Source organism: Nothobranchius furzeri, chromosome 3, assembly GCF_043380555.1.
Source record: "Nothobranchius furzeri strain GRZ-AD chromosome 3, NfurGRZ-RIMD1, whole genome shotgun sequence".
In the NCBI taxonomy this organism is placed as follows: domain Eukaryota; kingdom Metazoa; phylum Chordata; class Actinopteri; order Cyprinodontiformes; family Nothobranchiidae; genus Nothobranchius; species Nothobranchius furzeri.
Window position 1 is genome coordinate 23,761,709 of NC_091743.1, and position 68,663 is coordinate 23,830,371.

Genomic DNA, 68,663 nt, shown 5'->3' on the forward strand with positions numbered 1-68,663 from the left:
AGACGCTCCTCGGGGCGCGTCTTGCTTGGGCTTCTCTCCTGGAGGCCCTCAGTCAGACCCATTGTTGACATGTGGCAAGACGCTCCTCGGGGCGCGTCTTGCTTGGGCTTCTCTCCTGGAGGCGCTCAGAAGAACCCAGTGTTGACATGTGACAAGACGCTCCTCGGTGCACGTCTTGCTTGGGCCTATGTCCTGGAGGCGCTAAGTCAGACCGAGTGCTGTCATAAGGCAAGACGCTCCTCGGGGCGCGTCTTGCTGGGGACTCTCTCCTGGAGGCGCTCAGTCAGACCCAGTTCTGACATGTGGCAAGACGCTCCTCGGGGCGCGTCTTGCTTGGGCCTCTCTCCTGGAGGCGCTCAGTCAGACCCAGTGTTGACATGTGGCAAGACGCTCCTCGGGGCGCGTCTTGCTTGGGCCTCTCGCCTGGAGGCGCTTAGTCAGACCCAGTGTTGACATGTGGCAAGACGCTGCTCGGGGCGCGTCTTGCTTGGGCTTCTCTCCTGGAGGCCCTCAGTCAGACCCATTGTTGACATGTGGCAAGACGCTGCTCGGGGCGCGTCTTGCTTGGGCCTCTCTCCTGCAGGCGCTCAGTCAGACCGAGTAGTGACATGTGGCAAGAAGCTCCTCGGGGCGCGTCTTGCTTGGGCCTCTCTCCTGGAGGCGCTCAGTAAGACCGAGTGCTGACATGTGGCAAGACGCTCCTCGGGGCTCGTCTTGCTTGGGCCTCTCTCCTGGAGGCGCTCAGTCAGGCCCAGTGGTGAAACATTGCAAGACGCTCCTCGGGGCGCGTCTTGCTTGGGCCTCTCTGCTGGAGGCGCTCAGTCAGACCTAGTGGTGACATGTGGCAAGACGCTCCTCGGGGCGCGTCTTGCTTGGGCCTCTCTCCTGGAGGCGCTCAGTCAGACCCAGTGTTGACACGTGGCAAGACGCTCCTTGGGGCGCGTCTTGCTTGGGCCTCTCTCCTGGAGGCGCTCAGTCAGACCCATTGTTGACATGTGGCAAGACACTCCTCCGAGCGCATCTTGCTTTGGCCTCTCTCCTGGAGGCGCTCAGTCAGACCGAGTGCTTACATGTGGCAAGAAGCTCCTCGGGGCGCGTCTTGCTTGGGCTTCTCTCCTGGAGGCCCTCAGTCAGACCCATTGTTGACATGTGGCAAGACGCTCCTCGGGGCGCATCTTGCTTGGGCCTCTCTCCAGAAGGCCCTCAATCAGACCCAGTGTTGACACGTGGCAAGACGTTCCTCGGGGTGCGTCTTGCTTGGGCCTCTCTCCTGGAGGCGCTCAGTCAGACTGAGTAGTGACATTTGGCCTGACGCTCCTCGGGGCGCGTCTTGCTTGGGCCTCTCTCCTGGAGGCCCTCCGTCAGACCCATTATTTACATGTGGCAAGACGCTCCTCGGGGCACATCTTGCTTGGGCCTCTCTCCAGAAGTTCCTCAATCAGACCCAGTGTTGACACGTGGCAAGACGCTCCTCGGGGCGCGTCTTGCTTGGGCTTCTCTCCTGGAGGCCCTCAGTCAGACCCATTGTTGACATGTGGCAAGACGCTCCTCGGGGTGCGTCTTGCTTGGGCCTCTCTCCTGGAGGCGCTCAGTCAGACCGAGTAGTGACATGTGGCAAGATGCTCCTCGGGGCGCTTCTTGCTTGGGCTTCTCTCATGGAGGCACTCAGTCAGACCCAGTGTTGACACGTGGCAAGACGCTCCTCGGGGCTCATCTTGCTTGGGCCTCTCTCCTGGAGGCGCTCAGTCAGACCCAGTGGTGACACGTGGCAAGACGCTCCTCGGGGCGCGTCTTGCTTGGGCCTCTCTCCTGGAGGCGCTCAGTCAGACCGAGTGCTGACATGTGGCAAGAAGCTCCTCGGGGCGCGTCTTGCTTCGGCTTCTCTCCTGGAGGCCCTCAGTAAGACCCATTGTTGACATGTGGCAAGACGCTCCTCGGGGCGCGTCTTGCTTGGGCATCTCTCCAGAAGTCCCTCAATCAGACCCATTGTTGACATGTGGCAAGACACTCCTCCGAGCGCATCTTGCTTTGGCCTCTCTCCTGGAGGCACTCAGTCAGACCGAGTGCTTACATGTGGCAAGAAGCTCCTCGGGGCGCGTCCTGCTCGAGCTTCTCTCCTGGAGGCCCTCAGTCAGACCCATTGTTGGCATGTGGCAAGACGCTCCTCGGGGCGCATCTTGCTTGGGCCTCTCTCCAGAAGGCCCTCAATGTGACCCAGTGTTGACACGTGGCAAGACGTTCCTTGGGGCGCGTCTTGCTTGGGTCTCTCTCCTGGAGGCGCTCAGTCAGACTGAGTAGTGACATGTGGCCTGACGCTCCTCGGGGCGCGTCTTGCTTGGGCCTCTCTCCTGGAGGCCCTCAGTCAGACCCATTGTTGACATGTGGCAAGACGCTCCTCGGGGCGCATCTTGCTTGGGCCTCTCTCCACAAGGCCCTCAATCAGACCCAGTGTTGACACGTGGCAAGACACTCCTCGGGGCGTGTCTTGCTTGGGCCTCTCTCCTGGAGGTGCTCAGTCAGACCCAGTGTTGACATGTGGCAAGATGCTCCTCGGGGCGCGTCTTGCTTGGGCCTCTCTCCTGGAGGCGCTCAGTCAGAACCAGAGGTGACATGTGGCAAGACGCTCCTCGGGGCGCGTCTTGCTAGGGCCTCTCTCCTGGAGGCCCTCCGTCAGACCCAGTGTTGTCATGTGGCAAGACGCTCCTCGGGGCGCGTCTTGCTTGGGCCTCTCTCCTGGAGGCGCTCAGTTAGACCCAGTGTTGACATGTGGCAAGATGCTCCTCGGGGCGCGTCTTGCTTGGGCTTCTCTCCTGGAGGCCCTCAGTCAGACCCATTGTTGACATGTGGCAAGACGTTCCTCGGGGTGCGTCTTGCTTGGGCCTCTCTCCTGGAGGCGCTCAGTCAGACCGAGTAGTGACATGTGGCAAGATGCTCCTCGGGGCGCTTCTTGCTTGGGCTTCTCTCATGGAGGCCCTCAGTCAGACCCAGTGTTGACACGTGGCAAGACGCTCCTCGGGGCTCGTCTTGCTTGGGCCTCTCTCCTGGAGGCGCTCAGTCAGACCCAGTGGTGACACGTGGCAAGACGCTCCTCGGGGCGCGTCTTGCTTGATCCTCTCTCCTGGAGGCGCTCAGTCAGACCGAGTGCTGACATGTGGCAAGAAGCTCCTCGGGGTGCGTCTTGCTTGGGCTTCTCTCCTGAAGGCCCTCAGTAAGACCCATTGTTGACATGTGGCAAGACGCTCCTCGGGGCGCGTCTTGCTTGGGCTTCTCTCCTGGAGGCCCTCAGTCAGACCCATTGTTGACATGTGGCAAGACGCTCCTCGGGGCGCGTCTTGCTTGGGCATCTCTCCAGAAGGCCCTCAATCAGACCCAGTGTTGACATGTGGCAAGACGCTCCTCGGGGCGCATCTTGCTTGGGCCTCTCTCCTGGAGGCGCTCAGTCAGACTGAGTAGTGACATGTGGCCTGACGCTCCTCGGGGCGCGTCTTGCTTGGGCCTCTCTCCTGGAGGCGCTCAGTCAGACCCAGTGTTGACATGTGGCAAGACGCTCCTCGGGGCGCGTCTTGCTTGGGCATCTCTCCTGAAGGCCCTCAATCCGACCCATTGTTGACATGTGGCAAGACGCTCCTCGGGGCATGTCTTGCTTGGGCCTCTCTCCTGGAGGCCCTCCGTCAGACCCAGTGTTGACATGTGTCAAGACGCTCCTCGGGGCGCGTCTTGCTTTGGCCTCTCTCCTGGAGGCCCTCAGTAAGACCCATTGTTGACATGTGGCAAGACGCTCCTCGGGGCGCGTCTTGCTTGGGCTTCTCTCCTGGAGGCCCTCAGTCAGACCCATTGTTGACATGTGGCAAGACGCTCCTTGGGGCGCATCTTGCTTGGGCCTCTCTCCAGAAGGCCCTCAATCAGATCCAGTGTTGACACGTGGCAAGACGTTCGTCGGGGCGCGTCTTGCTTGGGCCTCTCTCCTGGAGGCGCTCAGTCAGACTGAGTAGTGACATGTGGCCTGACGCTCCTCGGGGCGCGTCTTGCTTGGGCCTCTCTCCTGGAGGCGCTCAGTCAGACCCATTGGTGAAATGTGGCAAGACACTCCTCGGGGCGCGTCTTGCTTGGGCCTCTCTCCTGGAGGCCCTCTGTCAGACCCATTGTTGACATGTGGCAAGACGCTCCTCGGGGCGTGTCTTGCTTGGGCTTCTCTCCTGGAGGCCCTCAGTCAGACCCATTGTTGACATGTGGCAAGACGCTCCTCGGGGCGCGTCTTGCTTGGGCCTCTCTGCAGAAGGCCCTCAATCAGACCCAGTGTTGACACGTGGCAAGACGCTCCTCGGGGCGCGTCTTGCTTGGGCCTCTCTCCAGAAGGCCCTCAATCAGACCCAGTGTTGACACGTGGCAAGACGCTCCTCGGGGCGCGTCTTGCTTGGGCCTCTCTCCTCGAGGCGCTCAGTCAGACTGAGTAGTGACATGTGGCCTGACGCTCCTCGGGGCACGTCTTGCTTTGGCCTCTCTCATGGAGGCGCTCAGTCAGACCCAGTGGTGACATGTGGCAAGACACTCTTCGGGGCGCGTCTTGCTTGGGCTTCTCTCCTGGAGGCGCTCAGACAGACCCAGTGTTGACATGTGACAAGAGGCTCCTCGGGGCGCGTCTTGCTTGGGCCTCTCTCCTGGAGGCGCTCAGTCAGAACCAGAGGTGACATGTGGCAAGACGCTCCTCGTTGCGCTTCTTGCTTGGGCTTCTCTCCTGGAGGCCCTCAGTCAGACCCATTGTTGACATGTGGCAAGACGCTCCTCGGGGCGCATCTTGCTTGGGCCTCTCTCCAGAAGGCCCTCAATCAGACCCAGTGTTGACACGTGGCAAGACGTTCCTCGGGGCGCGTCTTGCTTGGGCCTCTCTCCTGGAGGCGCTCAGTCAGACTGAGTAGTGACATGTGGCCTGACGCTCCTCGGGGCGCGTCTTGCTTGGGCTTCTCTCCTGGAGGCGCTCAGTCAGACCCAGTTGTGACATGTGGCAAGACACTCCTCGGGGCGCGTCTTGCTTGGGCCTCTCTCCTGGAGGCCCTCTGTCAGACCCAGTGTTGACAGGTGTCAAGACGCTCCTCGGGGCGCGTCTTGCTTGGGCTTCTCTCCTGGAGGCCCTCAGTCAGACCCATTGTTGACATGTGGCAAGACGCTCCTCGGGGCGCGTCTTGCTTGGGCTTCTCTCCTGGAGGCGCTCAGAAGAACCCAGTGTTGACATGTGACAAGACGCTCCTCGGTGCACGTCTTGCTTGGGCCTATGTCCTGGAGGCGCTCAGTCAGACCGAGTGCTGTCATAAGGCAAGACGCTACTCGGGGCGCGTCTTGCTGGGGACTCTCTCCTGGAGGCGCTCAGTCAGACCCAGTTCTGACATGTGGCAAGACGCTCCTCGGGGCGCCTCTTGCTTGGGCCTCTCTCCTGGAGGCGCTCAGTCAGACTCAGTGTTGACATGTGGCAAGACGCTCCTCGGGGCGCGTCTTGCTTGGGCCTCTCGCCTGGAGGCGCTCAGTCAGACCCAGTGTTGACATGTGGCAAGACGCTCCTCGGGGCGCATCTTGCTTGGGCTTCTCTCCTGGAGGCGCTCAGTCAGACCCAGTGTTGACATGTGGCAAGACGCTGCTCGGGGCGCGTCTTGCTTGGGCTTCTCTCCTGGAGGCCCTCAGTCAGACCCATTGTTGACATGTGGCAAGACGCTCCTCGGGGCGCGTCTTGCTTGGGCCTCTCTCCTGCAGGCGCTCAGTCAGACCGAGTATTGACATGTGGCAAGAAGCTCCTCGGGGCGCGTCTTGCTTGGGCCTCTCTCCTGGAGGCGCTCAGTAAGACCGAGTGCTGACATGTGGCAAGACGCTCCTCGGGGCTCGTCTTGCTTGGGCCTCTCTCCTGGAGGCGCTCAGTCAGGCCCAGTGGTGAAACATTGCAAGACGCTCCTCGGGGCGCGTCTTGCTTGGGCGTCTCTGCTGGAGGCGCTCAGTCAGACCTAGTGGTGACATGTGGCAAGACGCTCCTCGGGGCGCGTCTTGCTTGGGCCTCTCTCCTGGAGGCGCTCAGTCAGACCCAGTGTTGACATGTGGCAAGACACTCCTCCGAGCGCATCTTGCTTTGGCCTCTCTCCTGGAGGCGCTCAGTCAGACCGAGTGCTTACATGTGGCAAGAAGCTCCTCGGGGCGCGTCTTGCTTGGGCTTCTCTCCTGGAGGCCCTCAGTCAGACCCATTGTTGACATGTGGCAAGACGCTCCTCGGGGCGCATCTTGCTTGGGCCTCTCTCCAGAAGGCCCTCAATCAGACCCAGTGTTGACATGTGGCAAGACGTTCCTCGGGGCGCGTCTTGCTTGGGCCTCTCTCCTGGAGGCGCTCAGTCAGACTGAGTAGTGACATGTGGCCTGACGCTCCTCGGGGCGCGTCTTGCTTGGGCCTCTCTCCTGGAGGCCCTCCGTCAGACCCATTGTTTACATGTGGCAAGACGCTCCTCGGGGCGCATCTTGCTTGGGCCTCTCTCCAGAAGTTCCTCAATCAGACCCAGTGTTGACACGTGTCAAGACGCTCCTCGGGGCGCGTCTTGCTTGGGCTTCTCTCCTGGAGGCCCTCAGTCAGACCCATTGTTGACATGTGGCAAGACGCTCCTCGGGGTGCGTCTTGCTTGGGCCTCTCTCCTGGAGGCGCTCAGTCAGACCGAGTAGTGACATGTGGCAAGATGCTCCTCGGGGCGCTTCTTGCTTGGGCTTCTCTCATGGAGGCACTCAGTCAGACCCAGTGTTGACACGTGGCAAGACGCTCCTCGGGGCTCGTCTTGCTTGGGCCTCTCTCCTGGAGGCGCTCAGTCAGACCCAGTGGTGACACGTGGCAAGACGCTCCTCGGGGCGCGTCTTGCTTGGGCCTCTCTCCTGGAGGCGCTCAGTCAGACCGAGTGCTGACATGTGGCAAGAAGCTCCTCGAGGCGCGTCTTGCTTCGGCTTCTCTCCTGGAGGCCCTCAGTAAGACCCATTGTTGACATGTGGCAAGACGCTCCTCGGGGCGCGTCTTGCTTGGGCATCTCTCCAGAAGGCCCTCAATCAGACCCATTGTTGACATGTGGCAAGACACTCCTCCGAGCGCATCTTGCTTTGGCCTCTCTCCTGGAGGCGCTCAGTCAGACCGAGTGCTTACATGTGGCAAGAAGCTCCTCGGGGCGCGTCCTGCTCGGGCTTCTCTCCTGGAGGCCCTCAGTCAGACCCATTGTTGACATGTGGCCTGACGCTCCTCGGGGCGCGTCTTGCTTGGGCCTCTCTCCTGGAGGCGCTCAGTCAGACTGAGTAGTGACATGTGGCCTGACGCTCCTCGGGGCACGTCTTGCTTGGGCCTCTCTCATGGAGGCGCTCAGTCAGACCCAGTGGTGACATGTGGCAAGACACTCTTCGGGGCGCGTCTTGCTTGGGCCTCTCTCCTGGAGGCCCTCAGTCAGACCCAGTGTTGACATGTGTCAAGACGCTCCTCGGGGCGCGTCTTGCTTGGGCTTCTCTCCTGGAGGCGCTCAGACAGACCCAGTGTTGACATGTGACAAGAGGCTCCTCGGGGCGCGTCTTGCTTGGGCCTCTCTCCTGGAGGCGCTCAGTCAGAACCAGAGGTGACATGTGGCAAGACGCTCCTCGTTGCGCGTCTTGCTTGGGCTTCTCTCCTGGAGGCCCTCAGTCAGACCCATTGTTGACATGTGGCAAGACGCTCCTCGGGGAGCATCTTGCTTGGGCCTCTCTCCAGAAGGCCCTCAATCAGACCCAGTGTTGACACGTGGCAAGACGTTCCTCGGGGCGCGTCTTGCTTGGGCCTCTCTCCTGGAGGCGCTCAGTCAGACTGAGTAGTGACATGTGGCCTGACGCTCCTCGGGGCGCGTCTTGCTTGGGCCTCTCTCCTGGAGGCGCTCAGTCAGACCCAGTTGTGACATGTGGCAAGACACTCCTCGGGGCGCGTCTTGCTTGGGCCTCTCTCCTGGAGGCCCTCTGTCAGACCCAGTGTTGACAGGTGTCAAGACGCTCCTCGGGGCGCGTCTTGCTTGGGCTTCTCTCCTGGAGGCCCTCAGTCAGACCCATTGTTGACATGTGGCAAGACGCTCCTCGGGGCGCGTCTTGCTTGGGCTTCTCTCCTGGAGGCGCTCAGAAGAACCCAGTGTTGACATGTGACAAGACGCTCCTCGGTGCACGTCTTGCTTGGGCCTATGTCCTGGAGGCGCTAAGTCAGACCGAGTGCTGTCATAAGGCAAGACGCTCCTCGGGGCGCGTCTTGCTGGGGACTCTCTCCTGGAGGCGCTCAGTCAGACCCAGTTCTGACATGTGGCAAGACGCTCCTCGGGGCGCGTCTTGCTTGGGCCTCTCTCCTGGAGGCGCTCAGTCAGACCCAGTGTTGACATGTGGCAAGACGCTCCTCGGGGCGCGTCTTGCTTGGGCCTCTCGCCTGGAGGCGCTTAGTCAGACCCAGTGTTGACATGTGGCAAGACGCTGCTCGGGGCGCGTCTTGCTTGGGCTTCTCTCCTGGAGGCCCTCAGTCAGACCCATTGTTGACATGTGGCAAGACGCTGCTCGGGGCGCGTCTTGCTTGGGCCTCTCTCCTGCAGGCGCTCAGTCAGACCGAGTAGTGACATGTGGCAAGAAGCTCCTCGGGGCGCGTCTTGCTTGGGCCTCTCTCCTGGAGGCGCTCAGTAAGACCGAGTGCTGACATGTGGCAAGACGCTCCTCGGGGCTCGTCTTGCTTGGGCCTCTCTCCTGGAGGCGCTCAGTCAGGCCCAGTGGTGAAACATTGCAAGACGCTCCTCGGGGCGCGTCTTGCTTGGGCCTCTCTGCTGGAGGCGCTCAGTCAGACCTAGTGGTGACATGTGGCAAGACGCTCCTCGGGGCGCGTCTTGCTTGGGCCTCTCTCCTGGAGGCGCTCAGTCAGACCCAGTGTTGACACGTGGCAAGACGCTCCTTGGGGCGCGTCTTGCTTGGGCCTCTCTCCTGGAGGTGCTCAGTCAGACCCATTGTTGACATGTGGCAAGACACTCCTCTGAGCGCATCTTGCTTTGGCCTCTCTCCTGGAGGCGCTCAGTCAGACCGAGTGCTTACATGTGGCAAGAAGCTCCTCGGGGCGCGTCTTGCTTGGGCTTCTCTCCTGGAGGCCCTCAGTCAGACCCATTGTTGACATGTGGCAAGACGCTCCTCGGGGCGCATCTTGCTTGGGCCTCTCTCCAGAAGGCCCTCAATCAGACCCAGTGTTGACACGTGGCAAGACGTTCCTCGGTGTGCGTCTTGCTTGGGCCTCTCTCCTGGAGGCGCTCAGTCAGACTGAGTAGTGACATTTGGCCTGACGCTCCTCGGGGCGCGTCTTGCTTGGGCCTCTCTCCTGGAGGCCCTCCGTCAGACCCATTATTTACATGTGGCAAGACGCTCCTCGGGGCACATCTTGCTTGGGCCTCTCTCCAGAAGTTCCTCAATCAGACCCAGTGTTGACACGTGGCAAGACGCTCCTCGGGGCGCGTCTTGCTTGGGCTTCTCTCCTGGAGGCCCTCAGTCAGACCCATTGTTGACATGTGGCAAGACGCTCCTCGGGGTGCGTCTTGCTTGGGCCTCTCTCCTGGAGGCGCTCAGTCAGACCGAGTAGTGACACGTGGCAAGATGCTCCTCGGGGCGCTTCTTGCTTGGGCTTCTCTCATGGAGGCACTCAGTCAGACCCAGTGTTGACACGTGGCAAGACGCTCCTCGGGGCGCGTCTTGCTTGGGCCTCTCTCCTGGAGGCGCTCAGTCAGACCGAGTGCTGACATGTGGCAAGAAGCTCCTCGGGGCGCGTCTTGCTTCGGCTTCTCTCCTGGAGGCCCTCAGTAAGACCCATTGTTGACATGTGGCAAGACGCTCCTCGGGGCGCGTCTTGCTTGGGCATCTCTCCAGAAGTCCCTCAATCAGACCCATTGTTGACATGTGGCAAGACACTCCTCCGAGCGCATCTTGCTTTGGCCTCTCTCCTGGAGGCACTCAGTCAGACCGAGTGCTTACATGTGGCAAGAAGCTCCTCGGGGCGCGTCCTGCTCGAGCTTCTCTCCTGGAGGCCCTCAGTCAGACCCATTGTTGGCATGTGGCAAGACGCTCCTCGGGGCGCATCTTGCTTGGGCCTCTCTCCAGAAGGCCCTCAATGTGACCCAGTGTTGACACGTGGCAAGACGTTCCTTGGGGCGCGTCTTGCTTGGGTCTCTCTCCTGGAGGCGCTCAGTCAGACTGAGTAGTGACATGTGGCCTGACGCTCCTCGGGGCGCGTCTTGCTTGGGCCTCTCTCCTGGAGGCCCTCAGTCAGACCCATTGTTGACATGTGGCAAGACGCTCCTCGGGGCGCATCTTGCTTGGGCCTCTCTCCACAAGGCCCTCAATCAGACCCAGTGTTGACACGTGGCAAGACACTCCTCGGGGCGTGTCTTGCTTGGGCCTCTCTCCTGGAGGTGCTCAGTCAGACCCAGTGTTGACATGTGGCAAGATGCTCCTCGGGGCGCGTCTTGCTTGGGCCTCTCTCCTGGAGGCGCTCAGTCAGAACCAGAGGTGACATGTGGCAAGACGCTCCTCGGGGCGCGTCTTGATAGGGCCTCTCTCCTGGAGGCCCTCCGTCAGACCCAGTGTTGTCATGTGGCAAGACGCTCCTCGGGGCGCGTCTTGCTTGGGCCTCTCTCCTGGAGGCGCTCAGTTAGACCCAGTGTTGACATGTGGCAAGACGCTCCTCGGGGCGCGTCTTGCTTGGGCTTCTCTCCTGGAGGCCCTCAGTCAGACCCATTGTTGACATGTGGCAAGACGTTCCTCGGGGTGCGTCTTGCTTGGGCCTCTCTCCTGGAGGCGCTCAGTCAGACCGAGTAGTGACATGTGGCAAGATGCTCCTCGGGGCGCTTCTTGCTTGGGCTTCTCTCATGGAGGCCCTCAGTCAGACCCAGTGTTGACACGTTGGAAGACGCTCCTCGGGGCTCGTCTTGCTTGGGCCTCTCTCCTGGAGGCGCTCAGTCAGACCCAGTGGTGACACGTGGCAAGACGCTCCTCGGGGCGCGTCTTGCTTGATCCTCTCTCCTGGAGGCGCTCAGTCAGACCGAGTGCTGACATGTGGCAAGAAGCTCCTCGGGGTGCGTCTTGCTTGGGCTTCTCTCCTGAAGGCCCTCAGTAAGACCCATTGTTGACATGTGGCAAGACGCTCCTCGGGGCGCGTCTTGCTTGGGCTTCTCTCCTGGAGGCCCTCAGTCAGACCCATTGTTGACATGTGGCAAGACGCTCCTCGGGGCGCGTCTTGCTTGGGCATCTCTCCAGAAGGCCCTCAATCAGACCCAGTGTTGACATGTGGCAAGACGCTCCTCGGGGCGCATCTTGCTTGGGCCTCTCTCCTGGAGGCGCTCAGTCAGACTGAGTAGTGACATGTGGCCTGACGCTCCTCGGGGCGCGTCTTGCTTGGGCCTCTCTCCTGGAGGCGCTCAGTCAGACCCAGTGTTGACATGTGGCAAGACGCTCCTCGGGGCGCGTCTTGCTTGGGCATCTCTCCTGAAGGCCCTCAATCCGACCCATTGTTGACATGTGGCAAGACGCTCCTCGGGGCATGTCTTGCTTGGGCCTCTCTCCTGGAGGCGCTCAGTCAGACTGAGTAGTGACATGTGGCCTGACGCTCCTCGGGGCGCATCTTGCTTGGGCCTCTATCCTGGAGGCGCTCAGTCAGACCAAGTGTTTACATAAGGCAAGACGCTCCTCGGGGCGTGTCTTGCTTGGGCCTCTCTCCTGGAGGCCCTCCGTCAGACCCAGTGTTGACATGTGTCAAGACGCTCCTCGGGGCGCGTCTTGCTTTGGCCTCTCTCCTGGAGGCCCTCAGTAAGACCCATTGTTGACATGTGGCAAGACGCTCCTCGGGGCGCGTCTTGCTTGGGCTTCTCTCCTGGAGGCCCTCAGTCAGACCCATTGTTGACATGTGGCAAGACGCTCCTTGGGGCGCATCTTGCTTGGGCCTCTCTCCAGAAGGCCCTCAATCAGATCCAGTGTTGACACGTGGCAAGACGTTCGTCGGGGCGCGTCTTGCTTGGGCCTCTCTCCTGGAGGCGCTCAGTCAGACTGAGTAGTGACATGTGGCCTGACGCTCCTCGGGGCGCGTCTTGCTTGGGCCTCTCTCCTGGAGGCGCTCAGTCAGACCCATTGGTGAAATGTGGCAAGACACTCCTCGGGGCGCGTCTTGCTTGGGCCTCTCTCCTGGAGGCCCTCTGTCAGACCCATTGTTGACATGTGGCAAGACGCTCCTCGGGGCGTGTCTTGCTTGGGCTTCTCTCCTGGAGGCCCTCAGTCAGACCCATTGTTGACATGTGGCAAGACGCTCCTCGGGGCGCGTCTTGCTTGGGCCTCTCTGCAGAAGGCCCTCAATCAGACCCAGTGTTGACACGTGGCAAGACGCTCCTCGGGGCGCGTCTTGCTTGGGCCTCTCTCCAGAAGGCCCTCAATCAGACCCAGTGTTGACACGTGGCAAGACGCTCCTCGGGGCGCGTCTTGCTTGGGCCTCTCTCCTCGAGGCGCTCAGTCAGACTGAGTAGTGACATGTGGCCTGACGCTCCTCGGGGCACGTCTTGCTTTGGCCTCTCTCATGGAGGCGCTCAGTCAGACCCAGTGGTGACATGTGGCAAGACACTCTTCGGGGCGCGTCTTGCTTGGGCTTCTCTCCTGGAGGCGCTCAGACAGACCCAGTGTTGACATGTGACAAGAGGCTCCTCGGGGCGCGTCTTGCTTGGGCCTCTCTCCTGGAGGCGCTCAGTCAGAACCAGAGGTGACATGTGGCAAGACGCTCCTCGTTGCGCTTCTTGCTTGGGCTTCTCTCCTGGAGGCCCTCAGTCAGACCCATTGTTGACATGTGGCAAGACGCTCCTCGGGGCGCATCTTGCTTGGGCCTCTCTCCAGAAGGCCCTCAATCAGACCCAGTGTTGACACGTGGCAAGACGTTCCTCGGGGCGCGTCTTGCTTGGGCCTCTCTCCTGGAGGCGCTCAGTCAGACTGAGTAGTGACATGTGGCCTGACGCTCCTCGGGGCGCGTCTTGCTTGGGCTTCTCTCCTGGAGGCGCTCAGTCAGACCCAGTTGTGACATGTGGCAAGACACTCCTCGGGGCGCGTCTTGCTTGGGCCTCTCTCCTGGAGGCCCTCTGTCAGACCCAGTGTTGACAGGTGTCAAGACGCTCCTCGGGGCGCGTCTTGCTTGGGCTTCTCTCCTGGAGGCCCTCAGTCAGACCCATTGTTGACATGTGGCAAGACGCTCCTCGGGGCGCGTCTTGCTTGGGCTTCTCTCCTGGAGGCGCTCAGAAGAACCCAGTGTTGACATGTGACAAGACGCTCCTCGGTATACGTCTTGCTTGGGCCTATGTCCTGGAGGCGCTCAGTCAGACCGAGTGCTGTCATAAGGCAAGACGCTACTCGGGGCGCGTCTTGCTGGGGACTCTCTCCTGGAGGCGCTCAGTCAGACCCAGTTCTGACATGTGGCAAGACGCTCCTCGGGGCGCGTCTTGCTTGGGCCTCTCTCCTGGAGGCGCTCAGTCAGACCCAGTGTTGACATGTGGCAAGACGCTCCTCGGGGCGCGTCTTGCTTGGGCCTCTCGCCTGGAGGCGCTCAGTCAGACCCAGTGTTGACATGTGGCAAGACGCTCCTCGGGGCGCATCTTGCTTGGGCTTCTCTCCTGGAGGCGCTCAGTCAGACCCAGTGTTGACATGTGGCAAGACGCTGCTCGGGGCGCGTCTTGCTTGGGCTTCTCTCCTGGAGGCCCTCAGTCAGACCCATTGTTGACATGTGGCAAGACGCTCCTCGGGGCGCGTCTTGCTTGGGCCTCTCTCCTGCAGGCGCTCAGTCAGACCGAGTATTGACATGTGGCAAGAAGCTCCTCGGGGCGCGTCTTGCTTGGGCCTCTCTCCTGGAGGCGCTCAGTAAGACCGAGTGCTGACATGTGGCAAGACGCTCCTCGGGGCTCGTCTTGCTTGGGCCTCTCTCCTGGAGGCGCTCAGTCAGGCCCAGTGGTGAAACATTGCAAGACGCTCCTCGGGGCGCGTCTTGCTTGGGCGTCTCTGCTGGAGGCGCTCAGTCAGACCTAGTGGTGACATGTGGCAAGACGCTCCTCGGGGCGCGTCTTGCTTGGGCCTCTCTCCTGGAGGCGCTCAGTCAGACCCAGTGTTGACATGTGGCAAGACACTCCTCCGAGCGCATCTTGCTTTGGCCTCTCTCCTGGAGGCGCTCAGTCAGACCGAGTGCTTACATGTGGCAAGAAGCTCCTCGGGGCGCGTCTTGCTTGGGCTTCTCTCCTGGAGGCCCTCAGTCAGACCCATTGTTGACATGTGGCAAGACGCTCCTCGGGGCGCATCTTGCTTGGGCCTCTCTCCAGAAGGCCCTCAATCAGACCCAGTGTTGACATGTGGCAAGACGTTCCTCGGGGCGCGTCTTGCTTGGGCCTCTCTCCTGGAGGCGCTCAGTCAGACTGAGTAGTGACATGTGGCCTGACGCTCCTCGGGGCGCGTCTTGCTTGGGCCTCTCTCCTGGAGGCCCTCCGTCAGACCCATTGTTTACATGTGGCAAGACGCTCCTCGGGGCGCATCTTGCTTGGGCCTCTCTCCAGAAGTTCCTCAATCAGACCCAGTGTTGACACGTGTCAAGACGCTCCTCGGGGCGCGTCTTGCTTGGGCTTCTCTCCTGGAGGCCCTCAGTCAGACCCATTGTTGACATGTGGCAAGACGCTCCTCGGGGTGCGTCTTGCTTGGGCCTCTCTCCTGGAGGCGCTCAGTCAGACCGAGTAGTGACATGTGGCAAGATGCTCCTCGGGGCGCTTCTTGCTTGGGCTTCTCTCATGGAGGCACTCAGTCAGACCCAGTGTTGACACGTGGCAAGACGCTCCTCGGGGCTCGTCTTGCTTGGGCCTCTCTCCTGGAGGCGCTCAGTCAGACCCAGTGGTGACACGTGGCAAGACGCTCCTCGGGGCGCGTCTTGCTTGGGCCTCTCTCCTGGAGGCGCTCAGTCAGACCGAGTGCTGACATGTGGCAAGAAGCTCCTCGAGGCGCGTCTTGCTTCGGCTTCTCTCCTGGAGGCCCTCAGTAAGACCCATTGTTGACATGTGGCAAGACGCTCCTCGGGGCGCGTCTTGCTTGGGCATCTCTCCAGAAGGCCCTCAATCAGACCCATTGTTGACATGTGGCAAGACACTCCTCCGAGCGCATCTTGCTTTGGCCTCTCTCCTGGAGGCGCTCAGTCAGACCGAGTGCTTACATGTGGCAAGAAGCTCCTCGGGGCGCGTCCTGCTCGGGCTTCTCTCCTGGAGGCCCTCAGTCAGACCCATTGTTGACATGTGGCAAGACGCTCCTCGGGGCGCATCTTGCTTGGGCCTCTCTCCAGAAGGCCCTCAATCAGACCCAGTGTTGACACGTGGCAAGACGTTCCTCGGGGCGCGTCTTGCTTGGGCCTCTCTCCTGGAGGCGCTCAGTCAGACTGAGTAGTGACATGTGGCCTGACGCTCCTCGGGGCGCGTCTTGCTTGGGCCTCTCTCCTGGAGGCCCTCAGTCAGACCCATTGTTGACATGTGGCAAGACGCTCCTCGGGGCGCATCTTGCTTGGGCCTCTCTGCAGAAGGCCCTCAATCAGACCCATTGTTGACATGTGGCAAGACGCTCCTCGGGGCGCATCTTGCTTGGGCCTCTCTCCTGGAGGCGCTCAGTCAGAACCAGAGGTGACATGTGGCAAGACGCTCCTCGGGGCGCGTCTTGCTTGGGCCTCTCTCCTGGAGGCGCTCAGTCAGACCCAGTGTTGACATGTGGCAAGACGCTCCTCGGGGCGCGTCTTGCTTGGGCTTCTCTCCTGGAGGCCCTCAGTCAGACCCATTGTTGACATGTGGCAAGACGTTCCTCGGGGTGCGTCTTGCTTGGGCCTCTCTCCTGGAGGCGCTCAGTCAGACCGAGTAGTGACATGTGGCAAGATGCTCCTCGGGGCGCTTCTTGCTTGGGCTTCTCTCATGGAGGCCCTCAGTCAGACCCAGTGTTGACACATGGCAAGACGCTCCTCGGGGCTCGTCTTGCTTGGGCCTCTCTCCTGGAGGCGCTCAGTCAGACCCAGTGGTGACACGTGGCAAGACGCTCCTCGGGGCACGTCTTGCTTGGGCCTCTCTCCTGGAGGCGCTCAGTCAGACCGAGTGCTGACATGTGGCAAGAAGCTCCTCGGGGCGCGTCTTGCTTGGGCTTCTCTCCTGAAGGCCCTCAGTAAGACCCATTGTTGACATTTGGCAAGACGCTCCTCGGGGCGCGTCTTGCTTGGGCTTCTCTCCTGGAGGCCCTCAGTCAGACCCATTGTTGACATGTGGCAAGACGCTCCTCGGGGCGCGTCTTGCTTGGGCATCTCTCCAGAAGGCCCTCAATCAGACCCAGTGTTGACATGTGGCAAGACGCTCCTCGGGGCGCATCTTGCTTGGGCCTCTCTCCTGAAGGCGCTCAGTCAGACTGAGTAGTGACATGTGGCCTGACGCTCCTCGGGGCGCGTCTTGCTTGGGCCTCTCTCCTGGAGGCGCTCAGTCAGACCCAGTGTTGACATGTGGCAAGACGCTCCTCGGGGCGCGTCTTGCTTGGGCATCTCTCCAGAAGGCCCTCAATCAGACCCATTGTTGACATGTGGCAAGACGCTCCTCGGGGCATGTCTTGCTTGGGCCTCTCTCCTGGAGGCGCTCAGTCAGACTGAGTAGTGACATGTGGCCTGACGCTCCTCGGGGCGCATCTTGCTTGGGCCTCTCTCCTGGAGGCGCTCAGTCAGACCCAGTGTTTACATAAGGCAAGACGCTCCTCGGGGCGCGTCTTGCTGGGGACTCTCTCCTGGAGGCGCTCAGTCAGACCCAGTGCTGACATGTGGCAAGACGCTCCTCGGGGCACGTCTTGCTTGGGCCTCTCTCCTGGAGGCGCTCAGTCAGACCCAGTGTTGACATGTGGCAAGACGCTCCTCGGGGCGCTTCTTGCTTGGGCCTCTCGCCTGGAGGCGCTCTGTCAGACCCAGTGTTGACATGTGGCAAGACGCCCCTCGGGGCGCGTCTTGCTTGGGCCTCTCTCCTGGAGGCGCTCAGTCAGACCCAGTGTTGACATGTGGCAAGACGCTCCTCGGGGCGCGTCTTGCTTGGGCTTCTCTCCTGGAGGCCCTCAGTCAGACCCCTTGTTGACATGTGGCAAGACGCTCCTCGGGGTGCGTCTTGCTTGGGCCTCTCTCCTGGAGGCGCTCAGTCAGACCGAGTAGTGACATGTGGCAAGATGCTCCTCGGGGCGCGTCTTGCTGGGGCTTCTCTCCTGGAGGCACTCAGTCAGACCCAGTGTTGACATGTGGCAAGACGCTCCTCGGGGCTTGTCTTGCTTGGGCCTCTCTCCTGGAGGCGCTCAGTCAGACCCAGTGGTGACACGTGGCAAGACGCTCCTCGGGGCGCGTCTTGCTTGGGCCTCTCTCCTGGAGGCGCTCAGTCAGACCCAGTGGTGACACGTGGCAAGACGCTCCTCAGGGCACGACTTGCTTGGGCCTCTCTCCTGGAGGCGCTCAGTCAGACCCAGTGTTGACACGTGGCAAGACGCTCCTCGGGGCGCGTCTTGCTTGGGCCTCTCTGCTGGAGGCGCTCAGTCAGACCCAGTGTTGACATGTGGCAAGACACTCCTCGGGGCGCGTCTTGCTTGGGCCTCTCTCCTGGAGGCCCTCAGTAAGACCCATTGTTGACATGTGGCAAGACGCTCCTCGGGGCGTGTCTTGCTTGGGCTTCTCTCCTGGAGGCCCTCAGTCAGACCCATTGTTGACATGTGGCAAGACGCTCCTCAGGCCGCGTCTTGCTTGGGCCTCTCTCCAGAAGGCCCTCAATCAGACCCAGTGTTGACACGTGGCAAGACGCTCCTCGGGGCGCGTCTTGCTTTGGCCTCTCTCCTGGAGGCGCTCAGTCAGACCGAGTGCTGACATGTGGCAAGAAGCTCCTCGGGTTGCGTCTTGCTTGGGCTTCTCTCCTGGAGGCCCTCAGTAAGACCCATTGTTGACATGTGGCAAGAAGCTCCTCGGGGCGCGTCTTGCTTGGGCTTCTCTCCTGGAGGCCCTCAGTCAGACCCATTGTTGACATGTGGCAAGACGCTCCTCGGGGCGCATCTTGCTTGGGCCTCTCTCCAGTAGGCCCTCAATCAGACCCAGTGTTGACACGTGGCAAGACGTTCCTCGGGGCGCGTCTTGCTTGGGCCTCTCTCCTGGAGGCGCTCAGTCAGACTGAGTAGTGACATGTGGCCTGACGCTCCTCGGGGCGCGTCTTGCTTGGGCCTCTCTCCTGGAGGCGCTCAGTCAGACCCAGTGGTGACATGTGGCAAGACACTCCTCGGGGCGCGTCTTGCTTGGGCCTCTCTCCTGGAGGCCCTCTGTCAGACCCAGTGTTGACATGTGTCAAGTCGCTCCTCGGGGCGCGTCTTGCTTTGGCCTCTCTCCTGGAGGCCCTCAGTAAGACCCATTGTTGACATGTGGCAAGACCCTCCTCGGGGTGTGTCTTGCTTAGGCTTCTCTCCTGGAGGCCCTCAGTCAGACCCATTGTTGACATGTGGCAAGACGCTCCTCGGGGCGCGTCTTGCTTGGGCCTCTCTGCAGAAGGCCCTCAATCAGACCCAGTGTTGACACGTGGCAAGACGCTCCTCGGGGCGCGTCTTGCTTGGGCCTCTCTCCAGAAGGCCCTCAATCAGACTCAGTGTTGACACGTGGCAAGACGCTCCTCGGGGCGCGTCTTGCTTGGGCCTCTCTCCTGGAGGCGCTCAGTCAGACTGAGTAGTGAAATGTGGCCTGACGCTCCTCGGGGCGCGTCTTGCTTGGGCCTCTCTCATGGAGGTGCTCAGTCAGACCCAGTGGTGACCTATGGCAAGACACTCTTCGGGGCGCGTCTTGCTTGGGCCTCTCTCCTGGAGGCCCTCTGTCTGACCCAGTGTTGACATGTGTCAAGACGCTCCTCGGGGCGCGTCTTGCTTGGGCTTCTCTCCTGGAGGCCCTCAGTCAGACCCATTGTTGACATGTGGCAAGACGCTCCTCGGGGCGCGTCTTGCTTGGGCTTCTCTCCTGGAGGCGCTCAGACAGACCCAGTGTTGACATGTGACAAGACACTCCTCGCGGCGCGTCTTGCTTGGGCCTCTCTCCTGGAGGCGCTCAGTCAGAACCAGAGGTGACATGTGGCAAAACGCTCCTCGGGGCGCGTCTTGCTTGGGCCTCTCTCCTGGAGGCGCTCAATCAGACTGAGTAGTGACATGTGGCCTGACGCTCCTCGGGGCGCGTCTTGCTTGGGCCTCTCTCCTGGAGGCCCTCAGTCAGACCCATTGTTGACATGTGGCAAGACGCTCCTCGGGGCGCGTCTTGCTTGGGCTTCTCTCCTGGAGGCGCTCAGAAGAACCCAGTGTTGACATGTGACAAGACGCTCCTCGGTGCACGTCTTGCTTGGGCCTGTCTCCTGGAGGCGCTCAGTCAGACCGAGTGCTGTCATAAGGCAAGACGCTCCTCGGGGCGCGTCTTGCTTGGGCCTCTCTCCTGGAGGCGCTCAGTCAGACCCAGTGTTGACATGTGGCAAGACGCTCCTCGGGGCGTGTCTTGCTTGGGCCTCTCGCCTGGAGGCGCTCAGTCAGACCCAGTGTTGACATGTGGCAAGACGCTCCTCGGGGCGCATCTTGCTTGGGCTTCTCTCCTGGAGGCGCTCAGTCAGACCCAGTGTTGACATGTGGCAAGACGCTCCTCGGGGCGCGTCTTGCTTGGGCTTCTCTCCTGGAGGCCCTCAGTCAGACCCATTGTTGACATGTGGCAAGACGCTCCTCGGGGCGCGTCTTGCTTGGGCCTCTCTCCTGCAGGCGCTCAGTCAGACCGAGTAGTGACATGTGGCAAGAAGCTCCTCAGGGCGCGTCTTGCTTGGGCCTCTCTCCTGGAGGCGCTCAGTCAGACCGAGTGCTGACATGTGGCAAGACGCTCCTCGGGGCGCGTCTTGCTGGGGCTTCTCTCATGAAGGCACTCAGTCAGACCCAGTGTTGACATGTGGCAAGACGCTCCTCGGGGCTCGTCTTGCTTGGGCCTCTCTCCTGGAGGCGCTCAGTCAGGCCCAGTGGTGAAACGTTGCAAGACGCTCCTCGGGGCGCGTCTTGCTTGGGCCTCTCTCCTGGAGGCGCTCAGTCAGACCCATTGTTGACATGTGCAAGACGCTCCTCGGGGCGCGTCTTGCTTGGGCTTCTCTCCTGGAGGCGCTCAGACAGACCCAGTGTTGACATGTGACAAGACACTCCTCGCGGCGCGTCTTGCTTGGGCCTCTCTCCTGGAGGCGCTCAGTCAGAACCAGAGGTGACATGTGGCAAAACGCTCCTCGGGGCGCGTCTTGCTTGGGCCTCTCTCCTGGAGGCGCTCAATCAGACTGAGTAGTGACATGTGGCCTTACGCTCCTCGGGGCGCGTCTTGCTTGGGCCTCTCTCCTGGAGGCGCTCAGTCAGACCCAGTGGTGACATGTGGCAAGACACTCCTCGGGGCGCGTCTTGCTTTGGCCTCTCTCCTGGAGGCCCTCTGTCAGACACAGTGTTGACATGTGTCAAGACGCTCCTCGGGGCGCGTCTTGCTTGGGCTTCTGTCCTGGAGGCCCTCAGTCAGACCCATTGTTGACATGTGGCAAGACGCTCCTCGGGGCACGTCTTGCTTGGGCTTCTCTCCTGGAGGCGCTCAGAAGAACCCAGTGTTGACATGTGACAAGACGCTCCTCGGTGCACGTCTTGCTTGGGCCTCTCTCCTGGAGGCGCTCAGTCAGACCGAGTGCTGTCATAAGGCAAGACGCTCCTCGGGGCGCGTCTTGCTTGGGCCTCTCTCCTGGAGGCGCTCAGTCAGACCCAGTGTTGACATGTGGCAAGACGCTCCTCGGGGCGTGTCTTGCTTGGGCCTCTCGCCTGGAGGCGCTCAGTCAGACCCAGTGTTGACATGTGGCAAGACGCTACTCGGGGCACATCTTGCTTGGGCTTCTCTCCTGGAGGCGCTCAGTCAGACCCAGTGTTGACATGTGGCAAGACGCTCCTCGGGGCGCGTCTTGCTTGGGCTTCTCTCCTGGAGGCCCTCAGTCAGACCCATTGTTGACATGTGGCAAGACGCTCCTCGGGGCGCGTCTTGCTTGGGCCTCTCTCCTGCAGGCGCTCAGTCAGACCGAGTAGTGACATGTGGCAAGAAGCTCCTCAGGGCGCGTCTTGCTTGGGCCTCTCTCCTGGAGGCGCTCAGTCAGACCGAGTGCTGACATGTGGCAAGACGCTCCTCGGGGCGCGTCTTGCTGGGGCTTCTCTCATGAAGGCACTCAGTCAGACCCAGTGTTGACATGTGGCAAGACGCTCCTCGGGGCTCGTCTTGCTTGGGCCTCTCTCCTGGAGGCGCTCAGTCAGGCCCAGTGGTGAAACGTTGCAAGACGCTCCTCGGGGCGCGTCTTGCTTGGGCCTCTCTCCTGGAGGCGCTCAGTCAGACCCAGTGGTGACATGTGCAAGACGCTCCTCGGGGCGCGTCTTGCTTGGGCCTCTCTCCTGGAGGCGCTCAGTCAGACCCAGTGTTGACACGTGGCAAGACGCTCCTTGGGGCGCGTCTTGCTTGGGCCTCTCTCCTGGAGGCGCTCAGTCAGACCCATTGTTGACATGTGGCAAGACACTCCTCCGAGCGCATCTTGCTTTGGCCTCTCTCCTGGAGGCGCTCAGTCAGACCGAGTGGTTACATGTGGCAAGAAGCTCCTCGGGGCGCGTCTTGCTTGGGCTTCTCTCCTGGAGGCCCTCAGTCAGACCCATTGTTGACATGTGGCAAGACGCTCCTCGGGGCGCATCTTGCTTGGGCATCTCTCCAGAAGGCCCTCAATCAGACCCAGTGTTGACACGTGGCAAGACGTTCCTCGGGGCGCGTCTTGCTTGGGCCTCTCTCCTGGAGGCAATCAGTCAGACTGAGTAGTGACATGTGGCCTGACGCTCTTCGGGGCGCGTCTTGCTTGGGCCTCTCTCCTGGAGGCCCTCCGTCAGACCCATTGTTGACATGTGGCAAGACGCTCCTCGGGGCGCATCTTGCTTGGGCCTCTCTCCAGAAGGCCCTCAATCAGACCCAGTGTTGACACGTGGCAAGACACTCCTCGGGGTGTGTCTTGCTTGGGCCTCTCTCCTGGAGGCGCTCAGTCAGACCCAGTGTTGACATGTGGCAAGACGCTCCTCGGGGCGCGTCTTGCTTGGGCCTCTCTCCTGGAGGCGCTCAGTCAGACCCAGTGTTGACATGTGGCAAGACGCTCCTCGGGGCGCGTCTTGCTTGGGCTTCTCTCCTGGAGGCCCTCAGTCAGACCCATTGTTGACATGTGGCAAGACGCTCCACGGGGTGCGTCTTGCTTGGGCCTCTCTCCTGGAGGCGCTCAGTCAGACCGAGTAGTGACATGTGGCAAGATGCTCCTCGGGGCGCTTCTTGCTTGGGCTTCTCTCATGGAGGCACTCAGTCAGACCCAGTGTTGACACGTGGCAAGACGCTCCTCGGGGCTCGTCTTGCTTGGGCCTCTCTCCTGGAGGCGCTCAGTCAGACCCAGTGGTGACACGTGGCAAGACGCTCCTCGGGGCGCGTCTTGCTTGGGCCTCTCTCGTGGAGGCGCTCAGTCAGACCGAGTGCTGACATGTGGCAAGAAGCTCCTCGGGGCGCGTCTTGCTTGGGCTTCTCTCCTGGAGGCCCTCAGTAAGACCCATTGTTGACATGTGGCAAGACGCTCCTCGGGGCGCGTCTTGCTTGGGCTTCTCTCCTGGAGGCCCTCAGTCAGACCCATTGTTGACATGTGGCAAGACGCTCCTCGGGGCGCGTCTTGCTTGGGCATCTCTCCAGAAGGCCCTCAATCAGACCCATTGTTGACATGTGGCAAGACACTCCTCCGAGCGCATCTTGCTTTGGCCTCTCTCCTGGAGGCGCTCAGTCAGACCGAGTGCTTACATGTGGCAAGAAGCTCCTCGGGGCGCGTCCTGCTTGGGCTTCTCTCCTGGAGGCCCTCAGTCAGACCCATTGTTGACATGTGGCAAGACGCTCCTCGGGGCGCATCTTGCTTGGGCCTCTCTCCAGAAGGCCCTCAATCAGACCCAGTGTTGACACGTGGCAAGACGTTCCTCGGGGCGCGTCTTGCTTGGGCCTCTCTCCTGGAGGCGTTCAGTCAGACTGAGTAGTGACATGTGGCCTGACGCTCCTCGGGGCGCGTCTTGCTTGGGCCTCTCTCCTGGAGGCCCTCAGTCAGACCCATTGGTGACATGTGGCAAGACGCTCCTCGGGGCGCATCTTGCTTGGGCCTCTCTCCAGAAGGCCCTCAATCAGACCCAGTGTTGACACGTGGCAAGACGTTCCTCGGGGCGCGTCTTGCTTGGGCCTCTCTCCTGGAGGCGTTCAGTCAGACTGAGTAGTGACATGTGGCCTGACGCTCCTCGGGGCGCGTCTTGCTTGGGCCTCTCTCCTGGAGGCCCTCAGTCAGACCCATTGGTGACATGTGGCAAGACGCTCCTCGGGGCGCATCTTGCTTGGGCCTCTCTCCAGAAGGCCCTCAATCAGACCCAGTGTTGACACGTGGCAAGACACTCCTCGGGGCGTGTCTTGCTTGGGCCTCTCTCCTGGAGGCGCTCAGTCAGACCCAGTGTTGACATGTGGCAAGACACTCCTCGGGGCGCGTCTTGCTTGGGCCTCTCTCCTGGAGGCGCTCAGTCAGACCGAGTAGTGACATGTGGCAAGATGCTCCTCGGGGCGCTTCTTGCTTGGGCTTCTCTCATGGAGGCACTCAGTCAGACCCAGTGTTGACACGTGGCAAGACGCTCCTCGGGGCTCGTCTTGCTTGGGCCTCTCTCCTGGAGGCGCTCAGTCAGACCGAGTGCTGACATGTGGCAAGAAGCTCCTCGGGGCGCGTTTGCTTGGGCTTCTCTCCTGGAGGCCCTCAGTAAGACCCATTGTTGACATGTGGCAAGACGCTCCTCGGGGCGCGTCTTGCTTGGGCTTCTCTCCTGGAGGCCCTCAGTCAGACCCATTGTTGACATGTGGCAAGACGCTCCTCGGGGCGTGTCTTGCTTGGGCATCTCTCCAGAAGGCCCTCAATCAGACCCAGTGTTGACATGTGGCAAGAAGCTCCTCGGGGCACGTCTTGCTTGGGCCTCTCTCCTGGAGGCGCTCAGTCAGACTGAGTAGTGACATGTGGCCTGACGCTCCTCGGGGCGGGTCTTGCTTGGGCCTCTCTCCTGGAGGCGCTCAGTCAGACCCAGTGGTGACATGGGGCAAGACACTCCTCGGGGCGCGTCTTGCTTGGGCCTCTCTCCTGGAGGCCCTCTGTCAGACCCAGTGTTGACATGTGGCAAGACGCTCCTCGGGGCGCGTCTTGCTTGGGCATCTCTCCAGAAGGCCCTCAATCAGACCCAGTGTTGACATGTGGCAAGACGCTCCTCGGGGCGTGTCTTGCTTGGGCCTCTCTCCTGGAGGCGCTCAGTCAGACTGAGTAGTGACATGTGGCCTGACGCTCCTCGGAGCGCGTCTTGCTGGGGACTCTCTCCTGGAGGCGCTCAAACAGACCCATTGCTTACATGTGGCAAGACGCTCCTCGGGGTGCGTCTTGCTTGGGCCTCTCTCCTGGAGGCGCTCAGTCAGACCCAGTGCTGACATGTGGCAAGACGCTCCTCGGGGCGCATCTTGCTTGGGCCTCTCTCCTGGAGGCGCTCAGTCAGACCCAGTGTTGACATGTGGCAAGACGCTCCTCGGGGCGCATCTTGTTTGGGCTTCTCTCCTGGAGGCCCTCAGTCAGACCCCTTGTTGACATGTGGCAAGACGCTCCTCGGGGTGCGTCTTGCTTGGGCCTCTCTCCTGGAGGCGCTCAGTCAGACCGAGTAGTGACATGGGGCAAGATGCTTCTCGGGGCGCGTCTTGTTTGGGCCTCTCTCCTGGAGGCGCTCAGTCAGACCGAGTGCTGACATGTGGCAAGACGCTCCTCGGGGCGCGTCTTGCTGGGGCTTCTCTCATGGAGGCACTCAGTCAGACCCAGTGTTGACATGTGGCAAGACGCTCCTCGGGTCTCGTCTTGCTTGGGCCTCTCTCCTGGAGGCGCTCAGTCAGACCCAGTGGTGACACGTGGCAAGACGCTCGTCGGGGCGCGTCTTGCTTGGGCCTCTCTCCTGGAGGCGCTCAGTCAGACCCAGTTGTGACATGTGGCAAGACGCTCCTCGGGGCGCGACTTGCTTGGGCCTCTCTCCTGGAGGCGCTCAGTCAGACCCAGTGTTGACACGTGGCAAGACGCTCCTCGGGGCGCGTCTTGCTTGGGCCTCTCTGCTGGAGGCGCTCAGTCAGACCCAGTGTTGACATGTGGCAAGACACTCCTCGGGGCGCGTCTTGCTTTGGCCTCTCTCCTGGAGGCGCTCAGTCAGACCGAGTGCTGACATGTGGCAAGAAGCTCCTCGGGGTGCGTCTTGCTTGGGCTTCTCTCCTGGAGGCCCTCAGTAAGACCCATTGTTGACATGTGGCAAGACGCTCCTCGGGGCGCGTCTTGCTTGGGCTTCTCTCCTGGAGGCCCTCAGTCAGACCCATTGTCGACATGTGGCAAGACGCTCCTCGGGGCGCATCTTGCTTGGGCCTCTCTCCAGAAGGCCCTCAATCAGACCCAGTGTTGACACGTGGCAAGACGTTCCTCGGGGCGCGTCTTGCTTGGGCCTCTCTCCTGGAGGCGCTCAGTCAGACTGAGTAGTGACATGTGGCCTGACGCTCCTCGGGGCGCGTCTTGCTTGGGCCTCTCTCCTGGAGGCGCTCAGTCAGACCCAGTGGTGACATGTGGCAAGACACTCCTCGGGGCGTGTCTTGCTTGGGCCTCTCTCCTGGAGGCCCTCTGTCAGACCCAGTGTTGACATGTGTCAAGACGCTCCTCGGGGCGCGTCTTGCTTGGGCTTCTCTCCTGGAGGCCCTCAGTCAGACCCATTGTTGACATGTGGCAAGACGCTCCTCGGGGCGCGTCTTGCTTGGGCTTCTCTCCTGGAGGCGCTCAGACAGACCCAGTGTTGACATGTGACAAGACACTCCTTGCGGCGCGTCTTGCTTGGGCCTCTCTCCTGGAGGCGCTCAGTCAGAACCAGAGGTGACATGTGGCAAAACGCTCCTCGGGGCGCGTCTTGCTTGGGCCTCTCTCCTGGAGGCGCTCAATCAGACTGAGTAGTGACATGTGGCCTGACGCTCCTCGGGGCGCGTCTTGCTTGGGCCTCTCTCCTGGAGGCCCTCAGTCAGACCCATTGTTGACATGTGGCAAGACGCTCCTCGTGGCGCGTCTTGCTTGGGCTTCTCTCCTGGAGGCGCTCAGAAGAACCCAGTGTTGACATGTGACAAGACGCTCCTCGGTGCACGTCTTGCTTGGGCCTCTCTCCTGGAGGCGCTCAGTCAGACCGAGTGCTGTCATAAGGCAAGACGCTCCTCGGGGCGCGTCTTGCTTGGGCCTCTCTCCTGGAGGCGCTCAGTCAGACCCAGTGTTGACATGTGGCAAGACGCTCCTCGGGGCGTGTCTTGCTTGGGCCTCTCGCCTGGAGGCGCTCAGTCAGACCCAGTGTTTACATGTGGCAAGACGCTCCTCGGGGCGCATCTTGCTTGGGCTTCTCTCCTGGAGGCGCTCAGTCAGACCCAGTGTTGACATGTGGCAAGACGCTCCTCGGGGCGCGTCTTGCTTGGGCTTCTCTCCTGGAGGCCCTCAGTCAGACCCATTGTTGACATGTGGCAAGACGCTCCTCGGGGCGCGTCTTGCTTGGGCCTCTCTCCTGCAGGCGCTCAGTCAGACCGAGTAGTGACATGTGGCAAGAAGCTCCTCAGGGCGCGTCTTGCTTGGGCCTCTCTCCTGGAGGCGCTCAGTCAGACCGAGTGCTGACATGTGGCAAGACGCTCCTCGGGGCGCGTCTTGCTGGGGCTTCTCTCATGAAGGCACTCAGTCAGACCCAGTGTTGACATGTGGCAAGACGCTCCTCGGGGCTCGTCTTGCTTGGGCCTCTCTCCTGGAGGCGCTCAGTCAGACCCATTGTTGACATGTGCAAGACGCTCCTCGGGGCGCGTCTTGCTTGGGCTTCTCTCCTGGAGGCGCTCAGACAGACCCACTGTTGACATGTGACAAGACACTCCTCGCGGCGCGTCTTGCTTGGGCCTCTCTCCTGGAGGCGCTCAGTCAGAACCAGAGGTGACATGTGGCAAAACGCTCCTCGGGGCGCGTCTTGCTTGGGCCTCTCTCCTGGAGGCGCTCAATCAGACTGAGTAGTGACATGTGGCCTGACGCTCCTCGGGGCGCGTCTTGCTTGGGCCTCTCTCCTGGAGGCGCTCAGTCAGACCCAGTGGTGACATGTGGCAAGACACTCCTCGGGGCGCGTCTTGCTTTGGCCTCTCTCCTGGAGGCCCTCTGTCAGACACAGTGTTGACATGTGTCAAGACGCTCCTCGGGGCGCGTCTTGCTTGGGCTTCTCTCCTGGAGGCCCTCAGTCAGACCCATTGTTGTCATGTGGCAAGACGCTCCTCGGGGCGCGTCTTGCTTGGGCTTCTCTCCTGGAGGCGCTCAGAAGAACCCAGTGTTGACATGTGACAAGACGCTCCTCGGTGCACGTCTTGCTTGGGCCTCTCTCCTGGAGGCGCTCAGTCAGACCGAGTGCTGTCATAAGGCAAGACGCTCCTCGGGGCGCGTCTTGCTTGGGCCTCTCGCCTGGAGGCGCTCAGTCAGACCCAGTGTTGACATGTGGCAAGACGCTCCTCGGGGCACATCTTGCTTGGGCTTCTCTCCTGGAGGCGCTAAGTCAGACCCAGTGTTGACATGTGGCAAGACGCTCCTCGGGGCGCGTCTTGCTTGGGCTTCTCTCCTGGAGGCCCTCAGTCAGACCCATTGTTGACATGTGGCAAGACGCTCCTCGGGGCGCGTCTTGCTTGGGCCTCTCTCCTGCAGGCGCTCAGTCAGACCGAGTAGTGACATGTGGCAAGAAGCTCCTCAGGGCGCGTCTTGCTTGGGCCTCTCTCCTGGAGGCGCTCAGTCAGACCGAGTGCTGACATGTGGCAAGACACTCCTCGGGGCGCGTCTTGCTGGGGCTTCTCTCATGAAGGCACTCAGTCAGACCCAGTGTTGACATGTGGCAAGACGCTCCTCGGGGCTCGTCTTGCTTGGGCCTCTCTCCTGGAGGCGCTCAGTCAGGCCCAGTGGTGAAACGTTGCAAGACGCTCCTCGGGGCGCGTCTTGCTTGGGCCTCTCTCCTGGAGGCGCTCAGTCAGACCCAGTGTTGACACGTGGCAAGACGCTCCTTGGGGCGCGTCTTGCTTGGGCCTCTCTCCTGGAGGCGCTCAGTCAGACCCATTGTTGACATGTGGCAAGACACTCCTCCGAGCGCATCTTGCTTTGGCCTCTCTCCTGGAGGCGCTCAGTCAGACCGAGTGCTTACATGTGGCAAGAAGCTCCTCGGGGCGCGTCTTGCTTGGGCTTCTCTCCTGGAGGCCCTCAGTCAGACCCATTGTTGACATGTGGCAAGACGCTCCTCGGGGCGCATCTTGCTTGGGCATCTCTCCAGAAGGCCCTCAATCAGACCCAGTGTTGACACGTGGCAAGACGTTCCTCGGGGCGCGTCTTGCTTGGGCCTCTCTCCTGGAGGCAATCAGTCAGACTGAGTAGTGACATGTGGCCTGACGCTCTTCGGGGCGCGTCTTGCTTGGGCCTCTCTCCTGGAGGCCCTCCGTCAGACCCATTGTTGACATGTGGCAAGACGCTCCTCGGGGCGCATCTTGCTTGGGCCTCTCTCCAGAAGGCCCTCAATCAGACCCAGTGTTGACACGTGGCAAGACACTCCTCGGGGTGTGTCTTGCTTGGGCCTCTCTCCTGGAGGCGCTCAGTCAGACCCAGTGTTGACATGTGGCAAGACGCTCCTCGGGGCGCGTCTTGCTTGGGCCTCTCTCCTGGAGGCGCTCAGTCAGACCCAGTGTTGACATGTGGCAAGACGCTCCTCGGGGCGCGTCCTTCTTGGGCTTCTCTCCTGGAGGCCCTCAGTCAGACCCATTGTTGACATGTGGCAAGACGCTCCACGGGGTGCGTCTTGCTTGGGCCTCTCTCCTGGAGGCGCTCAGTCAGACCGAGTAGTGACATGTGGCAAGATGCTCCTCGGGGCGCTTCTTGCTTGGGCTTCTCTCATGGAGGCACTCAGTCAGACCCAGTGTTGACACGTGGCAAGACGCTCCTCGGGGCTCGTCTTGCTTGGGCCTCTCTCCTGGAGGCGCTCAGTCAGACCCAGTGGTGACACGTGGCAAGACGCTCCTCGGGGCGCGTCTTGCTTGGGCCTCTCTCGTGGAGGCGCTCAGTCAGACCGAGTGCTGACATGTGGCAAGAAGCTCCTCGGGGCGCGTCTTGCTTGCGCTTCTCTCCTGGAGGCCCTCAGTAAGACCCATTGTTGACATGTGGCAAGATGCTCCTCGGGGCGCGTCTTGCTTGGGCTTCTCTCCTGGAGGCACTCAGTCAGACCCATTGTTGACATGTGGCAAGACGCTCCTCGGGGCGCGTCTTGCTTGGGCATCTCTCCAGAAGGCCCTCAATCAGACCCATTGTTGACATGTGGCAAGACACTCCTCCGAGCGCATCTTGCTTTGGCCTCTCTCCTGGAGGCGCTCAGTCAGACCGAGTGCTTACATGTGGCAAGAAGCTCCTCGGGGCGCGTCCTGCTTGGGCTTCTCTCCTGGAGGCCCTCAGTCAGACCCATTGTTGACATGTGGCAAGACGCTCCTCGGGGCGCATCTTGCTTGGGCCTCTCTCCAGAAGGCCCTCAATCAGACCCAGTGTTGACACGTGGCAAGACGTTCCTCGGGGCGCGTCTTGCTTGGGCCTCTCTCCTGGAGGCGTTCAGTCAGACTGAGTAGTGACATGTGGCCTGACGCTCCTCGGGGCGCGTCTTGCTTGGGCCTCTCTCCTGGAGGCCCTCAGTCAGACCCATTGGTGACATGTGGCAAGACGCTCCTCGGGGCGCATCTTGCTTGGGCCTCTCTCCAGAAGGCCCTCAATCAGACCCAGTGTTGACACGTGGCAAGACACTCCTCGGGGCGTGTCTTGCTTGGGCCTCTCTCCTGGAGGCGCTCAGTCAGACCCAGTGTTGACATGTGGCAAGACACTCCTCGGGGCGCGTCTTGCTTGGGCCTCTCTCCTGGAGGCGCTCAGTCAGACCCAGTGTTGACATGTGGCAAGACGCTCCTCGGGGCGCGTCTTGCTTGGGCTTCTTTCCTGGAGGCCCTCAGTCAGACCCATTGTTGATATGTGGCAAGACGCTCCTCGGGGTGCGTCTTGCTTGGGCCTCTCTCCTGGAGGCGCTCAGTCAGACCGAGTAGTGACATGTGGCAAGATGCTCCTCGGGGCTTTTCTTGCTTGGGCTTCTCTCATGGAGGCACTCAGTCAGACCCAGTGTTGACACGTGGCAAGACGCTCCTCGGGGCTCGTCTTGCTTGGGCCTCTCTCCTGGAGGCGCTCAGTCAGACCGAGTGCTGACATGTGGCAAGAAGCTCCTCGGGGCGCGTTTGCTTGGGCTTCTCTCCTGGAGGCCCTCAGTAAGACCCATTGTTGACATGTGGCAAGACGCTCCTCGGGGCGCGTCTTGCTTGGGCTTCTCTCCTGGAGGCCCTCAGTCAGACCCATTGTTGACATGTGGCAAGACGCTCCTCGGGGCGCGTCTTGCTTGGGCATCTCTCCAGAAGGCCCTCAATCAGACCCAGTGTTGACATGTGGCACGAAGCTCCTCGGGGCGCGTCTTGCTTGGGCCTCTCTCCTGGAGGCGCTCAGTCAGACTGAGTAGTGACATGTGGCCTGACGCTCCTCGGGGCGGGTCTTGGTTGGGCCTCTCTCCTGGAGGCGCTCAGTCAGACCCAGTGGTGACATGGGGCAAGACACTCCTCGGGGCGCGTCTTGCTTGGGCCTCTCTCCTGGAGGCCCTCTGTCAGACCCAGTGTTGACATGTGGCAAGACGCTCCTCGGGGCACGTCTTGCTTGGGCATCTCTCCAGAAGGCCCTCAATCAGACCCAGTGTTGACATGTGGCAAGACGCTCCTCGGGGCGTGTCTTGCTTGGGCCTCTCTCCTGGAGGCGCTCAGTCAGACTGAGTAGTGACATGTGGCCTGACGCTCCTCGGAGCGCGTCTTGCTGGGGACTCTCTCCTGGAGGCGCTCAAACAGACCCAGTGCTGACATGTGGCAAGACGCTCCTCGGGGTGCGTCTTGCTTGGGCCTCTCTCCTGGAGGCGCTCAGTCAGACCCAGTGCTGACATGTGGCAAGACGCTCCTCGGGGCGCATCTTGCTTGGGCCTCTCTCCTGGAGGCGCTCAGTCAGACCCAGTGTTGACATGTGGCAAGACGCTCCTCGGGGCGCATCTTGTTTGGGCTTCTCTCCTGGAGGCCCTCAGTCAGACCCCTTGTTGACATGTGGCAAGACGCTCCCCGGGGTGCGTCTTGCTTGGGCCTCTCTCCTGGAGGCGCTCAGTCAGACCGAGTAGTGACATGTGGCAAGATGCTCCTCGGGGCGCGTCTTGTTTGGGCCTCTCTCCTGGAGGCGCTCAGTCAGACCGAGTGCTGACATGTGGCAAGACGCTCCTCGGGGCGCGTCTTGCTGGGGCTTCTCTCATGGAGGCACTCAGTCAGACCCAGTGTTGACATGTGGCAAGACGCTCCTCGGGTCTCGTCTTGCTTGGGCCTCTCTCCTGGAGGCGCTCAGTCAGACCCAGTGGTGACACGTGGCAAGACGCTCGTCGGGGCGCGTCTTGCTTGGGCCTCTCTCCTGGAGGCGCTCAGTCAGACCCAGTTGTGACATGTGGCAAGACGCTCCTCGGGGCGCGACTTGCTTGGGCCTCTCTCCTGGAGGCGCTCAGTCAGACCCAGTGTTGACACGTGGCAAGACGCTCCTCGGGGCGCGTCTTGCTTGGGCCTCTCTGCTGGAGGCGCTCAGTCAGACCCAGTGTTGACATGTGGCAAGACACTCCTCGGGGCGCGTCTTGCTTTGGCCTCTCTCCTGGAGGCGCTCAGTCAGACCGAGTGCTGACATGTGGCAAGAAGCTCCTCGGGGTGCGTCTTGCTTGGGCTTCTCACCTGGAGGCCCTCAGTAAGACCCATTGTTGACATGTGGCAAGACGCTCCTCGGGGCGCGTCTTGCTTGGGCTTCTCTCCTGGAGGCCCTCAGTCAGACCCATTGTCGACATGTGGCAAGACGCTCCTCGGGGCGCATCTTGCTTGGGCCTCTCTCCAGAAGGCCCTCAATCAGACCCAGTGTTGACACGTGGCAAGACGTTCCTCGGGGCGCGTCTTGCTTGGGCCTCTCTCCTGGAGGCGCTCAGTCAGACTGAGTAGTGACATGTGGCCTGACGCTCCTCGGGGCGCGTCTTGCTTGGGCCTCTCTCCTGGAGGCGCTCAGTCAGACCCAGTGGTGACATGTGGCAAGACACTCCTCGGGGCGTGTCTTGCTTGGGCATCTCTCCTGGAGGCCCTCTGTCAGACCCAGTGTTGACATGTGTCAAGACGCTCCTCGGGGCGCTTCTTGCTTTGGCCTCTCTCCTGGAGGCCCTCAGTAAGACCCATTGTTGACATGTGGCAAGACGCTCCTCGGGGCGTGTCTTGCTTGGGCTTCTCTGCTGGAGGCCCTCAGTCAGACCCAGTGTTGACATGTGGCAAGACGCTCCTCGGGGCGCGTCTTGCTTGGGCCTCTCTGCACAAGGCCCTCAATCAGACCCAGTGTTGACACGTGGCAAGACGCTCCTCGGGGCGCGTCTTGCTTGGGCCTCTCTCCAGAAGGCCCTCAATCAGACTCAGTGTTGACACGTGGCAAGACGCTCCTCGGGGCGCGTCTTGCTTGGGCCTCTCTCCTGGAGGCGCTCAGTCAGACTGAGTAGTGACATGTGGCCTGACTTTCCTCGGGGCGCGTCTTGCTTGGGCCTCTCTCATGGAGGCGCTCAGTCAGACCCAGTGGTGACATGTGGCAAGACACTCTTCGGGGCGCGTCTTTCTTGGGCCTCTCTCCTGGAGGCCCTCTGTCAGACCCAGTGTTGACATGTGTCAAGACGCTCCTCGGGGCGCGTCTTGCTTGGGCTTCTCTCCTGGAGGCCCTCAGTCAGACCCATTGTTGACATGTGGCAAGACGCTCCTCGGGGCGCGTCTTGCTTGGGCTTCTCTCCTGGAGGCGCTCAGACAGACCCAGTGTTGACATGTGACAAGACGCTCCTCGGGGCGCGTCTTGCTTGGGCCTCTCTCCTGGAGGCGCTCAGTCAGAACCAGAGGTGACATGTGGCAAGACGCTCCTCGGGGCGTGTCTTTCTTGGGCTTCTCTCCTGGAGGCCCTCAGTCAGACCCATTGTTGACATGTGGCAAGACGCTCCTCGGGGCGCATCTTGCTTGGGCCTCTCTCCAGAAGGCCCTCAATCAGACCCAGTGTTGACACGTGGCAATACGTTCCTCGGGGCGCATCTTGCTTGGGCATCTCTCCTGGAGGCGCTCAGTCAGACTGAGTAGTGACATGTGGCCTGATGCTCCTCGGGGCGCATCTTGCTTGGGCCTCTCTCCTGGAGGCGCTCAGTCAGACCCAGTGGTGACATGTGGCAAGACAATCCTCGGGGCGCGTCTTGCTTGGGCTTCTCTCCTGGAGGCCCTCAATCAGACCCATTGTTGACATGTGGCAAGACGCTCCTCGGGGCGCGTCTTGCTTGGGCTTCTCTCCTGGAGGCGCTCAGAAGAACCCAGTGTTGACATGTGACAAGACGCTTCTCGGTGCACGTCTTGCTTGGGCCTCTCTCCTGGAGGCGCTCAGTCAGACCGAGTGCTGTCATAAGGCAAGACGCTCCTCGGGGCGCGTCTTGCTGGGGACTCTCTCCTGGAGGCGCTTAGTCAGACCCAGTTCTGACATGTGGCAAGACGCTCCTCGGGGCGCGTCTTGCTTGGGCCTCTCTCCTGGAGGCGCTCAGTCAGACCCAGTGTTGACATGTGGCAAGACGCTCCTCGGGGCGCGTCTTGCTTGGGCCTCTCGCCTGGAGGCGCTCAGTAAGACCCAGTGTTGACATGTGGCAAGACGCTCCTCGGGGCGCATCTTGCTTGGGCTTCTCTCCTGGAGGCGCTCAGTCAGACCCAGTGTTGACATGTGGCAAGACGCTCCTCGGGGCGCGTCTTGCTTGGGCTTCTCTCCTGGAGGCCCTCAGTCAGACCCATTGTTGACATGTGGCAAGACGCTCCTCGGGGCGCCTCTTGCTTGGGCCTCTCTCCTGCAGGCGCTCAGTCAGACCGAGTAGTGACATGTGGCAAGAAGCTCATCGGGGCGCGTCTTGCTTGGGCCTCTCTCCTGGAGGCGCTCAGTCAGACCGAGTGCTGACATGTGGCAAGACGCTCCTCGGGGCGCGTCTAACTGGGGCTTCTCTCATGGAGGCACTCAGTCAGACCCAGTGTTGACATGTGGCAAGACGCTCCTCAGGGCTCGTCTTGCTTGGGCCTCTCTCCTGGAGGCGCTCAGTCAGGCCCAGTGGTGAAACGTGGCAAGACGCTCCTCGGGGCGCGTCTTGCTTGGGCCTCTCTCCTGGAGGCGCTCAGTCAGACCCAGTTGTGACATGTGGCAAGACGCTCCTCGGGGCGCGTCTTGCTTGGGCCTCTCTCCTGGAGGCGCTCAGTCAGACCCAGTGTTGACACGTGGCAAGACGCTCCTTGGGGCGCGTCTTGCTTGGGCCTCTCTCCTGGAGGCGCTCAGTCAGACCCATTGTTGACATGTGGCAAGACACTCCTCCGAGCGCATCTTGCTTTGGCCTCTCTCCTGGAGGCGCTCAGTCAGACCGAGTGCTTACATGTGGCAAGAAGCTCCTCGGGGCGCGTCTTGCTTGGGCTTCTCTCCTGGAGGCCCTCAGTCAGACCCATTGTTGACATGTGGCAAGACGCTCCTCGGGGCGCATCTTGCTTGGGCCTCTCTCCAGAAGGCCCTCAATCAGACCCAGTGTTGACACGTGGCAAGACGTTCCTCGGGGCGCGTCTTGCTTGGGCCTCTCTCCTGGAGGCGCTCAGTCAGACTGAGTAGTGACATGTGGCCTGACGCTCCTCGGGGCGCGTCCTGCTTGGTCAACTCTCCTGGAGGCCCTCCGTCAGACCCATTGTTGACATGTGGCAAGACGCTCCTCGGGATGCATCTTGCTTGGGCCTCTCTCCAGAAGGCCCTCAATCAGACCCAGTGTTGACACGTGGCAAGACGCTCCTCGGGGCGTGTCTTGCTTGGGCCTCTCTCCTGGAGGCGCTCAGTAAGACCCAGTGTTGACATGTGGCAAGACGCTCCTCGGGGCGCGACTTGCTTGGGCCTCTCTCCTGGAGGCGCTCAGTCAGACCCAGTGTTGACATGTGGCAAGACGCTCCTCGGGGCGCGTCTTGCTTGGGCTTCTCTCCTGGAGGCCCTCAGTCAGAACCATTGTTGACATGTGGCAAGACGCTCCTCGGGGTGCGTCTTGCTTGGGCCTCTCTCCTGGAGGCGCTCAGTCAGACCGAGTATTGACATGTGGCAAGATGCTCCTCGGGGCGCTTCTTGCTTGGGCTTCTCTCATGGAGGCACTCAGTCAGACCCAGTGTTGACACGTGGCAAGACGCTCCTCGGGGCGCGTCCTGCTTTGGCCTCTCTCCTGGAGGAGCTCAGTCAGACCGAGTGCTGACATGTGGCAAGAAGCTCCTCGGGGCGCGTCTTGCTTGGGCTTCTCTCCTGGAGGCCCTCAGTAAGACCCATTGTTGACATTCGGCAAGACGCTCCTCGGGGCGCGTCTTGCTTTGGCTTCTCTCCTGGAGGCCCTCAGTCAGACCCATTGTTGACATGTGGCAAGACGCTCCTCAGGCCGCGTCTTGCTTGGGCCTCTCTCCAGAAGGCCCTCAATCAGACCCAGTGTTGACACGTGGCAAGACGCTCCTTGGGGCGCGTCTTGCTTTGGCCTCTCTCCTGGAGGCGCTCAGTCAGACCGAGTGCTGACATGTGGCAAGAAGCTCCTCGGGGTGCGTCTTGCTTGGGCTTCTCTCCTGGCGGCCCTCAGTAAGATCCATTGTTGACATGTGGCAAGACGCTCCTCGGGGCGCGTCTTGCTTGGGCTTCTCTCCTGGAGGCCCTCAGTCAGACCCATTGTTGACATGTGGCAAGACGCTCCTCGGCGCGCATCTTGCTTGGGCCTCTCTCCAGAAGGCCCTCAATCAGACCCAGTGTTGACACGTGGCAAGACGTTCCTCGGGGCGCATCTTGCTTGGGCCTCTCTCCTGGAGGCCCTCAGTCAGACTGAGTAGTGACATGTGGCCTGACGCTCCTCGGGGCGCGTCTTGCTTGGGCCTCTCTCCTGGAGGCGCTCAGTCAGACCCAGTGGTGACATGTGGCAAGAAACTCCTCGGGGCGCGTCTTGCTTGGGCCTCTCTCCTGGAGGCCCTCTGTCAGACCCAGTGTTGACATGTGTCAAGACGCTCCTCGGGGCGCGTCTTGCTTTGGCCTCTCTCCTGGAGGCCCTCAGTAAGACCCATTGTTGACATTTGGCAAGACGCTCCTCGGGGCGTGTCTTGCTTGGGCTTCTATCCTGGAGGCCCTCAGTCAGACCCATTGTTGACATGTGGCAAGACGCTCCTCGGGGCGCGTCTTGCTTGGGCCTCTCTGCAGAAGGCCCTCAATCAGACCCAGTGTTGACACGTGGCAAGACGCTCCACGGGGCGCGTCTTGCTTGGGCCTCTCTCCAGAAGGCCCTCAATCAGACCCAGTGTTGACACGTGGCAAGACGCTCCTCGGGGCACGTCTTGCTTGGGCCTCTCTCCTGGAGGCGCTCAGTCAGACTGAGTAGTGACATGTGGCCTGACGCTCCTCGGGGCGCGTCTTGCTTGGGCCTCTCTCATGGAGGCGCTCAGTCAGACCCAGTGGTGACATGTGGCAAGACACTCTTCGGGGCGCGTCTTGCTTGGGCCTCTCTCCTGGAGGCCCTCTGTCAGACCCAGTGTTGACATGTGTCAAGACGCTCCTCGGGGCGCATCTTGCTTGGGCTTCTCTCCTGGAGGCCCTCAGTCAGACCCATTGTTGACATGTGGCAAGACGCTCCTCGGGGCTCGTCTTGCTTGGGCTTCTCTCCTGGAGGCGCTCAGACAGACCCAGTGTTGACATGTGACAAGACGCTCCTCGGGGCGCGTCTTGCTTGGGCCTCTCTCCTGGAGGCGCTCAGTCATAACCAGAGGTGACATGTGGCAAGACGCTCCTCGGGGCGCGTCTTGCTTGGGCTTCTCTCCTGGAGGCCCTCAGTCAGACCCATTGTTGACATGTAGCAAGACGCTCCTCGGGGCGCGTCTTGCTTGGGCCTCTCTCCTGGAGGCGCTCAGTCAGACCCAATGCTGACATGTGGCAAGACGCTCCTCGGGGCGCGTCTTGCTTGGGCCTCTCTCCTGGAGGCGCTCAGTCAGACCCAGTGTTGACACGTGGCAAGACGCTCCTTGGGGCGCGTCTTGCATGGGCCTCTCTCCTGGAGGCGCTCAGTCAGACCCATTGTTGACATGTGGCAAGAGACTCCTCCGAGCGCATCTTGCTTTGGCCTCTCTCCTGGAGGCGCTCAGTCAGACCGAGTGCTTACATGTGGCAAGAAGCTCCTCGGGGCGCGTCTTGCTTGGGCTTCTCTCCTGGAGGCCCTCAGTCAGACCCATTGTTGACATGTGGCAAGACGCTCCTCGGGGTGCGTCTTGCTTGGGCCTCTCTCCTGGAGGCGCTCAGTCAGACCGAGTAGTGACATGTGGCAAGATGCTCCTCGGGGCGCTTCTTGCTTGGGCTTCACTCATGGAGGCACTCAGTCAGACCCAGTGTTGACACGTGGCAAGACGCTCCTCGGGGCGCGTCTTGCTTTGGCCTCTCTCCTGGAGGCGCTCAGTCAGACCGAGTGCTGACATTTGGCAAGAAGCTCCTCGGGGCGCGTCTTGCTTGGGCTTCTCTCCTGGAGACCCTCAGTAAGACCCATTGTTGACATGTGGCAAGACGCTCCTCGGGGCGCGTCTTGCTTGGGCTTCTCTCCTGGAGGCCCTCCGTCAGACCCATTGTTGACATTTGGCAAGACGCTCCTCGGGGTGCATCTTGCTTGGGCCTCTCTCCAGAAGGCCCTCAATCAGACCCAGTGTTGACACGTGGCAAGACGCTCCTCGGGGCGTGTCTTGCTTGGGCCTCTCTCCTGGAGGCGCTCAGTCAGACCCAGTGTTGACATGTGGCAAGACGCTCCTCGGGGCGCGTCTTGCTTGGGCCTCTCTCCTGGAGGCGCTCAGTCAGACCCAGTGTTGACATGTGGCAAGACGCTCCTCGGGGCGCGTCTTGCTTGGGCTTCTCTCCTGGAGGCCCTCAGTCAGACCCATTGTTGACATGTGGCAAGACGCTCCTCGGGGTGCGTCTTGCTTGGGCCTCTCTCCTGGAGGCGCTCAGTCAGACCGAGTAGTGACATGTGGCAAGATGCTCCTCGGGGCGCTTCTTGCTTGGGCTTCTCTCATGGAGGCACTCAGTCAGACCCAGTGTTGACACGTGGCAAGACGCTCCTCGGGGCGCGTCTTGCTTTGGCCTCTCTCCTGGAGGAGCTCTGTCAGACCGAGTGCTGACATGTGGCAAGAAGCTCCTCGGGGCGCGTCTTGCTTGGGCTTCTCTCCTGGAGGCCCTCAGTAAGACCCATTGTTGACATTCGGCAAGACGCTCCTCGGGGCGCGTCTTGCTTGGGCTTCTCTCCTGGAGGCCCTCAGTCAGACCCATTGTTGACATGTGGCAAGACGCTCCTCAGGCCGCGTCTTGCTTGGGCCTCTCTCCAGAAGGCCCTCAATCAGACCCAGTGTTGACACGTGGCAAGACGCTCCTCGGGGCGCGTCTTGCTTTGGCCTCTCTCCTGGAGGCGCTCAGTCAGACCGAGTGCTGACATGTGGCAAGAAGCTCCTCGGGGTGCGTCTTGCTTGGGCTTCTCTCCTGGAGGCCCTCAGTAAGACCCATTGTTGACATGTGGAAAGAAGCTCCTCGGGGCGCGTCTTGCTTGGGCTTCTCTCCTGGAGGCCCTCAGTCAGACCCATTGTTGACATGTGGCAAGACGCTCCTCGGCGCGCATCTTGCTTGGGCCTCTCTCCAGAAGGCCCTCAATCAGACCCAGTGTTTACACGTGGCAAGACGTTCCTCGGGGCGCGTATTGCTTGGGCCTCTCTCCTGGAGGCGCTCAGTCAGACTGAGTAGTGACATGTGGCCTGACGCTTCTCGGTGCGCGTCTTGCTTGGGCCTCTCTCCTGGAGGCGCTCAGTCAGACCCAGTGGTGACATGTGGCAAGACACTCCTCGGGGCGCGTCTTGCTTGGGCCTCTCTCCTGGAGGCCCTCTGTCAGACCCAGTGTTGACATGTGTCAAGACGCTCCTCGGGGCGCGTCTTGCTTTGGCCTCTCTCCTGGAGGCCCTCAGTAAGACCCATTGTTGACATTTGGCAAGATGCTCCTCGGGGCGTGTCTTGCTTGGGCTTCTATCCTGGAGGCCCTCAGTCAGACCCATTGTTGACATGTGGCAAGACGCTCCTCGGGGCGCGTCTTGCTTGGGCCTCTCTGCAGAAGGCCCTCAATCAGACCCAGTGTTGACACGTGGCAAGACGCTCCACGGGGCGCGTCTTGCTTGGGCCTCTCTCCAGAAGGCCCTCAATCAGACCCAGTGTTGACACGTGGCAAGACGCTCCTCGGGGCGCGTCTTGCTTGGGCCTCTCTCCTGGAGGCGCTCAGTCAGACTGAGTAGTGACATGTGGCCTGACGCTCCTCGGGGCGCGTCTTGCTTGGGCCTCTCTCATGGAGGCGCTCAGTCAGACCCAGTGGTGACATGTGGCAAGAGACTCTTCGGGGCGCGTCTTGCTTGGGCCTCTCTCCTGGAGGCCCTCTGTCAGACCCAGTGTTGACATGTGTCAAGACGCTCCTCGGGGCGCGTCTTGCTTGGGCTTCTCTCCTGGAGGCCCTCAGTCAGACCCATTGTTGACATGTGGCAAGACGCTCCTCGGGGCTCGTCTTGCTTGGGCTTCTCTCCTGGAGGCGCTCAGACAGACCCAGTGTTGACATGTGACAAGACGCTCCTCGGGGCGCGTCTTGCTTGGGCCTCTCTCCTGGAGGCGCTCAGTCATAACCAGAGGTGACATGTGGCAAGACGCTCCTCGGGGTGCGTCTTGCTTGGGCTTCTCTCCTGGAGGCCCTCAGTCAGACCCATTGTTGACATGTAGCAAGACGCTCCTCGGGGCGCGTCTTGCTTGGGCCTCTCTCCTGGAGGCGCTCAGTCAGACCCAGTGGTGACATGTGGCAAGACGCTCCTCGGGGCACGTCTTGCTTGGGCCTCTCTCCTGGAGGCGCTCAGTCAGACCCAGTGTTGACACGTGGCAAGACGCTCCTTGGGGCGCGTCTTGCTTGGGCCTCTCTCCTGGAGGCGCTCAGTCAGACCCATTGTTGACATGTGGCAAGACACTCCTCCGAGCGCATCTTGCTTGGGCCTCTCTCCTGGAGGCGCTCAGTCAGACCGAGTGCTTACATGTGGCAAGAAGCTCCTCGGGGCGCGTCTTGCTTGGGCTTCTCTCCTGGAGGCCCTCAGTCAGACCCATTGTTGACATGTGGCAAGACGCTCCTCGGGGCTCGTCTTGCTTGGGCTTCTCTCCTGGAGGCGCTCAGACAGACCCAGTGTTGACATGTGACAAGACGCTCCTCGGGGCGCGTCTTGCTTGGGCCTCTCTCCTGGAGGCGCTCAGTCATAACCAGAGGTGACATGTGGCAAGACGCTCCTCGGGGCGCGTCTTGCTTGGGCCTCTCTCCTGGAGGCGCTCAGTCAGACCCAGTGCTGACATGTGGCAAGACGCTCCTCGGGGCGCGTCTTGCTTGGGCCTCTCTCCTGGAGGCGCTCAGTCAGACCCAGTGTTGACACGTGGCAAGACGCTCCTTGGGGCGCGTCTTGCATGGGCCTCTCTCCTGGAGGCGCTCAGTCAGACCCATTGTTGACATGTGGCAAGACACTCCTCCGAGCGCATCTTGCTTTTGCCTCTCTCCTGGAGGCGCTCAGTCAGACCGAGTGCTTACATGTGGCAAGAAGCTCCTCGGGGCGCGTCTTGCTTGGGCTTCTCTCCTGGAGGCCCTCAGTCAGACCCATTGTTGACATGTGGCAAGACGCTCCTCGGGGTGCGTCTTGCTTGGGCCTCTCTCCTGGAGGCGCTCAGTCAGACCGAGTAGTGACATGTGGCAAGATGCTCCTCGGGGCGCTTCTTGCTTGGGCTTCACTCATGGAGGCACTCAGTCAGACCCAGTGTTGACACGTGGCAAGACGCTCCTCGGGGCGCGTCTTGCTTTGGCCTCTCTCCTGGAGGCGCTCAGTCAGACCGAGTGCTGACATTTGGCAAGAAGCTCCTCGGGGCGCGTCTTGCTTGGGCTTCTCTCCTGGAGGCCCTCAGTAAGACCCATTGTTGACATGTGGCAAGACGCTCCTCGGGGCGCGTCTTGCTTGGGCTTCTCTCCTGGAGGCCCTCCGTCAGACCCATTGTTGACATGTGGCAAGATGCTCCTCGGGGTGCATCTTGCTTGGGCCTCTCTCCAGAAGGCCCTCAATCAGACCCAGTGTTGACACGTGGCAAGACGCTCCTCGGGGCGTGTCTTGCTTGGGCCTCTCTCCTGGAGGCGCTCAGTCAGACCCAGTGTTGACATGTGGCAAGACGCTCCTTGGGGCGCGTCTTGCTTGGGCCTCTCTCCTGGAGGCGCTCAGTCAGACCCAGTGTTGACATGTGGCAAGACGCTCCTCGGGGCGCGTCTTGCTTGGGCTTCTCTCCTGGAGGCCCTCAGTCAGACCCATTGTTGACATGTGGCAAGACGCTCCTCGGGGTGCGTCTTGCTTGGGCCTCTCTCCTGGAGGCGCTCAGTCAGACCGAGTAGTGACATGTGGCAAGATGCTCCTCGGGGCGCTTCTTGCTTGGGCTTCTCTCATGGAGGCACTCAGTCAGACCCAGTGTTGACACGTGGCAAGACGCTCCTCGGGGCGCGTCTTGCTTTGGCCTCTCTCCTGGAGGAGCTCAGTCAGACCGAGTGCTGACATGTGGCAAGAAGCTCCTCGGGGCGCGTCTTGCTTGGGCTTCTCTCCTGGAGGCCCTCAGTAAGACCCATTGTTGACATTCGGCAAGACGCTCCTCGGGGCGCGTCTTGCTTGGGCTTCTCTCCTGGAGGCCCTCAGTCAGACCCATTGTTGACATGTGGCAAGACGCTCCTCAGGCCGCGTCTTGCTTGGGCCTCTCTCCAGAAGGCCCTCAATCAGACCCAGTGTTGACACGTGGCAAGACGCTCCTCGGGGCGCGTCTTGCTTTGGCCTCTCTCCTGGAGGCGCTCAGTCAGACCGAGTGCTGACATGTGGCAAGAAGCTCCTCGGGGTGCGTCTTGCTTGGGCTTCTCTCCTGGAGGCCCTCAGTGAGACCCATTGTTGACATGTGGAAAGAAGCTCCTCGGGGCGCATCTTGCTTGGGCTTCTCTCCTGGAGGCCCTCAGTCAGACCCATTGTTGACATGTGGCAAGACGCTCCTCGGGGCGCGTCTTGCTTGGGCCTCTCTCCTGGAGGCGCTCAGTCAGACCCAGTGTTGACATGTGGCAAGACGCTCCTCGGGGCGCGTCTTGCTTGGGCTTCTCTCCTGGAGGCCCTCAGTCAGACCCATTGTTGACATGTGGCAAGACGCTCCTCGGGGTGCGTCTTGCTTGGGCCTCTCTCCTGGAGGCGCTCAGTCAGACCGAGTAGTGACATGTGGCAAGATGCTCCTCGGGGCGCTTCTTGCTTGGGCTTCTCTCATGGAGGCACTCAGTCAGACCCAGTGTTGACACGTGGCAAGACGCTCCTCGGGGCGCGTCTTGCTTTGGCCTCTCTCCTGGAGGAGCTCAGTAAGACCGAGTGCTGACATGTGGCAAGAAGCTCCTCGGGGCGCGTCTTGCTTGGGCTTCTCTCCTGGAGGCCCTCAGTAAGACCCATTGTTGACATTCGGCAAGACGCTCCTCGGGGCGCGTCTTGCTTGGGCTTCTCTCCTGGAGGCCCTCAGTCAGACCCATTGTTGACATGTGGCAAGACGCTCCTCAGGCCGCGTCTTGCTTGGGCCTCTCTCCAGAAGGCCCTCAATCAGACCCAGTGTTGACACGTGGCAAGACGCTCCTCGGGGCGCGTCTTGCTTTGGCCTCTCTCCTGGAGGCGCTCAGTCAGACCGAGTGCTGACATGTGGCAAGAAGCTCCTCGGGGTGCGTCTTGCTTGGGCTTCTCTCCTGGAGGCCCTCAGTAAGACCCATTGTTGACATGTGGAAAGAAGCTCCTCGGGGCGCGTCTTGCTTGGGCTTCTCTCCTGGAGGCCCTCAGTCAGACCCATTGTTGACATGTGGCAAGACGCTCCTCGGCGCGCATCTTGCTTGGGCCTCTCTCCAGAAGGCCCTCAATCAGACCCAGTGTTTACACGTGGCAAGACGTTCCTCGGGGCGCGTATTGCTTGGGCCTCTCTCCTGGAGGCGCTCAGTCAGACTGAGTAGTGACATGTGGCCTGACGCTTCTCGGTGCGCGTCTTGCTTGGGCCTCTCTCCTGGAGGCGCTCAGTCAGACCCAGTGGTGACATGTGGCAAGACACTCCTCGGGGCGCGTCTTGCTTGGGCCTCTCTCCTGGAGGCCCTCTGTCAGACCCAGTGTTGACATGTGTCAAGACGCTCCTCGGGGCGCGTCTTGCTTTGGCCTCTCTCCTGGAGGCCCTCAGTAAGACCCATTGTTGACATTTGGCAAGATGCTCCTCGGGGCGTGTCTTGCTTGGGCTTCTATCCTGGAGGCCCTCAGTCAGACCCATTGTTGACATGTGGCAAGACGCTCCTCGGGGCGCGTCTTGCTTGGGCCTCTCTGCAGAAGGCCCTCAGTCAGACCCATTGTTGACATGTGGCAAGACGCTCCTCGGGGCGCGTCTTGCTTGGGCCTCTCTCCAGAAGGCCCTCAATCAGACCCAGTGTTGACATGTGGCAAGACGCTCCTCGGGGCGCGTCTTGCTTGGGCCTCTCTCCTGGAGGCGCTCAGTCAGACCCAGTGTTGACATGTGGCAAGACGCTCCTCGGGGCGCGTCTTGCTTGGGCTGCTCTCCTGGAGGCCCTCAGTCAGACCCATTGTTGACATGTGGCAAGACGCTCCTCGGGGTGCGTCTTGCTTGGGCCTCTCTCCTGGAGGCGCTCAGTCAGACCGAGTAGTGACATGTGGCAAGATGCTCCTCGGGGCGCTTCTTGTTTGGGCTTCTCTCATGGAGGCACTCAGTCAGACCCAGTGTTGACACGTGGCAAGACGCTCCTCGGGGCGCGTCTTGCTTTGGCCTCTCTCCTGGAGGAGCTCAGTCAGACCGAGTGCTGACATGTGGCAAGAAGCTCCTCGGGGCGCGTCTTGCTTGGGCTTCTCTCCTGGAGGCCCTCAGTAAGACCCATTGTTGACATTCGGCAAGACGCTCCTCGGGGCGCGTCTTGCTTGGGCTTCTCTCCTGGAGGCCCTCAGTCAGACCCATTGTTGACATGTGGCAAGACGCTCCTCAGGCCGCGTCTTGCTTGGGCCTCTCTCCAGAAGGCCCTCAATCAGACCCAGTGTTGACACGTGGCAAGACGCTCCTCGGGGCGCGTCTTGCTTTGGCCTCTCTCCTGGAGGCGCTCAGTCAGACCGAGTGCTGACATGTGGCAAGAAGCTCCTCGGTGTGCGTCTTGCTTGGGCTTCTCTCCTGGAGGCCCTCAGTAAGACCCATTGTTGACATGTGGAAAGAAGCTCCTCGGGGCGCGTCTTGCTTGGGCTTCTCTCCTGGAGGCCCTCAGTCAGACCCATTGTTGACATGTGGCAAGACGCTCCTCGGCGCGCATCTTGCTTGGGCCTCTCTCCAGAAGGCCCTCAATCAGACCCAGTGTTTACACGTGGCAAGACGTTCCTCGGGGCGCGTATTGCTTGGGCCTCTCTCCTGGAGGCGCTCAGTCAGACTGAGTAGTGACATGTGGCCTGACGCTTCTCGGTGCGCGTCTTGCTTGGGCCTCTCTCCTGGAGGCGCTCAGTCAGACCCAGTGGTGACATGTGGCAAGACACTCCTCGGGGCGCGTCTTGCTTGGGCCTCTCTCCTGGAGGCCCTCTGTCAGACCCAGTGTTGACATGTGTCAAGACGCTCCTCGGGGCGCGTCTTGCTTTGGCCTCTCTCCTGGAGGCCCTCAGTAAGACCCATTGTTGACATTTGGCAAGATGCTCCTCGGGGCGTGTCTTGCTTGGGCTTCTATCCTGGAGGCCCTCAGTCAGACCCATTGTTGACATGTGGAAAGAAGCTCCTCGGGGCGCGTCTTGCTTGGGCTTCTCTCCTGGAGGCCCTCAGTCAGACCCATTGTTGACATGTGGCAAGACGCTCCTCGGCGCGCATCTTGCTTGGGCCTCTCTCCAGAAGGCCCTCAATCAGACCCAGTGTTTACACGTGGCAAGACGTTCCTCGGGGCGCGTATTGCTTGGGCCTCTCTCCTGGAGGCGCTCAGTCAGACTGAGTAGTGACATGTGGCCTGACGCTTCTCGGTGCGCGTCTTGCTTGGGCCTCTCTCCTGGAGGCGCTCAGTCAGACCCAGTGGTGACATGTGGCAAGACACTCCTCGGGGCGCGTCTTGCTTGGGCCTCTCTCCTGGAGGCCCTCTGTCAGACCCAGTGTTGACATGTGTCAAGACGCTCCTCGGGGCGCGTCTTGCTTTGGCCTCTCTCCTGGAGGCCCTCAGTAAGACCCATTGTTGACATTTGGCAAGATGCTCCTCGGGGCGTGTCTTGCTTGGGCTTCTATCCTGGAGGCCCTCAGTCAGACCCATTGTTGACATGTGGCAAGACGCTCCTCGGGGCGCGTCTTGCTTGGGCCTCTCTGCAGAAGGCCCTCAATCAGACCCAGTGTTGACACGTGGCAAGACGCTCCACGGGGCGCGTCTTGCTTGGGCCTCTCTCCAGAAGGCCCTCAATCAGACCCAGTGTTGACACGTGGCAAGACGCTCCTCGGGGCGCGTCTTGCTTGGGCCTCTCTCCTGGAGGCGCTCAGTCAGACTGAGTAGTGACATGTGGCCTGACGCTCCTCGGGGCGCGTCTTGCTTGGGCCTCTCTCATGGAGGCGCTCAGTCAGACCCAGTGGTGACATGTGGCAAGAGACTCTTCGGGGCGCGTCTTGCTTGGGCCTCTCTCCTGGAGGCCCTCTGTCAGACCCAGTGTTGACATGTGTCAAGACGCTCCTCGGGGCGCGTCTTGCTTGGGCTTCTCTCCTGGAGGCCCTCAGTCAGACCCATTGTTGACATGTGGCAAGACGCTCCTCGGGGCTCGTCTTGCTTGGGCTTCTCTCCTGGAGGCGCTCAGACAGACCCAGTGTTGACATGTGACAAGACGCTCCTCGGGGCACGTCTTGCTTGGGCCTCTCTCCTGGAGGCGCTCAGTCATAACCAGAGGTGACATGTGGCAAGACGCTCCTCGGGGCGCGTCTTGCTTGGGCTTCTCTCCTGGAGGCCCTCAGTCAGACCCATTGTTGACATGTAGCAAGACGCTCCTCGGGGCGCGTCTTGCTTGGGCCTCTCTCCTGGAGGCGCTCAGTCAGACCCAGTGGTGACATGTGGCAAGACGCTCCTCGGGGCACGTCTTGCTTGGGCCTCTCTCCTGGAGGCGCTCAGTCAGACCCAGTGTTGACACGTGGCAAGACGCTCCTTGGGGCGCGTCTTGCTTGGGCCTCTCTCCTGGAGGCGCTCAGTCAGACCCATTGTTGACATGTGGCAAGACACTCCTCCGAGCGCATCTTGCTTTGGCCTCTCTCCTGGAGGTGCTCAGTCAGACCGAGTGCTTACATGTGGCAAGAAGCTCCTCGGGGCGCGTCTTGCTTGGGCTTCTCTCCTGGAGGCCCTCAGTCAGACCCATTGTTGACATGTGGCAAGACGCTCCTCGGGGCTCGTCTTGCTTGGGCTTCTCTCCTGGAGGCGCTCAGACAGACCCAGTGTTGACATGTGACAAGACGCTCCTCGGGGCGCGTCTTGCTTGGGCCTCTCTCCTGGAGGCGCTCAGTCATAACCAGAGGTGACATGTGGCAAGACGCTCCTCGGGGCGCGTCTTGCTTGGGCTTCTCTCCTGGAGGCCCTCAGTCAGACCCATTGTTGACATGTAGCAAGACGCTCCTCGGGGCGCGTCTTGCTTGGGCCTCTCTCCTGGAGGCGCTCAGTCAGACCCAGTGCTGACATGTGGCAAGACGCTCCTCGGGGCGCGTCTTGCTTGGGCCTCTCTCCTGGAGGCGCTCAGTCAGACCCAGTGTTGACACGTGGCAAGACGCTCCTTGGGGCGCGTCTTGCATGGGCCTCTCTCCTGGAGGCGCTCAGTCAGACCCATTGTTGACATGTGGCAAGACACTCCTCCGAGCGCATCTTGCTTTGGCCTCTCTCCTGGAGGCGCTCAGTCAGACCGAGTGCTTACATGTGGCAAGAAGCTCCTCGGGGCGCGTCTTGCTTGGGCTTCTCTCCTGGAGGCCCTCAGTCAGACCCATTGTTGACATGTGGCAAGACGCTCCTCGGGGTGCGTCTTGCTTGGGCCTCTCTCCTGGAGGCGCTCAGTCAGACCGAGTAGTGACATGTGGCAAGATGCTCCTCGGGGCGCTTCTTGCTTGGGCTTCACTCATGGAGGCACTCAGTCAGACCCAGTGTTGACACGTGGCAAGACGCTCCTCGGGGTGCGTCTTGCTTTGGCCTCTCTCCTGGAGGCGCTCAGTCAGACCGAGTGCTGACATTTGGCAAGAAGCTCCTCGGGGAGCGTCTTGCTTGGGCTTCTCTCCTGGAGGCCCTCAGTAAGACCCATTGTTGACATGTGGCAAGACGCTCCTCGGGGCGCGTCTTGCTTGGGCTTCTCTCCTGGAGGCCCTCCGTCAGACCCATTGTTGACATGTGGCAAGATGCTCCTCGGGGTGCATCTTGCTTGGGCCTCTCTCCAGAAGGCCCTCAATCAGACCCAGTGTTGACACGTGGCAAGACGCTCCTCGGGGCGTGTCTTGCTTGGGCCTCTCTCCTGGAGGCGCTCAGTCAGACCCAGTGTTGACATGTGGCAAGACGCTCCTCGGGGCGCGTCTTGCTTGGGCCTCTCTCCTGGAGGCGCTCAGTCAGACCCAGTGTTGACATGTGGCAAGACGCTCCTCGGGGCGCGTCTTGCTTGGGCTTCTCTCCTGGAGGCCCTCAGTCAGACCCATTGTTGACATGTGGCAAGACGCTCCTCGGGGTGCGTCTTGCTTGGGCCTCTCTCCTGGAGGCGCTCAGTCAGACCGAGTAGTGACATGTGGCAAGATGCTCCTCGGGGCGCTTCTTGCTTGGGCTTCTCTCATGGAGGCACTCAGTCAGACCCAGTGTTGACACGTGGCAAGACGCTCCTCGGGGCGCGTCTTGCTTTGGCCTCTCTCCTGGAGGAGCTCAGTCAGACCGAGTGCTGACATGTGGCAAGAAGCTCCTCGGGGCGCGTCTTGCTTGGGCTTCTCTCCTGGAGGCCCTCAGTAAGACCCATTGTTGACATTCGGCAAGACGCTCCTCGGGGCGCGTCTTGCTTGGGCTTCTCTCCTGGAGGCCCTCAGTCAGACCCATTGTTGACATGTGGCAAGACGCTCCTCAGGCCGCGTCTTGCTTGGGCCTCTCTCCAGAAGGCCCTCAATCAGACCCAGTGTTGACACGTGGCAAGACGCTCCTCGGGGCGCGTCTTGCTTTGGCCTCTCTCCTGGAGGCGCTCAGTCAGACCGAGTGCTGACATGTGGCAAGAAGCTCCTCGGGGTGCGTCTTGCTTGGGCTTCTCTCCTGGAGGCCCTCAGTAAGACCCATTGTTGACATGTGGAAAGAAGCTCCTCGGGGCGCATCTTGCTTGGGCTTCTCTCCTGGAGGCCCTCAGTCAGACCCATTGTTGACATGTGGCAAGACGCTCCTCGGCGCGCATCTTGCTTGGGCCTCTCTCCAGAAGGCCCTCAATCAGACCCAGTGTTGACACGTGGCAAGACGTTCCTCGGGGCGCGTATTGCTTGGGCCTCTCTCCTGGAGGCGCTCAGTCAGACTGAGTAGTGACATGTGGCCTGACGCTTCTCGGTGCGCGTCTTGCTTGGGCCTCTCTCCTGGAGGCGCTCAGTCAGACCCAGTGGTGACATGTGGCAAGACACTCCTCGGGGCGCGTCTTGCTTGGGCCTCTCTCCTGGAGGCCCTCTGTCAGACCCAGTGTTGACATGTGTCAAGACGCTCCTCGGGGCGCGTCTTGCTTTGGCCTCTCTCCTGGAGGCCCTCAGTAAGACCCATTGTTGACATTTGGCAAGATGCTCCTCGGGGCGTGTCTTGCTTGGGCTTCTATCCTGGAGGCCCTCAGTCAGACCCATTGTTGACATGTGGCAAGACGCTCCTCGGGGCCGCGTCTTGCTTGGGCCTCTCTGCAGAAGGCCCTCAATCAGACCCAGTGTTGACACGTGGCAAGACGCTCCACGGGGCGCGTCTTGCTTGGGCCTCTCTCCAGAAGGCCCTCAATCAGACCCAGTGTTGACACGTGGCAAGACGCTCCTCGGGCCGCGTCTTGCTTGGGCCTCTCTCCTGGAGGCGCTCAGTCAGACTGAGTAGTGACATGTGGCCTGACGCTCCTCGGGGCGCGTCTTGCTTGGGCCTCTCTCATGGAGGCGCTCAGTCAGACCCAGTGGTGACATGTGGCAAGAGACTCTTCGGGGCGCGTCTTGCTTGGGCCTCTCTCCTGGAGGCCCTCTGTCAGACCCAGTGTTGACATGTGTCAAGACGCTCCTCGGGGCGCGTCTTGCTTGGGCTTCTCTCCTGGAGGCCCTCAGTCAGACCCATTGTTGACATGTGGCAAGACGCTCCTCGGGGCTCGTCTTGCTTGGGCTTCTCTCCTGGAGGCGCTCAGACAGACCCAGTGTTGACATGTGACAAGACGCTCCTCGGGGCGCGTCTTGCTTGGGCCTCTCTCCTGGAGGCGCTCAGTCATAACCAGAGGTGACATGTGGCAAGACGCTCCTCGGGGCGCGTCTTGCTTGGGCTTCTCTCCTGGAGGCCCTCAGTCAGACCCATTGTTGACATGTAGCAAGACGCTCCTCGGGGCGCGTCTTGCTTGGGCCTCTCTCCTGGAGGCGCTCAGTCAGACCCAGTGGTGACATGTGGCAAGACGCTCCTCGGGGCGCGTCTTGCTTGGGCCTCTCTCCTGGAGGCGCTCAGTCAGACCCAGTGTTGACACGTGGCAAGACGCTCCTTGGGGCGCGTCTTGCTTGGGCCTCTCTCCTGGAGGCGCTCAGTCAGACCCATTGTTGACATGTGGCAAGACACTCCTCCGAGCGCATCTTGCTTTGGCCTCTCTCCTGGAGGCGCTCAGTCAGACCGAGTGCTTACATGTGGCAAGAAGCTCCTCGGGGCGCGTCTTGCTTGGGCTTCTCTCCTGGAGACCCTCAGTCAGACCCATTGTTGACATGTGGCAAGATGCTCCTCGGGGCGCATCTTGCTTGGGCCTCTCTACAGAAGGCCCTCAATCAGACCCAGTGTTGACACGTGGCAAGACGTTCCTCGGGGCGCGTCTTGCTTGGGCCTCTCTCCTGGAGGCGTTCAGTCAGACTGAGTAGTGACATGTGGCCTGACGCTCCTCGGGGCGAGTCTTGCTTAGGCCTCTCTCCTGGAGGCCCTCCGTCAGACCCATTGTTGACATGTGGCAAGACGCTCCTCGGGGCGCATCTTGCTTGGGCCTCTCTCCAGAAGGCCCTCAATCAGACCCAGTGTTGACACGTGGCAAGACGCTCCTCGGGGCGTGTCTTGCTTGGGCCTCTCTCCTGGAGGCGCTCAGTCAGACCCAGTGTTGACATGTTGCAAGACGCTCCTCGTGGCGCTTCTTGCTTGGGCCTCTCTCCTGGAGGCGCTCAGTCAGACCCAGTGTTGACATGTGGCAAGACACTCCTCGGGACGCGTCTTGCTTGGGCTTCTCTCCTGGAGGCCCTCAGTCAGACCCATTGTTGACATGTGGCAAGACGCTCCTCGGGGGGCGTCTTGCTTGGGCCTCTCTCCTGGAGGCGCTCAGTCAGACCGAGTAGTGACATGTGGCAAGATGCTCCTCGGGGCGCTTCTTGCTTGGGCTTCTCTCATGGAGGCACTCAGTCAGACCTAGTGTTGACACGTGGCAAGACGCTCCTCGGGGCGCGTCTTGCTTTGGCCTCTCTCCTGGAGGCGCTCAGTCAGACCGAGTGCTGACATGTGGCAAGAAGCTCCTCGGGGCCCGTCTTGCTTGGGCTTCTCTCCTGGAGGCCCTCAGTAAGACCCATTGTTGACATGTGGCAAGACGCTCCTCGGGGCGCGTCTTGCTTGGGCTTCTCTCCTGGAGGCCCTCAGTCAGACCCAGTGTTGACACGTGGCAAGACGTTCCTCGGGGCGCGTCTTGCTTGGGCCTCTCTCCTGGAGGCGCTCAGTCAGACTGAGTAGTGACATGTGGCCTGACGCTCCTCGGGGCGCGTCTTGCTTGGGCCTCTCTCCTGGAGGCGCTCAGTCAAACCCAGTGGTGACATGTGGCAAGACACTCCTCGGGGCGCGTCTTGCTTGGGCCTCTCTCCTGGAGGCCCTCTGTCAGACCCAGTGTTGACATGTGTCAAGACGCTCCTCGGGGCGCGTCTTGCTTTGGCCTCTCTCCTGGAGGCCCTCAGTAAGACCCATTGTTGACATGTGACAAGACGCTCCTCGGTGCACGTCTTGCTTGGGCCTCTCTCCTTGAGGCGCTCAGTCAGACCGAGTGCTGTCATAAGGCAAGACGCTCCTCGGGGCGCGTCTTGCTGGGGACTCTCTCCTGGAGGCGCTCAGTCAGACCCAGTTCTGACATGTGGCAAGACGCTCCTCGGGGCACGTCTTGCTTGGGCTTCTCTCCTGGAGGCCCTCAGTCAGACCCATTGTTGACATGTGGCAAGACGCTCCTCGGGGTGCGTCTTGCTTGGGCCTCTCTCCTGCAGGCGCTCAGTCAGATCGAGTAGTGACATGTGGCAAGAAGCTCCTCGGGGCGCGTCTTGCTTGGGCCTCTCTCCTGGAGGCGCACAGTCAGACCGAGTGCTGACATGTGGCAAGACGCTCCTCGGGGCGCGTCTTGCTGGGGCTTCTCTCATGGAGGCACTCAGTCAGACCCAGTGTTGACATGTGGCAAGACGCTCCTCGGGGCTCGTCTTGCTTGGGCCTCTCTCCTGGAGGCGCTCAGTCAGGCCCAGTGGTGAAACGTGGCAAGACGCTCCTCGGGGCGCGTCTTGCTTGGGCCTCTCTCCTGGAGGCGCTCAGTCAGACCCAGTGGTGACAAGTGGCAAGACGCTCCTCGGGGCGCGTCTTGCTTGGGCCTCTCTCCTGGAGGCGCTCAGTCGGACCCAGTGTTGACACGTGGCAAGACGCTCCTTTGGGGCGCGTCTTGCTTGGGCCTCTCTCCTGGAGGCGCTCAGTCAGACCCATTGTTGAAATGTGGCAAGACACTCCTCCGAGCGCATCTTGCTTTTGCCTCTCTCCTGGAGGCGCTCAGTCAGACCGAGTGCTTACATGTGGCAAGAAGCTCCTCGGGGCGCGTCTTGCTTGGGCTTCTCTCCTGGAGGCCCTCAGTCAGACCCATTGTTGACATGTGGCAAGATGCTCCTCGGGGCGCATCTTGCTTGGGCCTCTCTCCAGAAGGCCCTCAATCAGACCCAGTGTTGACACGTGGCAAGACGTTCCTCGGGGCGCGTCTTGCTTGGGCCTCTCTCCTGGAGGCGCTCAGTCAGACTGAGTAGTGACATGTGGCCTGACGCTCCTCGGGGCGCGTCTTGCTTGGGCCTCTCTCCTGGAGGCCCTCCGTCAGACCCATTGTGGACTTGTGGCAAGACGCTCCTCGGGGTGCATCTTGCTTGGGCCTCTCTCCAGAAGGCCCTCAATCAGACCCAGTGTTGACACGTGGCAAGACGCTCCACGGGGCGTGTCTTGCTTGGGCCTCTCTCCTGGAGGCGCTCAGTCAGACCCAGTGTTGACATGTGGCAAGACGCTCCTCGGGGCGCGTCTTGCTTGGGCCTCTCTCCTGGAGGCGCTCAGTCAGACCCAGTGTTGACATGTGGCAAGACGCTCCTCGGGGCGCGTCTTGCTTGGGCTTCTCTCCTGGAGGCCCTCAGTCAGACCCATTGTTGACATGTGGCAAGACGCTCCTCGGGGTGCGTCTTGCTTGGGCCTCTCTCCTGGGGGCGCTCAGTCAGACCGAGTAGTGACATGTGGCAAGATGCTCCTCGGGGCGCTTCTTGCTTGGGCTTCTCTCATGGAGGCACTCAGTCAGACCCAGTGTTGACACGTGGCAAGACGCTCCTCAGGGCGCGTCTTGCTTTGGCCTCTCTCCTGGAGGAGCTCAGTCAGACCGAGTGCTGACATGTGGCAAGAAGCTCCTCGGGGCGCGTCTTGCTTGGGCTTCTCTCCTGGAGGCCCTCAGTAAGACCCATTGTTGACATTCGGCAAGACGCTCCTCGGGGCGCGTCTTGCTTGGGCTTCTCTCCTGGAGGCCCTCAGTCAGACCCATTGTTGACATGTGGCAAGACGCTCCTCAGGCCGCGTCTTGCTTTGGCCTCTCTCCTGGAGGCGCTCAGTCAGACCGAGTGCTGACATGTGGCAAGACGCTCCTCGGGGCCCGTCTTGCTTGGGCTTCTCTCCTGGAGGCCCTCAGTCAGACCCATTGTTGACATGTGGCAAGACGCTCCTCGGGGCGCGTCTTGCTTGGGCTTCTCTCCTGGAGGCCCTCAGTCAGACCCAGTGTTGACACGTGGCAAGACGTTCCTCGGGGCGCGTCTTGCTTGGGCCTCTCTCCTGGAGGCGCTCAGTCAGACTGAGTAGTGACATGTGGCCTGACGCTCCTCGGGGCGCGTCTTGCTTGGGCCTCTCTCCTGGAGGCGCTCAGTCAAACCCAGTGGTGACATGTGGCAAGACACTCCTCGGGGCGCGTCTTGCTTGGGCCTCTCTCCTGGAGGCCCTCTGTCAGACCCAGTGTTGACATGTGTCAAGACGCTCCTCGGGGCGCGTCTTGCTTTGGCCTCTCTCCTGGAGGCCCTCAGTAAGACCCATTGTTGACATGTGACAAGACGCTCCTCGGTGCACGTCTTGCTTGGGCCTCTCTCCTTGAGGCGCTCAGTCAGACCGAGTGCTGTCATAAGGCAAGACGCTCCTCGGGGCGCGTCTTGCTGGGGACTCTCTCCTGGAGGCGCTCAGTCAGACCCAGTTCTGACATGTGGCAAGACGCTCCTCGGGGCACGTCTTGCTTGGGCTTCTCTCCTGGAGGCCCTCAGTCAGACCCATTGTTGACATGTGGCAAGACGCTCCTCGGGGTGCGTCTTGCTTGGGCCTCTCTCCTGCAGGCGCTCAGTCAGATCGAGTAGTGACATGTGGCAAGAAGCTCCTCGGGGCGCGTCTTGCTTGGGCCTCTCTCCTGGAGGCGCACAGTCAGACCGAGTGCTGACATGTGGCAAGACGCTCCTCGGGGCTCGTCTTGCTTGGGCCTCTCTCCTGGAGGCGCTCAGTCAGGCCCAGTGGTGAAACGTGGCAAGACGCTCCTCGGGGCGCGTCTTGCTTGGGCCTCTCTCCTGGAGGCGCTCAGTCAGACCCAGTGGTGACAAGTGGCAAGACGCTCCTCGGGGCGCGTCTTGCTTGGGCCTCTCTCCTGGAGGCGCTCAGTCGGACCCAGTGTTGACACGTGGCAAGACGCTCCTTTGGGGCGCGTCTTGCTTGGGCCTCTCTCCTGGAGGCGCTCAGTCAGACCCATTGTTGAAATGTGGCAAGACACTCCTCCGAGCGCATCTTGCTTTTGCCTCTCTCCTGGAGGCGCTCAGTCAGACCGAGTGCTTACATGTGGCAAGAAGCTCCTCGGGGCGCGTCTTGCTTGGGCTTCTCTCCTGGAGGCCCTCAGTCAGACCCATTGTTGACATGTGGCAAGATGCTCCTCGGGGCGCATCTTGCTTGGGCCTCTCTCCAGAAGGCCCTCAATCAGACCCAGTGTTGACACGTGGCAAGACGTTCCTCGGGGCGCGTCTTGCTTGGGCCTCTCTCCTGGAGGCGCTCAGTCAGACTGAGTAGTGACATGTGGCCTGACGCTCCTCGGGGCGCGTCTTGCTTGGGCCTCTCTCCTGGAGGCCCTCCGTCAGACCCATTGTGGACATGTGGCAAGACGCTCCTCGGGGTGCATCTTGCTTGGGCCTCTCTCCTTAAGGCCCTCAATCAGACCCAGTGTTGACACGTGGCAAGACGCTCCTCGGGGCGTGTCTTGCTTGGGCCTCTCTCCTGGAGGCGCTCAGTCAGACCCAGTGTTGACATGTGGCAAGACGCTCCTCGGGGCGCGTCTTGCTTGGGCCTCTCTCCTGGAGGCGCTCAGTCAGACCCAGTGTTGACATGTGGCAAGACGCTCCTCGGGGCGCGTCTTGCTTGGGCTTCTCTCATGGAGGCACTCAGTCAGACCCAGTGTTGACACGTGGCAAGACGCTCCTCGGGGCGCGTCTTGCTTTGGACTCTCTCCTGGAGGAGCTCAGTCAGACCGAGTGCTGACATGTGGCAAGAAGCTCCTCGGGGCGCGTCTTGCTTGGGCTTCTCTCCTGGAGGCCCTCAGTAAGACCCATTGTTGACATTCGGCAAGACGCTCCTCGGGGCGCGTCTTGCTTGGGCTTCTCTCCTGGAGGCCCTCAGTCAGACCCATTGTTGACATGTGGCAAGACGCTCCTCAGGCCGCGTCTTGCTTTGGCCTCTCTCCTGGAGGCGCTCAGTCAGACCGAGTGCTGACATGTGGCAAGACGCTCCTCGGGGCCCGTCTTGCTTGGGCTTCTCTCCTGGAGGCCCTCAGTCAGACCCATTGTTGACATGTGGCAAGACGCTCCTCGGCGCGCATCTTGCTTGGGCCTCTCTCCAGAAGGCCCTCAATCAGACCCAGTGTTGACACGTGGCAAGACGTTCCTCGGGGCGCGTCTTGCTTGGGCCTCTCTCCTGGAGGCGCTCAGTCAGACTGAGTAGTGACATGTGGCCTGACGCTCCTCGGGGCGCGTCTTGCTTGGGCCTCTCTCCTGGATGCACTCAGTCAGACCCAGTGGTGACATGTGGCAAGACACTCCTCGGGGCGCGTCTTGCTTGGGCCTCTCTCCTGGAGGCCCTCCGTCAGACCCAGTGTTGACATGTGTCAAGACGCTCCTCGGGGCGCGTCTTGCTTGGGCTTCTATCCTGGAGGCCCTCAGTCAGACCCATTGTTGACATGTGGCAAGACGCTCCTCGGGGCGCATTTTGCTTGGGCCTCTCTCCAGAAGGCCCTCAATCAGACCCAGTGTTGACACGTGGCAAGACGTTCCTCGGGGCGCGTCTTGCTTGGGCCTCTCTCCTGGAGGCGTTCAGTCAGACTGAGTAGTGACATGTAGCCTGACGCTCCTCGGGGCGCGTCTTGCTTAGGCCTCTCTCCTGGAGGCCCTCCGTCAGACCCATTGTTGACATGTGGCAAGACGCTCCTCGGGGCGCATCTTGCTTGGACCTCTCTCCAGAAGGCCCTCAATCAGACCCAGTGTTGACACGTGGCAAGACGCTCCTCGGGGCGTGTCTTGCTTGGGCCTCTCTCCTGGAGGCGCTCAGTCAGACCCAGTGTTGACATGTGTCAAGACGCTCCCCGGGGCGCGTCTTGCTTGGGCCTCTCTCCTGGAGGCGCTCAGTCAGACCCAGTGTTGACCTGTGGCAAGACGCTCCTCGGGGCGCGTCTTGCTTGGGCTTCTCTCCTGGAGGCCCTCAGTCAGACCCATTGTTGACATGTGGCAAGACGCTCCTCGGGGTGCGTCTTGCTTGGGCCTCTCTCCTGGAGGCGCTCAGTCAGACCGAGTAGTGACATGTGGCAAGATGCTCCTCGGGGCGCTTCTTGCTTGGGCTTCTCTCATGGAGGCATTCAGTCAGACCCAGTGTTGACACGTGGCAAGACGCTCCTCGGGGCGCGTCTTGCTTTTGCCTCTCTCCTGGAGGCGCTCAGTCAGACCGAGTGCTGACATGTGGCAAGAAGCTCCTTGGGGCGCGTCTTGCTTGGGCTTCTCTCCTGGAGGCCCTCAGTAAGACCCATTGTTGACATGTGGCAAGACGCTCCTCGGGGCGCGTCTTGCTTGGGCTTCTCTCCTGGAGGCCCTCAGTCAGACCCAGTGTTGACACGTGGCAAGACGTTCCTCGGGGCGCTTCTTGCTTGGGCCTCTCTCCATTGAGGCGCTCAGTCAGACTGAGTAGTGAAATGTGGCCTGACGCTCCTCGGGGCGCGTCTTGCTTGGGCCTCTCTCCTGGAGGCGATCAGTCAGACCCAGTGGTGACATGTGGCAAGACCCTCCTCGGGGCGCGTCTGGCTTGGGCCTCTCTCCTGGAGGCCCTCTGTCAGACCCAGTGTTGACATGTGTCAAGATGCTCCTCGGGGCGCGTCTTGCTTGGGCTTCTCTCCTGTAGGCCCTCAGTCAGACCCATTGTTGACATGTGGCAAGACGCTCCTCGGGGCGCGTCTTGCTTGGGCTTCTCTCCTGGAGGCGCTCAGAAGAACCCAGTGTTGACATGTGACAAGACGCTCCTCGGTGCACGTCTTGCTTGGGCCTCTCTCCTGGAGGCGCTCAGTGAGACCGAGTGCTGTCATAAGGCAAGACGCTCCTCGGGGCGCGTCTTGCTGGGGACTCTCTCCTGGAGGCGCTCAGTCAGACCCAGTTCTGACATGTGGCAAGACGCTCCTCGGGGCGCGTCTTGCTTGGGCCTCTCTCCTGGAGGCGCTCAGTCAGACCCAGTGTTGACATGTGGCAAGACGCTCCTCGGGGCGCGTCTTGCTTGGGCCTCTCGCCTGGAGGCGCTCATTCAGACCCAGTGTTGACATGTGGCAAGACGCTCCTCGGGGCGCATCATGCTTGGGCTTCTCTCCTGGAGGCGCTCAGTCAGACCCAGTGTTGACATGTGGCAAGACGCTCCTCGGGGCGTGTCTTGCTTGGGCTTCTCTCCTGGAGGCCCTTAGTCAGACCCATTGTTGACATGTGGCAAGACACTCCTCGCGGCGCGTCTTGCTTGGGCCTCTCTCCTGCAGGCGCTCAGTCAGACCGAGTAGTGACATGTGGCAAGAAGCTCCTCGGGGCGCGTCTTGCTTGGGCCTCTCTCCTGGAGGCGCTCAGTCAGACCGAGTGCTGACATGTGGCAAGACGCTCCTCGGGGCGCGTCTTGCTGGGGCTTCTCTCATGGAGGCACTCAGTCAGACCCAGTGTTGACATGTGGCAAGACGCTCCTCGGGGCTCGTCTTGCTTGGGCCTCTCTCCTGGAGGCGCTCAGTCAGGCCCAGTGGTGAAACGTGGCAAGACGCTCCTCGGGGCGCGTCTTGCTTGGGCCTCTCTCCTGGAGGCGCTCAGTCAGACCCAGTGTTGACACGTGGCAAGACGCTCCTTGGGGCGCGTCTTGCTTGGGCCTCTCTCCTGGAGGAGCTCAGTCAGACCCATTGTTGACATGTGGCAAGACACTCCTCCGAGCGCATCTTGCTTTGGCCTCTCTCCTGGAGGCGCTCAGTCAGACCGAGTGCTTACATGTGGCAAGAAGCTCCTCGGGGCGCGTCTTGCTTGGGCTTCTCTCCTGGAGGCCCTCAGTCAGACCCATTGTTGACATGTGGCAAGACGCTCCTCGGGGCGCATCTTGCTTGGGCCTCTCTCCAGAAGGCCCTCAATCAGACCCAGTGTTGACACGTGGCAAGACGTTCCTCGGGGCGCGTTTTGCTTGGGCCTCTCTCCTGGAGGCGCTCAGTCAGACTGAGTAGTGACATGTGGCCTGACGCTCCTCGGGGCGCGTCTTGCTTGGCCCTCTCTCCTGGAGGCCCTCCGTCAGACCCATTGTTGACATGTGGCAAGACGCTCCTTGGGGCGCATCTTGCTTGGGCCTCTCTCCAGAAGGCCCTCAATCAGACCCAGTGTTGACACGTGGCAAGACACTCTGCGGGGCGTGTCTTGCTTGGGCCTCTCTCCTGGAGGCGCTCAGTCAGACCCAGTGTTGACATGTGGCAAGACGCTCCTCGGGGCGCGTCTTGCTTGGGCTTCTCTCCTGGAGGCCCTCAGTCAGACCCATTGTTGACATGTGGCAAGACGCTCCTCGGGGTGCGTCTTGTTTGGGCCTCTCTCCTGGAGGCGCTCAGTCAGACCGAGTAGTGACATGTGGCAAGATGCTCCTCGGGGCGCTTCTTGCTTGGGCTTCTCTCATGGAGGCACTCAGTCAGACCCAGTGTTGACACGTGGCAAGACGCTCCTCGGGGCTCGTCTTGCTTGGGCCTCTCACCTGGAGGCGCTCAGTCAGAGCCAGTGGTGACACGTGGCAAGACGCTCCTCGGGGCGCGTCTTGCTTGGGCCTCTCTCCTGGAGGCGCTCAGTCAGACCGAGTGCTGACATGTGGCAAGACGCTCCTCGGGGCGCGTCTTTCTTGGGCTTCTCTCCTGGAGGCCCTCAGTAAGACCCATTGTTGACATGTGGCAAGACGCTCCTCGGGGCGCGTCTTGCTTGGGCTTCTCTCCTGGAGGCCCTCAGTCAGACCCATTGTTGACATGTGGCAAGACGCTCCTCGGGGCGCGTCTTGCTTGGGCATCTCTCCAGAAGGCCCTCAATCAGACCCATTGTTGACATGTGGCAAGACACTCCTCCGAGCGCATCTTGCTTTGGCCTCTCTCCTGGAGGCGCTCAGTCAGACCGAGTGCTTACATGTGGCAAGAAGCTCCTCGGGGCGCGTCTTGCTTGGGCTTCTCTCCTGGAGGCCCTCAGTCAGACCCATTGTTGACATGTGGCAAGACGCTCCTCGGGGCGCATCTTGCTTGGGCCTCTCTCCAGAAGGCCCTCAATCAGACCCAGTGTTGACACGTGGTAAGACGTTCCTCGGGGCGCGTCTTGCTTGGGCTTCTCTACTGGAGGCGCTCAGTCAGACTGAGTAGTGACATGTGGCCTGACGCTCCTCGGGGCGCGTCTTGCTTGGGCCTCTCTCCTGGAGGCCCTCAGTCAGACCCATTGTTGACATGTGGCAAGACGCTCCTCGGGGCGCATCTTGCTTGGGCCTCTCTCCTGGAGGCGCTCAGTCAGACTGAGTAGTGACATGTGGCCTGACGCTCCTCGGGGCGCGTCTTGCTTGGGCCTCTCTCCTGGAGGCGCTCAGTCAGACCCAGTGGTGACATGGGGCAAGACACTCCTCGGGGCGCGTCTTGCTTGGGCCTCTTTCCTGGAGGCCCTCTGTCAGACCCAGTGTTGACATGTGGCAAGACGCTCCTCGGGGCGCGTTTGCTTGGGCATCTCTCCAGAAGGCCCTCAATCAGACCCAGTGTTGACACGTGGCAAGACGTTCCTCGGGGCGCGTCTTGCTTGGGCCTCTCTCCTGGAGGCGCTCAGTCAGACTGAGTAGTGACATGTGGCCTCACGCTCCTCGGGGCGCGTCTTGCTTGGGCCTCTCTCCTGGAGGCGCTCAGTCAGACCCAGTGGTGACATGTGGCAAGATACTCCTCGGGGCGCGTCTTGCTTGGGCCTCTCTCCTGGAGGCCCTCTGTCAGTCCCAGTGTTGACATGTGTCAAGACGCTCCTCGGGGCGCGTCTTGCTTGGGCTTCTCTCCTAGAGGCCCTCAGTCAGACCCATTGTTGACATGTGGCAAGACGCTCCTCGGGGCACGTCTTGCTTGGGCTTCTCTCCTGGAGGCGCTCAGAAGAACCCAGTGTTGACATGTGACAAGACGCTCCTCGGTGCACGTCTTGCTTGGGCCTCTCTCCTGGAGGCGCTCAGTCAGACCGAGTGCTGTCATAAGGCAAGACGCTCCTCGGGGCGCGTCTTGCTGGGGACTCTCTCCTGGAGGCGCTCAGTCAGACCCAGTTCTGACATGTGGCAAGACGCTCCTCGGGGCGCGTCTTGCTTGGGCCTCTCTCCTGGAGGCGCTCAGTCAGACCCACTGTTGACATGTGGCAAGACGCTCCTCGGGGCGCGTCTTGCTTGGGCCTCTCTCCTGGAGGGGCTCAGTCAGACTGAGTAGTGACATGTGGCCTGACGCTCCTCGGGGCGCGTCTTGCTTGGGCCTCTCTCATGGAGGCGCTCAGTCAGACCCAGTGGTGACATGTGGCAAGACACTCTTCGGGGCGCATCTTGCTTGGGCCTCTCTCCTGGAGGCCCTCTGTCAGACCCAGTGTTGACATGTGTCAAGACGCTCCTCGGGGCGCGTCTTGCTTGGGCTTCTCTCCTGGAGGCCCTCAGTCAGACCCATTGTTGACATGTGGCAAGACGCTCCTCGGGGCGCGTCTTGCTTGGGCTTCTCTCCTGGAGGCGCTCAGACAGACCCAGTGTTGACATGTGACAAGACGCTCCTCGGGGCGTGTCTTGCTTGGGCCTCTCTCCTGGAGGCGCTCAGTCAGAACCAGAGGTGACATGTGGCAAGACGCTCCTCGGGGCACGTCTTGCTTGGGCTTCTCTCCTGGAGGCCCTCAGTCAGACCCATTGTTGACATGTGGCAAGACACTCCTCGGGGCGCATCTTGCTTGGGCCTCTCTCCAGAAGGCCCTCAATCAGACCCAGTGTTGACACGTGGCAAGACGTTCCTCGGGGCGCGTCTTGCTTGGGCCTCTCTCCTGGAGGCGCTCAGTCAGACTGAGTAGTGACATGTGGCCTGACGCTCCTCGGGGCGCGTCTTGCTTGGGCCTCTCTCCTGGAGGCGATCAGTCAGACCCAGTGGTGACATGTGGCAAGACCCTCCTCGGGGCGCGTCTGGCTAGGGCCTCTCTCCTGGAGGCCCTCTGTCAGACCCAGTGTTGACATGTGTCAAGACGCTCCTCGGGGCGCGTCTTGCTTGGGCTTCTCTCCTGTAGGCCCTCAGTCAGACCCATTGTTGACATGTGGCAAGACGCTCCTCGGGGCGCGTCTTGCTTGGGCTTCTCTCCTGGAGGCGCTCAGAAGAACCCAGTGTTGACATGTGGCAAGACGCTCCTCGGGGCACATCTTGCTTGGGCCTCTCTCCAGAAGGCCCTCAATCAGACCCAGTGTTGACACGTGGCAAGACGTTCCTCGGGACGCGTCTTGCTTGGGCCTCTCTCCTGGAGGCGCTCAGTCAGACTGAGTAGTGACATGTGGCCTGACGCTCCTCGGGGCGCGTCTTGCTTGGGCCTCTCTCCTGGAGGCCCTCAGTCAGACCCATTGTTGACATGTGGCAAGACGCTCCTCGGGGCGCATCTTGCTTGGGCCTCTCTCCAGAAGGCCCTCAATCAGACCCAGTGTTGACACGTGGCAAGACACTCCTCGAGGCGTGTCTTGCTTGGGCCTCTCTCCTGGAGGCGCTCAGTCAGACCCAGTGTTGACATGTGGCAAGACGCTCCTCGGGGCGCGTCTTGCTTGGGCCTCTCTCCTGGAGGCGCTCAGTCAGACCCAGTGGTGACATGTGGCAAGACGCTCCTCGGGGCGCGTTTGCTTGGGCATCTCTCCAGAAGGCCCTCAATCAGACCCAGTGTTGACACGTGGCAAGACGTTCCTCGGGGCGCGTCTTGCTTGGGCCTCTCTCCTGGAGGCGCTCAGTCAGACTGAGTAGTGACATGTGGCCTGACGCTCCTCGGGGCGCGTCTTGCTTGGGCCTCTCTCCTGGAGGCGCTCAGTCAGACCCAGTGGTGACATGTGGCAAGATACTCCTCGGGGCGCGTCTTGCTTGGGCCTCTCTCCTGGAGGCCCTCTGTCAGTCCCAGTGTTGACATGTGTCAAGACGCTCCTCGGGGCGCGTCTTGCTTGGGCTTCTCTCCTAGAGGCCCTCAGTCAGACCCATTGTTGACATGTGGCAAGACGCTCCTCGGGGCACGTCTTGCTTGGGCTTCTCTCCTGGAGGCGCTCAGAAGAACCCAGTGTTGACATGTGACAAGACGCTCCTCGGTGCACGTCTTGCTTGGGCCTCTCTCCTGGAGGCGCTCAGTCAGACCGAGTGCTGTCATAAGGCAAGACGCTCCTCGGGGCGCGTCTTGCTGGGGACTCTCTCCTGGAGGCGCTCAGTCAGACCCAGTTCTGACATGTGGCAAGACGCTCCTCGGGGCGCGTCTTGCTTGGGCCTCTCTCCTGGAGGCGCTCAGTCAGACCCACTGTTGACATGTGGCAAGACGCTCCTCGGGGCGCGTCTTGCTTGGGCCTCTCTCCTGGAGGGGCTCAGTCAGACTGAGTAGTGACATGTGGCCTGACGCTCCTCGGGGCGCGTCTTGCTTGGGCCTCTCTCATGGAGGCGCTCAGTCAGACCCAGTGGTGACATGTGGCAAGACACTCTTCGGGGCGCATCTTGCTTGGGCCTCTCTCCTGGAGGCCCTCTGTCAGACCCAGTGTTGACATGTGTCAAGACGCTCCTCGGGGCGCGTCTTGCTTGGGCTTCTCTCCTGGAGGCCCTCAGTCAGACCCATTGTTGACATGTGGCAAGACGCTCCTCGGGGCGCGTCTTGCTTGGGCTTCTCTCCTGGAGGCGCTCAGACAGACCCAGTGTTGACATGTGACAAGACGCTCCTCGGGGCGTGTCTTGCTTGGGCCTCTCTCCTGGAGGCGCTCAGTCAGAACCAGAGGTAACATGTGGCAAGACGCTCCTCGGGGCACGTCTTGCTTGGGCTTCTCTCCTGGAGGCCCTCAGTCAGACCCATTGTTGACATGTGGCAAGACACTCCTCGGGGCGCATCTTGCTTGGGCCTCTCTCCAGAAGGCCCTCAATCAGACCCAGTGTTGACACGTGGCAAGACGTTCCTCGGGGCGCGTCTTGCTTGGGCCTCTCTCCTGGAGGCGCTCAGTCAGACTGAGTAGTGACATGTGGCCTGACGCTCCTCGGGGCGCGTCTTGCTTGGGCCTCTCTCCTGGAGGCGATCAGTCAGACCCAGTGGTGACATGTGGCAAGACCCTCCTCGGGGCGCGTCTGGCTTGGGCCTCTCTCCTGGAGGCCCTCTGTCAGACCCAGTGTTGACATGTGTCAAGACGCTCCTCGGGGCGCGTCTTGCTTGGGCTTCTCTCCTGTAGGCCCTCAGTCAGACCCATTGTTGACATGTGGCAAGACGCTCCTCGGGGCGCGTCTTGCTTGGGCTTCTCTCCTGGAGGCGCTCAGAAGAACCCAGTGTTGACATGTGGCAAGACGCTCCTCGGGGCACATCTTGCTTGGGCCTCTCTCCAGAAGGCCCTCAATCAGACCCAGTGTTGACACGTGGCAAGACGTTCCTCGGGACGCGTCTTGCTTGGGCCTCTCTCCTGGAGGCGCTCAGTCAGACTGAGTAGTGACATGTGGCCTGACGCTCCTCGGGGCGCGTCTTGCTTGGGCCTCTCTCCTGGAGGCCCTCAGTCAGACCCATTGTTGACATGTGGCAAGACGCTCCTCGGGGCGCATCTTGCTTGGGCCTCTCTCCAGAAGGCCCTCAATCAGACCCAGTGTTGACACGTGGCAAGACACTCCTCGAGGCGTGTCTTGCTTGGGCCTCTCTCCTGGAGGCGCTCAGTCAGACCCAGTGTTGACATGTGGCAAGACGCTCCTCGGGGCGCGTCTTGCTTGGGCCTCTCTCCTGGAGGCGCTCAGTCAGACTGAGTAGTGACATGTGGCCTGACGCTCCTCGGGGCGGGTCTTGCTTGGGTCTCTCTCCTGGAGGCGCTCAGTCAGACCCAGGGGTGACATGGGGCAAGACACTCCTTTGGGCGCGTCTTGCTTGGGCCTCTCTCCTGGAGGCCCTCTGTCAGACCCAGTGTTGACATGTGGCAAGACGCTCCTCGGGGCGCGTCTTGCTTGGGCATCTCTCCAGAAGGCCCTCAATCAGACCCAGTGTTGACATGTGGCAAGACGCTCCTCGGGGCGTGTCTTGCTTGGGCCTCTCTCTTGGAGGCGCTCAGTCAGACTGAGTAGTGACATGTGGCCTGACGCTCCTCGCGGCGCGTCTTGCTTGGGCCTCTCTCCTGGAGGTGCTCAGTCAGACCCAGTGGTGACATGTGGCAAGACCCTCCTCGGGGCGCGTCTGGCTTGGGCCTCTCTCCTGGAGGCCCTCTGTCAGACCCAGTGTTGACATGTGTCAAGACGCTCCTCGGGGCGCGTCTTGCTTGGGCTTCTCTCCTGGAGGCCCTCAGTCAGAGCCATTGTTGACATGTGGCAAGACGCTCCTCGGGGCGCGTCTTGCTTGGGCTTCTCTCCTGGAGGCGCTTAGAAGAACCCAGTGTTGACATGTGACAAGACGCTCCTTGGTGCACGTCTTGCTTGGGCCTCTCTCCTGGAGGCGCTCAGTCAGACCGAGTGCTGTCATAAGGCAAGACGCTCCTCGGGGCGCGTCTTGCTGGGGACTCTCTCCTGGAGGCGCTCAGTCAGACCCAGTTCTGACATGTGGCAAGACGCTCCTCGGGGCGCATCTTGCTTGGGCCTCTCTCCTGGAGGCGCTCAGTCAGACCCAGTGTTGACATGTGGCAAGACGCTCCTCGGGGCGCGTCTTGCTTGGGCCTCTCGCCTGGAGGCGCTCAGTCAGACCCAGTGTTGACATGTGGCAAGACGCTCCTCGGGGCGCATCTTGCTTGGGCTTCTCTCCTGGAGGCGCTCAGTCAGACCCAGTGTTGACATGTGGCAAGACGCTCCTCGGGGCGCGTCTTGCTTGGGCTTCTCTCCTGGAGGCCCTCAGTCAGACCCATTGTTGACATGTGGCAAGACACTCCTCCGAGCGCATCTTGCTTTGGCCTCTCTCCTGGAGGCGCTCAGTCAGACCGACTGCTTACATGTGGCAAGAAGCTCCTCGGGGCGCGTCCTGCTTGGGCTTCTCTCCTGGAGGCCCTCAGTCAGACCCATTGTTGACATGTGGCAAGACGCTTCTCGGGGCGCATCTTGCTTGGGCCTCTCTCCAGAAGGCCCTCAATCAGACCCAGTGTTGACACGTGGCAAGACGTTCCTCAGGGCGCGTCTTGCTTGGGCCTCTCTCCTGGAGGCGCTCGGTCAGACTGAGTAGTGACATGTGGCCTGACGCTCCTCGGGGCGCGTCTTGCTTGGGCCTCTCTCCTGGAGGCCCTCAGTCAGACCCATTGTTGACATGTGGCAAGACGCTCCTCGGGGCGCATCTTGCTTGGGACTCTCTCCAGAAGGCCCTCAATCAGACCCAGTGTTGACACGTGGCAAGACACTCCTCGGGGCGTGTCTTGCTTGGGCCTCTCTCCTGGAGGCGCTCAGTCAGACCCAGTGTTGACATGTGGCAAGACGCTCCTCGGGGCGCGTCTTGCTTGGGCCTCTCTCCTGGAGGCGCTCAGTCAGACCCAGTGTTGACATGTGGCAAGACGCTCCTCGGGGCGCGTCTTGCTTGGGCTTCTCTCCTGGAGGCCCTCAGTCAGACCCATTGTTGACATGTGGCAAGACGCTCCTCGGGGTGCGTCTTGCTTGGGCCTCTCTCCTGGAGGCGCTCAGTCAGACCGAGTAGTGACATGTGGCAAGATGCTCCTCGGGGCGCTTCTTGCTTGGGCTTCTCTCATGGAGGCACTCAGTCAGACCCAGTGTTGACACGTGGCAAGACGCTCCTCGGGGCTCGTCTTGCTTGGGCCTCTCTCCTGGAGGCGCTCAGTCAGACCCAGTGGTGACACTTGGCAAGACGCTCCTCGGGGCGCGTCTTGCTTGGGCCTCTCTCCTGGAGGCGCTCAGTCAGACCGAGTGCTGACATGTGGCAAGAAGCTCCTCGGGGCGCGTCTTGCTTGGTCTTCTCTCCTGGAGGCCCTCAGTAAGACCCATTGTTGACATGTGGCAAGACGCTCCTCAGGGCGCGTCTTGCTTGGGCATCTCTCCAGAAGGCCCTCAAATCAGACCCAGTGTTGACATGTGGCAAGACGCTCCTCGGGGCGCGTCTTGCTTGGGCCTCTCTCCTGAAGGCGCTCAGTCAGACTGAGTAGTGACATGTGGCCTGACGCTCCTCGGGGCGGGTCTTGCTTGAGCCTCTCTCCTGGAGGCGCTCAGTCAGACCCAGTGGTGACATGGGGCAAGACGCTCCTCGGGGCGCTTCTTGCTTGGACATCTCTCCAGAAGGCCTTCAATCAGACCCAGTGTTGACATGTGGCAAGACGCTCCTCGGGGCGTGTCTTGCTTGGGCCTCTCTCCTGGAGGCGCTCAGTCAGACTGAGTAGTGACATGTGGCCTGACGCTCCTCGTTGCGCGTCTTGCTTGGGCCTCTCTCCTGGAGGCGCTCAGTCAGACCCAGTTGTGACATGTGGCAAGACCCTCCTCGGTGCACGTCTTGCTTGGGCCTCTCTCCTGGAGGCGCTCAGTCAGACTGAGTAGTGACATGTGGCCTGACGCTCCTCGGGGCGCGTCTTGCTTGGGCCTCTCTCCTGGAGGCGCTCAGTCAGACCCAGTGGTGACATGGGGCAAGACGCTCCTCGGGGCGCTTCTTGCTTGGGCATCTCTCCAGAAGGCCTTCAATCAGACCCAGTGTTGACACGTGGCAAGGCGCTCCTCGGGGCGCGTCTTGCTAGGGCCTCTCTCCTGGAGGCCCTCTGTCAGACCCAGTGTTGACATGTGTCAAGACGCTCCTCGGGGCGCGTCTTGCTTGGGCTTCTCTCCTGGAGGCCCTCAGTCAGACCCATTGTTGACATGTGGCAAGACGCTCCTCGGGGCGCGTCTTGATTGGGCTTCTCTCCTGGAGGCGCTCAGACAGACCCAGTGTTGACATGTGACAAGACGCTCCTCGGGGCGCGTCTTGCTTGGGCCTCTCTCCTGGAGGCGCTCAGTCAGACCGAGTGCTGTCATTAGGCAAGACGCTCCTCGGGGCGCGTCTTGCTGGGGACTCTCTCCTGGAGGCACTCAGTCAGACCCAGTTCTGACATGTGGCAAGACGCTCCTCGGGGCGCGTCTTGCTTGGGCCTCTCTCCTGGAGGCGCTCAGTCAGACCCAGTGTTGACATGTGGCAAGACGCTCCTCGGGGCGCGTCTTGCTTGGGCCTCTCTCCTGGAGGCGCTCAGTCAGACTGAGTAGTGACATGTGGCCTGACGCTCCTCGGGGCGCGTCTTGCTTGGGCCTCTCTCATGGAGGCGCTCAGTCAGACCCAGTGGTGACATGTGGCAAGACAATCTTCGGGGCGCGTCTTGCTTGGGCCTCTCTCCTGGAGGCCCTCTGTCAGACCCAGTGTTGACATGTGTCAAGACGCTCCTCGGGGCGCGTCTTGCTTGGGCTTCTCTCCTGGAGGCCCTCAGTCAGACCCATTGTTGACATGTGGCAAGACGCTCCTCGGGGCGCGTCTTGCTTGGGCTTCTCTCCGGGAGGCGCTCAGACAGACCCAGTGTTGACATGTGACAAGACGCTCCTCGGGGCGTGTCTTGCTTGGGCCTCTCTCCTGGAGGCGCTCAGTCAGAACCAGAGGTGACATGTGGCAAGATGCTCCTCGGGGCACGTCTTGCTTGGGCTTCTCTCCTGGAGGCCCTCAGTCAGACCCATTGTTGACATGTGGCAAGACGCTCCTCGGGGCGCATCTTGCTTGGGCCTCTCTCCAGAAGGCCCTCAATCAGACCCAGTGTTGACACGTGGCAAGACGTTCCTCGGGGCGCTTCTTGCTTGGGCCTCTCTCCTGGAGGCGCTCAGTCAGACTGAGTAGTGAAATGTGGCCTGACGCTCCTCGGGGCGCGTCTTGCTTGGGCCTCTCTCCTGGAGGCGATCAGTCAGACCCAGTGGTGACATGTGGCAAGACCCTCCTCGGGGCGCGTCTGGCTTGGGCCTCTCTCCTGGAGGCCCTCTGTCAGAC